Source organism: Myripristis murdjan, chromosome 10 (assembly GCF_902150065.1).
Source record: "Myripristis murdjan chromosome 10, fMyrMur1.1, whole genome shotgun sequence".
Lineage (NCBI taxonomy): Eukaryota > Metazoa > Chordata > Actinopteri > Holocentriformes > Holocentridae > Myripristis > Myripristis murdjan.
This window is the reverse complement of record NC_043989.1, coordinates 27870305-27942393: the sequence shown is the minus strand read 5'-3', so window position 1 is coordinate 27942393 and position 72089 is coordinate 27870305. Positions and strand designations below refer to the sequence as shown.

At 41.6% G+C, this 72089-nt stretch overlaps 3 non-coding genes across 3 annotated transcripts; all 3 read right to left on the bottom strand.

The window, feature by feature from the left end:
* Positions 1 to 33665: 33665 nt before the first annotated feature.
* trnar-ccu (transfer RNA arginine (anticodon CCU)) lies at positions 33666 to 33738 on the bottom strand. The gene has a single exon. It is a non-coding gene; the product is annotated as a tRNA-Arg (tRNA).
* Positions 33739 to 37253: 3515 nt separating this feature from the next.
* Positions 37254 to 37335, bottom strand: trnal-uag (transfer RNA leucine (anticodon UAG)). The gene has a single exon. It is a non-coding gene; the product is annotated as a tRNA-Leu (tRNA).
* A 241-nt stretch (positions 37336 to 37576) lies between these two features.
* On the bottom strand, positions 37577 to 37649 carry trnar-ccu (transfer RNA arginine (anticodon CCU)). The gene has a single exon. It is a non-coding gene; the product is annotated as a tRNA-Arg (tRNA).
* Positions 37650 to 72089: the final 34440 nt, after the last annotated feature.

The window sequence follows — 72089 nt, the reverse complement described above, 5'->3', positions numbered from 1 at the left end:
ATAAATAAATAAATAAATACAATAAAAAAGAAAAAAAGCATAAAATGATGATAATAGTGTGATTCAGTTCCTGTAATTGGTACTCTGGGCTATATATCTCTGGGCTGGGTAAAGATTTGTGAAGAAGGGAGTTTTGCTTGAGAATAAGTTTTAAGTCTCCAACGTGCAGCGGATACAAGTGGAATTGTTTTCTGTTTGGTATAATGACAGTAATTTGGTTACCAGTGAGCATATACGTAAAGTGTTTTGGTGTACCACAGAGATAAAAGAAAAAGAAAAAAAAAACTCCTGATTCACTATGAAGGAGACTATTCAGAGTGACTGAAACAGCAACCATTTTATTGTGATGTAACAACCACACGTCCTTTGATGCTACAGTCATGCCAGACTAAGTGTAAGCTAATTCTTTACCAAGACAGCTCTTGCGGCCAAATTTCTTTTTTACCAGGCATTATGTGACACCAGAGTTTGATTAGTACTGGTTGACGTCCATATGCAGCGGCAGATTTAGCTGAATGCTGCATGTGTTTGCCTCTGGGAACAGCCACTGATTTCCATTTACAGGCTCAAGCAAAAATTCAAGCGTTGCCTTTTCAGAAAAGCTATATGGTGGAGTGGTGGGTGCTGCAGAATCACACCCCAGCACAGCCTCTGTACTAAAGTGGAGCAGCGCCTCAACATCCTCTTCCTCAAGCACGGCATCTGCTACGTGCCACCTGCTAAAAGAAATATTTTACCAACAGATCTGGCATGGCAGACATTTGACACCCTGCCAAAAATTCGTCTTTTGAAAGTGACAAGTAAAACATCTTTATCTTTTAAGTCTGTTTATTTCTGAATTTTGCACAAATACCCCTCCATGTCATTTCACTCATCTCTCAGAATCTCTTGGTCTTACGAGTTGTATCAACAGTTGTGCTATCAGTAGCTAGGACTGTATAGTAGTACTGTACACTACACTACTTCACAACTAAGAAAATCTGGCATTAGGCAGAAAGTGGCACTGGTCTACAAATGGCCCTCACGTTTTAACAAAAATTGTTGCATCACCACTTCAGAGTCATGATCATTCATTTGTCCACACAGTATATTAAATTTCTTTGGCAATTTCAGCAAGTCTAAAGCCTGATTCATGCTCTCGTATACGGAGGGTTTGCGTAGCAAATGCATCCCTTGCAGGCCCTCTGCGACCGCTGCAGAGACGTGCCGCGCACCTCCCAAAAATTTTAACTACACAGACCCAACGCAGACCACAAAAGCTATGATTGGTCTGCCGAACTACATCATTTCTGGCATTTCGCTCCTCTGGCTTCACTTCCTGCTTTTTAAAAGAACCTTTGTTGTGATCGGATCTCAACTCGTCAATTTTAATTTTGGCTGTGACTACAACAGAGCCGGTGGGTAAACAAATAGAGCTGCGACCATAGATGTCACAGGGTCTACGTAGGTCTATAAAAAAAACGCTGTGCCCCCTGCCGTTTTAGCAAGGAATTGCATAGCATACTAGACCAAAAGGACGCAGAAACATGATAGGCACACACCATCTGAGGGGAAACTGCCTGTACGTTGTGTCTAGTGTCCGCAGAACCATAATTCAGCCAAATAATATATAATAATAAACTCAGCCAAAAAGCCAAATGGAAAAAGTCTTTGTTATACACTCTTTGGCCAGTAGAGGGCAAACTGAGTGACATGTAACTTGCTCATGAGAATTTCTGATGTCACAAACATAGAATAAATTGTTAAAATTACAGAATAATTAATTACAGGCCTACAACAACAACAAATTATACACAATAAAAAAATATTGGAGTACAACACAGGGTCTTAATCCCTTAAGATCACTTATGAGAGCATGTCACTGGTTAGTATCCTTTCAGCCAAATCCATGAAATGAGAATGGACACCGCAATGTCTGTGTACCAACCGCAAAACAAATTTTGGGCTTTTCATAATAGTCACCAATGAGTCCCTTTTCTAATTGCATCACTTCATTCCCTGCCCAGTACAAGTTCATCCCTCCCTCTAACCTCGTGGTGACCTTACAGAAAGTGATGTTGGTGGAGTGGTGAACTTCATGAAATCCCAATTCCACCTTTTAGACACACAGTTGAAAATCTCTGTCTGGGAGGTATTTTAAACAAGACCGTGGTATACATTATTACACTGCATTTAACGGGGAAAGAAAAAACATGCAGTTTATGAGCCGTGATCACACTGGTGCTTGCAGAGTGGGCATGCATTAAAAAATGGCAGACTCACTAAAATGACTCACACAGCATCTGAAGCCATGATCTCTTGCTTCATCAACCATGTAAACAAGTGTTATAACCATCAGGCCCATTGAGTCAACTGTGCACTGCTACTTACTTAAGTGGCTAAACCAAGAGGAAGAACAGTGGACACTGCCAAGATCTATGTTCTGTTTTCCAATATTGGGAGATACAATTTAATATAAGATTCAGTATTCCACATAGTTCAGTATGACCACTAACAGGAAGGAAAGAAACCTCATCAATCACATTTTAAACTTGAGCCCTAATAATAACTGTTGAATTACTGGTGAATTGGGCTAAAATAATCTTGATAGCATGCCCTTACTTGACTTTTGGATTTATCATGGAGCATTGTGCCCCTGGTTGGCTGGTTTTTGTAGTGGAAATAATGAAACTGATGGATATGGAGTCAGGTTTGGAGGACCTGGCAGACCTGGGGGTGCAGTTATGTCTGAGACTCTACTAGCTCTTATTTGCTTGTTAACTTTCTGAGGTGTATGGATGTTCTGAGGCATGGAGGCCAGAGTCGAAACTGTGGCCAAAGGCGATGGATGCATCAGGGCCGTAACCCCCTGCAGCAATATAGCTGCCTCAGTCAAGCAACTGAAATTGCTGTAAACAGGGAAATGATGAGAAACATAAGTTTACTTATAAAAACGATAATGTTCCTTCTGAAATGAACTAAAACAAAACAAAACAAAAAATGTCTTATCATTGCAATCAAAGTAATAGTAATTTAAAGCCTCTGGGCTAATCTACTAGTGCCATTTTTGAATTATTTCTATCACTACTGCTGCTGCTATTACTACTTGAATTACTACATTTACAACTGCCACTATAACTAATAATACTGCTACTACTGTCAGGCCTACTACTATTACTGTGACCTGTACTTCGGTTACTTGCACTACTGCTACTACTACTGTTAGTAGTCTAATAAGTTAGTCTAAAAACAAAACATTTATTAAACAACAAAACAGTTAAATGTAGAATACAGTAAGTGGGAGGTCTTGGATGCTGGTGAAATACCAGTAGTCTTATCGGTTTTTGTTTGTTTGTTTTTTTTTCACCTAAATTGGTGAGGCAGGGCAGTTATTACAATTTGAAAGTTAATATGAATGTCACGATGAAGGCCTGTCTCTGTAAATAGGACCAAGGACCCAGTGGGAGCATTTGCAAAAGAAGTTATGAACATAGATTAATGCCACTATTACTGGATTTGAAAAAAAAATGATAATGATGATTAACAGTAATTGAAGAAAAAATAGAAAAACTTTTTGTGCATTTAAAAATATTTAACTGTTACAACACATACACTAACTGATGATAATTCATTTAAAATAATTAAAATATATTCAAAAAACAACGTTTTTTTGTTTTGTTTTGTTTTGTTTTGTTTTGTTTTGTTTTGTTTTGTTTTGTTTTGTTTTGTTTTTTCTTTCAAACAATTTTTGAAAGGTAGCTCAGCAGAGTCTGAACTCACCCACTGGATGACAGCAATGAGTGAAAGGTGGCACTGCCTGATTGATTACATTCTGCAGGTCGAGCAGAGGTAATTTATCCCATCACACAGGACACGGCAAATAAAGCAGAGCGGCATCACCGAGCCATATGCAATTTTCATCCCTCTACTAAAAAGCCCTTTTGTGTGTTTTTCATTCTGATTGGCCTCACAAAAAAGAGAGAGAGAAACTGCAACGTGCTGATCTGATTCACAAGAGATACTGTGTAAAAGAAAAAAAAAATCATAACCACCTCTACACTTCAAGCCCAAGCATCATTTTAAAATGTGAGGTATTAAGCTCTAACTAAAACCACTGAATTTATTTGCTGAGAAATAAGGCAATGTACCTCTCCAAAACCTGATCTTACTACTTTCAGAACAGCATTGACATTAACTGGATATATTTTCTTTCTTATGCGGTTTGCTTTGTAAACCTAAAATTACATCTAAACCCAGTTGCAGCAAAGGCCTGATGACCTCTAGCTTTCAGCCTAAACCTCAAATTGGTGCTCTGGCTTTTGAGGAAGGTGATATAATGGAGAGAGAGATAAGAGGGGCAATAAAACTAATAGAGCAAGATAGGGATTACATGCACACACACACACACACACACACACACAAAATAATACTCTTACATGGACTTGGCTTGTATAGAGCTATGGTTCACACTGATACCAGGTCAACACAGGTCAGCCTATTGTATTACATCATAGGATATGAATGCAAACAGAAAGATATAAAGGACAGACAATAGCCTTTAAATAGACACTACATTAACAGAGCCATCCATGCTACCAGGCATTCAATCCAGAGAGCCCTAGGATATGAAATTAGGCTGTAATATGATTAGGATAGGATGTAATAGGATATGATTTAATTTGATGGACTGAGCTCATATGAGAGAGAAAGAGAGGAGACAGGCACAGGGAAGGGAGAGAGGTGTCTTTTGTGCTTCTCAATGGCATGATGTGATCAGGTTTTTCTATTACGGCTGCAGTGATGACAGCTCGACAATACCGCCTGTTGGCGCTCAAACTCAACTGTAGGCAGGAGATAAGAGCATAGGCCTGCTACCTACTGCTAGATCCCTGGGTGTCTCCCTGCCTGGATTTCTCTCTCACTCTCCTTCTCTCTCTCTCTCTCTCTCTCTCTCTCTCTGTATGATTTACACTGAACTGGAAGACATGAGATAAGAGGACAAACTTGATTCCTGCAAGAACATCCTGGCTCTCTCTCTTTAATTACATTTATCTTTATCTTTCTCCTCTTCTCCTTGGTTTAAAAAAAAATCCTCATGTAATTCAACATATGTTTTGGACGCTTTATAATTGATCTGGTTGCAATGCTATTCATAATTATGTTATTCCCTCTTTCATTGCTTATCTAGACAAGTTAAGAATAAATCACAGTCCACATTGACTCATAAAGGTATGCAAAATTTTGCTCCTCATAAAGTCCCAATGTGGTATAAGGTGACAGCCTCAGCACTGTCTATCAATTCAAACAGCGATGCTCTGTGTTGCAGGTAATAGGCTAACTGTGGGTGGAAGTTCTTATCTCTAACCACCTGCAGTGAACTCAATCTGTATGTTCAGAAAGTGCCACGCACACGGAAATCTACCGTCATTGTTGCCAGGTCTGTGTATTATATGCGCCTCTGGGCTCGTTTTTTCTGTAAAGCTGCTCACAAATATTGGGAGCTGCAGGTTGGGGTTTTTTGGGCTTATTTCTAAAGTGCAGTTGCTTATTTGGGCTTGCTCCCGATATGCCTACCGCTAAATAAAGTTTGATTGAGCTCCATCTAAGTTGTCAAATATCAGTCTATATATTGTAAATATTCCTATAATCAGGGGCGCCGTATATGGGGGAAAAGTTAGGATAACTCCAAGGGCCCTTGCCTGACAGGGGCCCCCCAAAAAAGGTAAAAACTAATATAAAATTATTAAACCATCATCGAGTAAATACATTTTTTTTTTCATGGGGCCCAAAATTCCTGGCAAAATTCCTGCCTATAATACTCCCTCCACCCCTTCTTAACTTTCATTTTCATTTATCCATTCTTCATTTTTGTTTGGCCAGTTGGTTTGGTTCAACTTCTTTAGACTTAAAAACAAAAACGCATAAATTGAGCAAGTGGCCTCTCTCTCTCACACATTGTGTGAGGTCACCTGGTTTTAATTTTTTTTTTTTTTTTACGCCAAGTCGCTTCTTTTGGGCTTGTTTCCATAGACCTGGTTGCTTGATCCACTCACAATTCTTGGCAACACTGTCCACCGTCTGTCCTTACTCTGTCTACAAGCCAATATGATCTCATCATGTAGCGAAGATATATTTTGAGGTAGCCAATGTCTTTAGGATAGTGTCTTGGCTCAGACACAAGTTATACATTTGACTAGGCCTTTTTCAAAGCATGTAGTCTAAGTGGCTAACATTAGGTATTAAGCAAAAGAGCTAAATGTTGCACATCTACTGTCAAGAAAAGTTAAACGTGTAGTGTAAAAGTTGTGCTATTTGTATACAGATTGATGAGAAAGTGTTGGCAAGTACATGCTGTCCATTCTTGCTGCCATCAACCCACCAAAGATATACATCTATATTGTATCCCTAGTGAGTGTGTGTGTGTGTGTGTTTGTCTGTGAATGTGTGTGTGTGTTCATCCAAGGCTAACCCACTGGACAATATGTTCTTTGTACCTGGATGACTCACCGGCCACTTGCACAGATCGATGTTGACAAGGTCAGAAAATACTCGTACAACATTTCAATGCTCCACATACACACTGTTTTGCTCCAAAGTCAGTATCAACTCTATAAAACAATCGTACCTTAATAATCCACAACAGATCGAAAGCGCCCTTGAATTGTAAACAACCATGAACAGAGACAGAGAGGCAGGCAGAGAGAGAGACAGAGAAAAAAGGAGAGATGTTCTTCCCAAGGCCAGTCTCTTGACAATTGGCTCTTTGTATCTGGCATCTTTTTTGTACACCTTGTTTACAGACACATGTTTTCAAGGATTCAGTCTTAACCTGTTTTGAGGCATTACTCCAAGAATTTTAATTATCACATAGATGCCTTCATCCAATCATCTTAATCAAGGTAAGGTCTTACACACATCTAAAAAAACACTGCTGTGAAGACTGATCAGCTTTCACATTATTTTTGGGGGGGCATGGTGGTCACTAGTAGGTTTAAGCCGGTTGTGTCACAACTGTAAACGAATTTGCATCCAAAAACCCAACCTCATTAAACATGTTTGCATGCAGAATTTTGAAATGGAGGGCTGTGGTTGTCCATGTTTACCATATCCCATTCTCTTAAGACAACACATCGCCATTTCCATTTCCAAACATTTACTTCTTTAAGAACAACTGGGCAATTTACATTTCAGATGCCCTACAAGGCATTTAAATGGTTGACCTTTGTCTCAGCATCAGGGCATGTCGCGTGTGGAACACGGAAGCTGGAGAAGGTTCTTTTAATCTGCTAGTAAACCCATAATAATCACATGACTTTGTTATTTTAGAACATATGACCAATGGACTCAATTCAAGCCAACAAATTGGGACCGTTCATGAGCCACATTCCCATGTCAAAACATAATGACAACCTGCAGGAAGCTGGTATATGAGTTTGTTTTTAGTTTAGTTTAGTTTAGTTTAGTTTAGTTTAGTTTAGTTTAGTTTTGTTTAGTTTTGTTTTGTTTTGTTTTGTTTTGTTTTGTTTTGTTTTTTTCCAAACCCCCAGTTGGAACCAGCCTTCAAGGCATCGTTTGTTGCCCTTTTGAAACACCAAATTCTTGGCAGTCCTTGAAAAACTGATGGACAAAACACATGGGTGCACTGCCAGTTAACACTGTCTCTGTTTCACGATGAGCCGTGAAGTGAGAGGTTGTACAAACTGACTTGTGGATGTGACAAATACTTGTGAGGGTTTATATTGTGTTTGAAACAATAGCCAGTCACCATATTCAAACTTCCAAGTACACCTGGCTAACCAGAGAGATCAACAAAGACACTGCTGATGTATTCACATAAACCAGAGTGGAAGATGCCAGTAAACCAGTGTTTTGCTTGCAGCAGACAGCAGCTTGTTGCTGCCAAAGTTATTCTACACAGAATGCAAAATGCATTGTGTCTTGATTCAGAGAGAGACCACTGGATTATCAGAAATGTGAGACAGGGCTTTTTGGCAGCGAGTGTTTTTCTTTTGCCCCTTTTCAAGGAAAGGTTCAATGTGTTGAATTTTGGAGGGAAATACTGTCTACAGGTATTTATATTTCAGTATTTCTGAAAAATAGACAGCCACTTACTAAGTTGTCCTTTTGTCAACCACTTGTATCACTTATTGAATTTTGCATCATTTTGAAAGAGTTGATGATGCTTCCTCAGAGAGCAGATATCTAATATTATCATAAAACTCTCACCTAATCTTTGATAATGGTCATTCATGATAATTATCACTCCATAAGCTGTACTAAATGGTTTGAACAGTTTTAAGGATTATGGTAGAGTGATACAAAAATAAATGAACATGATCAGAATCTCTGCAGTATATGCTACTGCTGAACATTTTGAAGCCGGTAGTCACTAATCTGTAATGGATTATATTTTGTGAGTAATTAACCCCTACTGGAGATGAGCAGTCAATATAATGCTGCTGAGCTGCTTTAGTTGTGTTCCAGTCATTAGTTTTTTCATTAATGCAGAAATGATTAATTGTGACACAGATAGATGACCGTTTCAAAAACAACCCAGCCATTAGCAGAAAAATGGAAAAATAGAGAAATTAAAAGAGAAATCATTTTGATGTATGATTACATGCAACAGCAACTATAAACAAAATGAATAAATCAGGAGCTGCAGACAGATGCTGTTCCATCTTCCAACTTTAAAGGCTGGCCCTGCACTGTCACCACTTCATGTTGTGTTATCCAGTAAAGTGAGACAGGAGAGATGGAACAAAGACAGAGACAGAGAGCAAAAGCACTTACTTTTTGAAAATGTACATTTTGTATCATGCTTTTGCAACAGTTTTTCCAATAAAGAGTCATTCCAGTGAAGTAACTGAATTCAGTGAGAGTCTTGGCTATAGATCAGTGTTTGTAGCTTCACTACACCTGTGCAAAAACACAGAAACTGATTTTGAAATACGATTATGCACAGCATCAACTTTAAATGCAAAATAATATAACTTCTGATGGAACTCACAAATCCTGGATAACAATAACATTTCACATTGTGACATTCTGACACGCTATGAACGAATTCATTCAGCAAAATATTATTTTTCCATTTTCAGAAACATTTTGCTATCTAAAAATTCATCCCATCAGTATTTCCCACAACAGAGGATTCTGTCCTCCAAAACAGATTTATTTTGTAAGCAAAGATCTCAAGATGACCGATTAGTTTCATTGAATCCTTCAGTATTCTTGACTTTCATGCCAGTAATGGTCTTGCCAGAGGAAGCCTCATCTGTTCAAATGGTGGATATCTCATCTTCCAATGAAGCACTTTATATTGTTTGCTGACAGAGACACAGACAGTGAAAGAAGGTCTTGATGGATGGATGGATAGTGGAACAGATGACTTTCACTTAACCATTTTTTCCCAAAAACTACAGATCGTCTTTGATATTTGTATGATGTTTCATTTATTTAGTGCTGCATATGCTTAATATTTTTGGTTTCTTCTTCATTTTGTAGAGTTTCACAAGGATTTTAGTTCATTTTTTCCATTCTTGTCATAATGATATCTCTCCTTAATGAGTTGTTCTAGTGGTGTAGCTGTCAGCTGAGCTGTTCTTAAATATTCTACTCTTTTTTTCTGTACTCTGTCGCTGATGCATCCAGTGAATACACACATATATTTACCCATGTAAATTATTAAAGCTTCATCTTATCTTACAGGGAAATGTCCAAGGAAATACCTCTGATATGCCATGTTGAGTGTGTGGGTGAGGGAGTAGAGAGAAAGAGAGACAGAGTTCACTAAGAGCGAAAGTGGGAAATATCCCACAGTTTGTGTGCGTCATCAGAGACGCTGTCACCAACTACCGTAACCTCTTAGACTTAAAGGGTCAGTGTGCCTTCTGTTAGTTTTGAGAACATTAGACCACCTACAGGAAAGGAGAGGAGAGGAAATGAGAGAAGAGAAGAGAAGAGAAGAGAAGAGAAGAGAAGAGAAGCTAGAACTGTACAAATTAGATATGTTAAAGAAACACCAATACTGCAGAGGCTTAGTCCATTATATGTTGGGTGATGAGAACACAAATGCCACCCAAGTGTCCCTGGTAGGGCTGCCCCTTGAAAGTCAACGATTTGACTCATCTATTGTTAACCCACTGCAGTCAGCAAAGAAGTGTGAGTCAAGTGTTTGTTTTTCTTTTTCTTTTTTCTATTTTCCTTTTTTGAAAGACACTGAGAGTCAATTGCAATGCCACAATATACAACAGATCAACTGCAGCCCAAATGTCGCCCATTTGTGCCAAAAACGAAGCTTTCCAATCACAGTGAATGAACAAGAAGTTGTAGTGGATAGAGTGACACACACACACACACACACACACACACAAACACACAAACATACACACACACACACTAACGCACGCATGCACACACACACATAAACAGACAGTGTCTACAGTATTTCTATTACTTTAGTAGCATGGCTCTTGCTGAAAATATGCATGGGAAACAATAATAAAGTGTAATGTAATTTACACTAACTTATGACTAACCTCCGAAATAGTATTTTGACTATCATAGAACACTAAACTATCCACTGAAACACAGGCCAATGACCAAAGTAATCATAAAACATAGTAATTTGTACTGATGTGGTTCTGTTCAGCATGTCACTACCAAAACAAAACCAAACAAACAACATCAAGGGGAAAAGGCCAATCTTGGTGCAGTATATGCCTTTAACTTTAGCACTTTTCCCATTTGTTGCCACAAAATTTGAACAATGACAGAACATTAATAAATGCTGAAAAGGGTGTTGTGTTGTGTTGTGTTGTGTTGTGGTCTGCTGTGGTTCTGCATATCATCCATTACAGCGAAAAGGTCACCTTGCTAGGGGCTTTTGCTGGGGATTTTCACAGTTCTCTCTTTTGACTCAGCTAGTTAGTAAATCAGTGAAAAACATCCCCTCAAGGGAGCGGAACATTTGAGGATTAAAAGCTGGTAAAACACCACCTAAAAGCCAGAGATGATGTTAACTAAACCTACAATAAAACACAGATATTTGAATGAAAGAGATCATTATTAGATAGAATGCACTACAGTGAGATAGGAATGAAAAGGGAGAGGAAGATATCACAGAGAAAGCAAGAGACTTTTGGCTTTTCACTGCTTGTCACTGAGATCTGTCATGGAGCATCTCACAAAAATAGAGAGGACAAAGGAGGCTCAGCCAGCAGGGGTATACATGGCAACTGTGTACCTCCATCATATTCCTATCCCCTGTCTTTGCAATCTCTTCCTCTTTGTCTACAATGTGTTATATGTCATACCTGATATCCCAAAGATAATCTTTTAAAAAAAAAAAAAAAGATTAAGGAAAACATAGACATAGACCATAGTGTTGGACTGGTTAATGAGCTGCTCATGTCAAAAGTTTTAAAACCGGTCTGCATATTAATCCAGTAGCACTACTTTATAGTATACACTCAAAACTAGTGGTTGCATCCTGTCTTACCTCACAAATCTGGATCAGTCAGTTTGCTCTCCTGTGAATGATCAGGAAAGCAAACAGTGCTGATGTCTGATGCTCTTGTCGTCCTTTAACTGGATAAAGGTCAAAGTAAAGGTCAAATTTATTTATCGAGTGATTTAACAGCAAACCAAGTTTGTGCCAAAGTGCTTCACAACAAACAGAATTGAGTGAAAGATTATGACAGCCTAAGTTCTTAAATATGTACATGCATTAATATATAGTGTACAGGACACCCTGGTAGCTCACCTGGTAGAGTGTATACCACGAATCAGGGATTAGCGCTTACCGCAACAGCTTTGGTTCAAATCTGGCCCAGACCCTTTGCCATATCTCATCTCCTCTCTATCTCCTCCCTTCCTGCCTCTAACCACTGTCACTATCAAATAAAGCAAATAAATAAATCAATTGTGGACACATACACACACATACACATATGCACAAGTACATACATCCATTCATATAAATGTCTAAAGCATATCATTTCATGAATCATTACAGGGCAAGGGAGTAAAAGTGGGAGTCAAGTGATTCTACTGTTCTTATATTTTTGGAGAGACTATTCCAGAGTCTTGTTTCAGCTACTGAGAGGGCTCTTTTTCCAAGAAGTTTTCAACAAGATCGTGGGATGGTTGGCACATCTTGATCTGTTGATCTAAGGGGATAGAAGTTAGTATAGCTCAGGCCATACAGGGCTTTAAATACAACCAGCGGAATCAATACCGAACTGGGAGCCAGTAAGGAGATTCTAGCACAGGAGTTAATGTGTTCCCTTTTTTAACATTTGAGAGTCTAGCCACAACATTCTGTACCGGTTGCAAGCAATAAATAGAGGCCTGGTTGACTTTTTCTAAATCTTTCAGTGGGGTCCTGATCTTGGATATAATTCTAAGATGGAAGAGACTAGATTTGGCAACTGTGTTTACCTGCCTATGACATTTCAGTGTTGTTGAATAATATTCCAAGGTTTTTTGGAGAGGGTCAAATATGATGAACTGGTTGAGGGACTGGGCACTGGTGCTGGAGGAGTTTGGGGGGGTTAAATAATATGATCTCTATTTTGTTATTATTTAATTGTAGAGTTATGAGGTTAGTTATGAACCACTGAATCATAGACATTTAGCAAGGGTAGCAGGTCCAGTCATTGGGTTAAATTGGTTTAAATGGGAAGGTATAGCTCTGTGTCATCTGCTTAGCAGTAAAATGAGATGAATAATGTTGCCTAGAGGAAGCACATAGATGAAGAAGAGGAGGGCACCAGGGACTGAGCCTTGTGGGACTCCACATGGGAGACACATGGGGGTAGAGGATGAATTGCTGAATGGTGACAGAGAAGATTCTATCTGTAATATAAGAGTGAAACCAGTCAAAAGCCATTCCAGAGATATATTTGTAATGTCCTCACAGCTTACTTGTTTGAGGTCCAGGCAAGGTCTAGGAGGGGGGTTTATCACAGAGTTAATGGCGCCCAATAAGATTATTGGGGTATTGCAGCTATTCAGTAATCCTTGAAAAAATATTTTGCTCTTGCATCCATAAAACACAGCTGGTATTTTGTCAAAAACATTTTTCTAAATATCCTAAGACATCTGAAGCCTCTGTTTCTGCCACTTGCATTCTGCTTTTCTGCAGTCTCTTCTAATAGATGTTGTCTGGTGATTGAGCCATGGGGAAGTTGGGAGAGCCATAGGAAAGGTTGGATAAAGTTTCAGTTCAGCCTATATGTAAACAGAATGGGTACAAAACTACAGTCAAGTAAAGTTAAAATAGTATGCTTTTGCAGCACTCCTTACTGGGAACATTGATATTAGTGTATAGCCTTGGCACCCAACAGTGAAAAAGATAGAGCCTAGCAGTCAGAGCCAGACTGAGCAAAGGAAGGGAATCAAGGAAACAGAGTAAAGACATTAAGAAACAGAAAATGACAAAAAGGATATAGACATCCTTCCCATGAAGCCCCTCTTCTTTTCTGTCTCTCTCCTTGCCTTCCTCTGGATGAGTCACTGTCAGGCTGCATCTCTGCCCACCACTGATGGAAAATCCTGTTTGATGAAGCGCCAATGCCACGCTAATCCAAGCCCTTTGGCAATGGAGGTCACTGGAATCAAACTGGTATAAAAAGAGAAACAAAGACAGGTTTTCCTCTGCATAGTCAATAACTTGAAACTCTGATTGACCTCATGCATTACTCACATTCTGGCAGGAGAAAAAAACATTGTTTTTTCACAGTATTACTAATTCTAAGCCGAGCATAAACTTTATTGTTCTGGCAAGAGGAGGGTGGGCATTGATTGAAGCAAGCCCTACAGCAGCAGGGAATAATGAACAAGCCCTCTTTCTGGATGCATTTCCCATTCCCATCATTAAAAGCCATCCAGATGCGTATTTAGTCTTAAACTCTTGTTTCCTCTGATAAAAGTGAACAATCCTGCAAACAGGGTGATAATTTGACTTGTTTCAAAGAGTCTTACCTATTTCAGGCAGTTATTTAGAGAGTCAATATCTTAAATCAAGCCTGAGTCAAGGAAATGTCTTGAAATTCACATCTTTTCTTATTTTGATTTTTATCAGTTGCATATACTGTATCTTGATACTTTAATTAAATGCTGTTCATGCACATGGACAGGAATGAAAACTTTATATCATTGCTCCTTACTTCAGTGTGGTTTAGTTCTACAACAGTGTCAAGAAAATGGCTGAGCGACACAAGTAGATTCTTATAACAAGCTGATTTGCACTGGAAATTTAAAGCGGGGTGTGCACTCCAGAGCAGATTACAAAAAAATATTCACAATCATCTTGTTGTGGTTTTCTGTGGGCAAAAAATGTTGGACCAATAAAATCCTCAACAAAATAAGCATAATTCATTACTATGGTGACATTCTACTTATACAGCATCTATTTCATCTTTTTTAGACACGTGTATGGTCCAGTGCACACCTAGTAAAATAGACAGGGCACCAATTACTTATATAAACACCTGAAAAAAGAATGCATGTAGCATTTTTATGAAAGGGCATTCAAAGGAAATAAAAGGTCTATGACACCCACTGATCAGTCACCATAAGTAGTTAAAAAAAAAAAAAAAAAAAAAAAACTAGTGCAAAGTCTATGCCGGTCCATTTCACTGAATATAGGCATGTACAAAATGAAAAATTATACCAAATAAAGTTATTGCTGAGGAAACAAGAGACTAACCAAAAAAACGAATCCCACTGGCCATCTAATGCAAACTACAAAATCCAATATGTTGCACCAAGAATCCATCCTGAAAACTACACAGCAGGAGAACGAGGTGCCCAGCTCTCTCTGACTGCAAGTTAATTTTGGTCAACAAATTAAGTCAAAAGTCTGAACTGCAAGAGGAGAGGAGATCTTACATGCAGGTCATCCTCTAGTGCATTCAGTCATAACCCTGCCATTATGCACTGGCACACTGAGTTGGCACACTGCATGGTGAGCAGTCTTACATCCACAACCATGACGCAAAGCATAGATCACGTTGAGCCTGCACACTGTAGGACAGCGAATGAAAATGAATGAAGGAACAAATAAAACAAAACAACCCAAAACTTAATAGGTTTACAAAGCACAGCAGCAGTACCTTCAGCAAACCAAACCATTACACACAATGCACACTGCTGCCTCAATAAATTATTTTTCTTACTTTATATTGCAGCTGAGTGGGGTCCATATTACATCCCACATTACCAAAATTATTTTGTCTACATGAATCGATTGTGAGCACTAAAATTTTCCTCATTAGGTGCCAGGCGGGGGCCAAGTGCTTGTGCGTTTTCTTTCCCTTCTCCTTGTCGTTCTCTCCTCCTCCCCTGTTTTCTCTGCAGGTGTCAGTGACAGGACTGGTTCCACCTGTGACGTCCTGTCATGCGGCTCATTGGCTCCCTTGACTTTGAACTGGCCAATCATCCTTCAGAGCCTTAAATAAAAGGATCACTTCAGTCAGGCCTAGTTTTTGCTGCTTTCATTTTGTTTGGCATAATCATTCAGTTCCATCCTCCCCCACTTTGAGAACCTTGTGTTTTGTTTGTAGACAGGTCTATGCACTATAAATAAATAATTTTCAGTTTCACTCCTACTCTGACTCCTAAAATTGTTGGTGGTAGTGGTGTCTCCTTTCTCTCGATTTCAAAATGGGACATAACGCCCCCAGATAAAATCTTAAGTCAATATGGGGTGCTCCAGCATCAGTGCCCCTACATCTCGTGGTTATGTGCTGTGTGTGTACTGACTGTTAGCCTATCAGCAAAACATTTATTTATTTACTGAATAAACGTGAATGCACTTGATCATCTTAATAATAAACTGGTTTGCCAACTATGCTCTCCAGGAGGCTATATGGGAAATGTTTTACAGGGTTTTGAGAAAGTGTCTCACTGTTCAGATCAATAACCATTTCTCTGTGAGCTAATGTCCCCAGAGATTGGTCATCATAATGTCCTGTTTGTCCCACGAACCACACACCACGGGACATATGAGCGTCTGATGGAGAACATTTCAGTTTTTTGTGTGTGTGTGTGTATGTGTGTGTGTGTGTTCGCATGTGTGCGTGTCCCAGTGAATGTGAGTGCTAAGATGGTATATTTGTCCTCTGTGGGGTTATAAAGTTAACAGGCGTAGCCAACATCATAAAGACTGATCACAGGAAGTCAAGCTTCCCTGAGGCTCTCGCTCTCTCCCTCTCTCTCTGTCTCTCTCTCACTCTCTCTCACACATAGACACACAGACACACACACACTAACATAACATAGAAATGCACATTTCTGCATCGCACACTGCAGATCAATCCATCATCTCAGTGTTGTACTTTACTCCATGGGCTGACTGTAGCTGGTAAGAGCTGCCACTGGATCACTTTATTCTTATGAAGAATTTCTTGGAAATTTGTAAATTGGCCATGGTGAGTGAGGAGTGAAAGACTGATTTTGCAAAAGGTGGAGAACTCGGCTAACCTCCTTGTCTGAGTAAAATTTGTAATCCTTGTCTAAATTAGCTTTTACCCTAAAACAAATATTTTTTTTATGTTTCTAAACATGCAGTGGATGCCCTAGTCAATGTAATTTATCCAAAATATACCCAGTAGTTTTTATTAAAGAATAAACAGAGGAACCACAATTCAAGCTTAAGATAACAATAAGGCTTTTTACTTGTTATTAAGTGCAAATACAGATAATGTTGACTGACTTTTGCATCAGTAATACTAAGACTCGTGGTAGTAGTAGTCATTTATTTTTCAAGTGTCATGCACCAAAAGATGCCCAACAGGTGCAAGAATAAAATGAGTGTGAAAGGAAACGTATAGTAGGCCCACTGCTTATATATATATATATATATATATACACTATATTGCCAAAAGTATTCGCTCGGCTGCCTTCACACACATATGAACATGAGTGACATCCCATTCTTAAACCACAGGATTTAATATGATGTGGGCCCATCCTTTGCAGCTATAACAGCTTCAACTCTTCTAGGAAGGCTTTCCACAAGGTTTAGGAGTGTGTTTATGGGAATTTTTGACCATTCTTCCAGAAGTGCATTGGTGAGGTCAAACACTGATGTTGGACAAGAAGGCCTGGCTCTCAGTCTCCGCTCTAATTCATCCCAAAGGTGTCCTCTCGGGTTCAGGTCAGGACTCTGTGCAGGCCAGTCAAGTTCATCCACACCAGACTCTGTCATCCATGTCTTTATGGACCTTGCTTTGTGCACTGGTGCACAGTCATGTTGGAAGAGGAAGGGGCCCGCTCCAAACTGTTCCCACAAGGTTGGGAGCATGGAATTGTCCAAAATGTTTTGGTATCCTGAAGCATTCAAAGTTCCTTTCACTGGAACTAAGGGGCCAAGCCCAGCTCCTGAAAAACAACCCCACACCATAATTCCTCCTCCACCAAATTTCACAGTCGGCACAATGCAGTCAGACAAGTACCGTTCTCCTGGCAACCACCAAACCCAGACTCGTCCATCAGATTGCCAGATGGAAAAGCGTGATTCATCACTCCAGAGAACACGTGTCCACTGCTCTAGAGTCCAGTGGCGGTGTGCTTTACACCGCTGCATCCGATGCTTTGCATTGCACTTGGTGATGTGTGGCTTGGCTGCAGCTGCTCGGCCATGGAAACCCATTCCATGAAGCTCTCTGCGTACTGTACTTGGGCTAATCTGAAGATCACATGAAGTTTAAAGGTCTCAAGCTATTGACTCTGCAGAAAGTTGGCGTCCTCTGCGCACTATGCGTCTCAGCATCCGCTGACCCCGCTCTGTGATTTTACGTGGCCTACCACTCCGTGGCTGAGTTGCTGTCGTTCCCAATCGCTTCTACTTTGTTATAGTACCACTAACAGTTGATTGTGGAATATTTAGTAGCGAGGAAGTTTCACAACTGGACTTACTGCACAGGTGGCATCCTATTACATTACTATTACAGCACCATGCTGGAATTCACTGAGCTCCTGAGAGCGACCCATTCTTTCACAAATGTTTGTAGAAGTAGTCTGCATGCCTAGGTGCTTGATTTTATACACCTGTGGTCATGGAAGTGATTGGAACACCTGAATTCAATGATTTGGATAGATGAGCGAATACTTTTGGCAATATAGTGTGTATATATATATATATATATATGTATATATACACTATATTACCAAAAGTATTCGCTCACCCATTCAAATGATCAGAATCAGGTGTCCTAATCACTTGGCCTGGCCACAGGTGTATAAAATCAAGCACTCAGGCATGCAGACTGTGAAACAAGACATTTGTGAAAGAATGAGCCGCTCTCAGGAGCTCAGTGAATTCCAGCGTGGAACTGTCATAGGATGCCACCTGTGCAACAAATCCAGTCGTGAAATTTCCTCGCTCCTAAATATTCCACAGTCAACTGTCAGCTCTATTATAACAAAATGGAAGCGTTTGGGAACAACAGCAACTCAGCCACGAAGTGGTAGGCCACGTAAAGTGACGGAGAGGGGTCAGCGGATGCTGAAGCGCATAGTGCAAAGAGGTCGCCGACTTTCTGCACAGTCAATTGCGACAGAGCTACAAACTTCATGTGACCTTCAGATTAGCCCAAGTACAGTACGCAGAGAGCTTCATGGAATGGGTTTCCATGGCCGAGCAGCTGCAGCCAAGCCACACATCACCAAGTGCAATGCAAAGCGTCGGATGCAATGGTGTAAAGCACGCCGCCACTGGCCTCTAGAGCAGTGGAGACGCGTTCTCTGGAGTGATGAATCACGCTTTTCCATCTGGCAATCTGATGGACGAGTCTGGGTTTGGAGGTTGCCAGGAGAACGGTACATTTCAGACTGCATTGTGCCGACTGTGAAATTTGGTGGAGGAGGAATTATGGTGTGGGGTTGTTTTTCAGGAGCTGGGCTTGGCCCCTTAGTTCCAGTGAAAGGAACTTTGAATGCTTCAGGATACCAAAACATTTTGGACAATTCCATGCTCCCAACCTTGTGGGAACAGTTTGGAGCGGGCCCCTTCCTCTTCCAACATGACTGTGCACCAGTGCACAAAGCAAGGTCCATAAAGACATGGATGACAGAGTCTGGTGTGGATGAACTTGACTGGCCTGCACAGAGTCCTGACCTGAACCCGATAGAACACCTTTGGGATGAATTAGAGCGGAGACTGAGAGCCAGGCCTTCTCGACCAACATCAGTGTGTGACCTCACCAATGCGCTTTTGGAAGAATGGTCAAAAATTCCTATAAACACTCTCCTCAACCTTGTGGACAGTCTTCCCAGAAGAGTTGAAGCTGTAATAGCTGCAAAAGGTGGACCGACATCATATTGAACTCTATGGGTTAGGAATGGGATGGCACTTCAGTTCATAGTATGAGTAAAGGCAGGTGAGCGAATACTTTTGGTAATATAGTGTATATATATATATATATTCTGAGTTCAGGTTCAGAGCTTTCTGTAGGCAGCCAATGTAGCACTGATCAATTCCACAATAAATGTGTAATCAATCAAACTGCATTGTATCCATCATATCAGAGAGTGGACAGCACTGCCTGGGCCATGCCCCATTTGTACAAAAACAAAAAAACAACAACAACAAAAAGGCCAATATCAGCCCCATGTCTTGCTCTAACCACAAATCCAATACATTCCAATTTGCATAAAAGTCCTTGGAATGAAACCCAGCAACTTTTTCTCTCCTTGCGACTTTGCCTTTCTGTCACATACAACCTCCTCTCCCAACTCCATCCTCCCTCTGTTTTCTCAGTTTTAATATGATTTTTTACAGTGCCATAATATCAGATTGAGGAAGTCTTGTGCAATAACTGGGCTACAGCTGCAGCTGAGTTGTAGAAATAATTCAGGATAGGTGCAGGATGGGGAACTTCTACTATGGCCACTGCTGTAGTTTCAATACAGAGCAGATGTATATGCAAGCTAATAAAGTGTCAAAAAAAATCTGGCAAAAGGTCTAAGTGATGTACCCATAATGTGCTGACTGTTCCAATTCTGCGAGCAGAGCAAGGCACTTCTGAAAGTTGGGCTTTGCTTCCCCACAGAGGATGGGATACAATAATAAAAATATATGCATTCATAATACTTAAAAAAAAAAAAAGTGATATTGCTGTGAAAACATCTTGATATGATGCAAGCAGGAGACAGTCAGCTTTCAGTGTGGCTGTTAACTTCACTTTTATTTGTTTTCTTTCCTTTAAATATTATTTTATGATTTTTTTTTTTTTAAATCAAAACCCACCACTCTGGATATCAGCGGATGTCACTGAAATGGAGACCATTTTCAAGCCCAGAATGACTCAGCTCTATGTTCAGTGTCAGTGGAAGCTGTATTGAAACAAGTGCGTGCTAGCTACTTTTTCATACCATCCTGCCATTTGGGATAAGGTGCTCTGGATTAAAAGCTTTCACCAAACAGCAATGTGTAGTCGGTGCCCTGCCTTTTATAATGTGGAGGCAGGCAGAGTGTGTGGGGCAGCGGGGTGTGTGTAGTGTTGCAGTAATAACCTGGTGTCAGCGTTTTAGACTGTGGATAGTTGATAGCAGGGTTTTTTTTGGAATTCCCACCAGTGATTTTGAGGGCTTGGCTTTGAATGTAGTCAAGGAATGTAGAGGGTTTGTAGAGGCACTCGTGCAAAGGAAGTGCAGATTTGGCACTGGCGCTGCAGATTTGTTTTTTCTAGAATTGGAGAGAACGGTAGAGGAAACTAGATAGAGAGAAGCACTGAGTGAGCGAGAGAGAGATTGGCATGAAAGTCTTTTAAGGATGTTGAAAGACTGAGATGCCGTTGACGTCTTGCTGTTATCAGCAGCGACCATACAAAGACACACATGCATATAGAGAAACACACACATTATAAACATAAAGGCAGAGCCACCACATCGCACTCACCTTCACACTGACGTAAACTTCAGCTGCAAACAGAGGCAGAAGCTGTTACTTCAGCAATGCTAATAATCAATAGGATGATTGCATACGTGTGTGTGTGTGTCTTTGCATTCCACAGTTGATTAGGTCTATAAGAAAATAGCTTTTTTCACCCTACTGACTTCGCTGCACGTCAAGGTCACACGTCGAGGTGTTTCATGAGACACGTGCACTCTCTATGTTATTTGTGTGTATGTGTGTGCATGCATGTGCGTGTGTGTGTGCATGTATAGGTAGAGCAGAGTAGGCTCAAGTAGAGCTGAAGTGGTTGGTAGTGGTTGCCAAGATCTATAGTAGTGTCATTGTTTGGCAATATGACAGACAAGGAACTCTGTGTGGAGGAAGGCCACATTTATTCTGCTCACTTTTCTTTTTTTATCCTCTGCTTCCTCTCTCCTAGCACTTATATTTCCCATACTATGTGCTTCATTTTCATCCCTGTCCTCTCCTTTTCTTGCTGTCTCTGACAAAATGGTCATCTGTCTCTTCAAAGCACTATTATCTACCCTTATAGTGTATATATTTCCCTAGGCCTCCTGGCACTGGGACCATCACTGAGGGAGAGAGTGTTGGGAGCGGTCGGTTAGCAGCGAGAAAGCAGACATGGTCTCACATTATGCTTCCCCTCCTGCTCCTGCACTGCTTTGTTCTCACAGAGGTGTACAGTAGATCAGAGCAATGCTAATATCCCTGCTCTCTCTGCAGCAGCAGCAGCAGACGTGGCAGCACTCGGCTCAAGATTTTTGTTCATTGCTTCTTCATTTGCGTCAGGGCTGCAGCTAATGAAGTTTTTGATTAGTCTGTTGATTATTTGATTAGTTTGTCGATTATTTCTACTGATCTTAAATGACTCATTTGCAATAAAGTTGAATTGTTTCAACATTTATCGACGTACCTTTTCATGTGAAAGTTCACGTATAGCCAATGTGGTGGAGCCTGTGTCAACGTCACGTGTCAGTGTTCACATGTGCATGAACGCTAGGTAACATAACTCATTAGCCAGTTTAACTACTTTCATTAACTTAGTTGGCCACCAAAAGTACTTGGTTAAGGTTAAGAAAAGATTTGTCATCTTGGTTAAGGTAAGAAAAGATCATGGTTTCAGTTAGGAAAATAGTAATAGCAATAGTAAGGATAATGTTTGTCGTCATGGTTAAGGTTAAGAAAAGGTCATGGTTAATGTTAAAAAACAATATCTAATGTTCATGAATTACAAAAAACAAAAACAAAAAAAAAAAAAAAACAGTTGTTGCTTGAGGTAGGATTCAAACTGAGGTCTATAGAAGCATAGTCCTGTTGATTTTGCCATTGGCCACCCCACCTATATCCTAATGTAGCATTTTTCATTCACTTCATACTACATCACAAAACTTTCAATGTATCCTTGGCTTGCAGAACTGTGAAATGCTAAGACTGTTTCCTAGTTACTGGGCTGGAAAGTCAGACCAAATAAAACCCTGCAATATGGCTGCACTGGCTGTACTTACACTGTATGTACAAAATATTACAGATATCTTCCTGATACTGAGGTTTTTTAAATCTCGCAAAAAACAGAACAGGTATTCAATTTAACACACGTGGATCATTTTTTTCTCATTCATTGAATTCCTTCCCTCTCCTTCCTCCTCCTTTCTGCAGGTAGTGTATTTCCCATCCAGTTGGCTGGCTTGGATATGTGTGTGATATATTGCTTCCACTAGACGTCTAGGTGTGCAAATGCAGAGCCTCTTTGGCAGCAGGGTTCTCTGGTTTCCTTTTGGGTTATTTCAGCCACTGGCTCCAGAAATGTACCAGCAGGTATGAAGAAAAGACAGCAAACCTTGAAGAGTTCATGGTTAAAAAAAAAAAAAAAAAAAACCCTGCCCACATCAACAACAGCATGCAACTTGTAAATGTGCCTCTGATTTGATTGTGTATCTAAGCCGTCTCAGTCTCAGTGCCTGGAGTTAATAAGGACACTCGGCTGACGCTGGCTTGTTAGTCCACCCGCAGCATACCTCGCTCACACAAGATGCTCGCCAGTTAACATGAAAGCTGTATCGCAGACCCAGTCTGATCTCTGTGTGGCTGTTTTGTTGTCCTGCTGCATTGTATGAGACAGAGTTCAGCTGACATTAATGCAGCAGTATTACCCGCCGATGTGTGCCAGAGGTTCAGGATTTACCCTCATCCCCGATGTTTTCTCCTCAGATGCAGGATGATGGCCAAGAGCAGAGGCACAGGGGAGGCCGAGCAGCACTGAGGCACCAGAGACACAGGTAGAATGAAAGAGATGAGGAATTGTACTCCAAACTGATTGGGTTTCTGTTTGTGCACTTTTTGTTTGGCGTTTGGCAGGTTTTTTTTTTTTTTGTCTCTATAGAGCATCTTTCACAGTGAGTAAATTTATTTTGCTCTCTGTTTGAATATTCCCTTTGCAATAAGTGTGCAGTTTTCCTTCAAGTTTTTTAATTCAGGTAAAAAATCACTCTCGAACACTGCAGAGTGATTTAGCACTGGGGCAGCACTGAGACACCCATGCTTTGTATTTCTATATTAAGGGGGTGTGACTCGAGTGCTGGGGGTACCGGCCCCAGCACTAATTCAAGCCCCTGGTTGCAGCCCCTTTCCATTTTCACCAAGATAAAAAAAAAATCCTTCTCTAATTAATCTGCTTCTCTCTATCTACATATCCTCTTTTGTTATTGGTAGACAAAAAATAAGAGAACTCAAGGGACAATGGCTTTTACCTGGATTACCTTATCACATGTCCTTAGTAAAAAAAAAAAGTGCCCTTTATATCAAAATCAATAGTTAGAGTATGTTACATTTTAGTATATAGACAGCTACAGTAACTCACTCTTGGCATCCAAAGAGTAGATTATTAAAGCTGACAACAAAGATCAAGGCATCTGTCTAACATATTTGCTCTGCAATGGAAACATAAACCATCATTTCATACAGGTTTCACAGTGAAGCATCCAATAACAGTAATTTTTACATTATTCAAAGCGATGGCTAATGTTACCTGGTTATATAATAACCGCACATTAGCGAGTTTACTCTGCATGAAAAACAGACCACAGTGAGCATGATTGGATGGTCATTATACTGTTTGTCGTGGTCATGGCTGGTGCAGAATAAATTGGTGATTGTATTTCTTGTCTGTGGTGACAAGTCAGGAGGACCGTTAGCCTGAGAATTGCACAGATATGTTGTGCCGTGTCTGCAGCCTGGAAACAGGAATTACTGAAAGAACTGTGAACAATTGAGTCTGTATGTCCAAGTGTGCCACATGAGCACTCAGCCCAGTGGTTTTCAAAGTGGGTTCTCTGTGGGGCCTCCAGGGGCCCTCAGCAAAATGACGAATAGTTGAAATGCTTTAAACACAACAAATATGATATTGATCCATCACTGATCTAACAATGCCCTGTTTTACGGCATGTGTATGTGTGGTACTAAGTAAATTAATTAATAAATATTTTTATTTATTCATTCATTCATTCATCCTATTTTTTAGTAATGTTCTGGTATTTTTTAGTTTTTGGGGTTTTTTTTTTTTGCTAATTTGCTAAAAACTTTTTCCCCCATGTTTTTGAAAGAAATCAAGTGAGTCTGCTCAGTTTAACTTTACTTTTAACTAAATCACTTGAAATCTTCACAGTAAGTATGAGTGATCATTTAAACATGATGCTGTAATCTCACCTCTGCGAATCTGGCATCTGAACAAAAATATCTTTTCTTATCAGGGCCAAATCATTTCAGATGGAGTTCCACGGTTCAATGAAAGTCGGTTTGAGAGTCCATAACATGAAAAAGAAAATCCCTGAAAATCCCTGGCTTAGACAACTTCAAAACTCACCTGAAACCTGATATTAGGGACAACGTTAGCATAACATTATCAAGGAGTGTGCTTCTCCTTAGCTCCTCCAGTCGATATCTATAGCAAACCTAGCTGGTCAGCATCAGCAGCCTGACCTTCTACTTAATATAACTTAATAATGCTAGGAACAGGACGTCTCCGACACTTTGTTTGCTGTGGGTCAGATTATGTGGCATTTCTCTTACATATATTCAGGGTTTGTCCTTGTGAAAGCCATGTAGAAAACAATGCACCCAGCATGAATAGCTAATGCAAAATCAGTGACTTTACACAGTCAACATTGTCAGTGACATCGACCAAACATTGCAGCTCTAATTGCAATTCCTGTCACTGTAACCCATTCTGCCCTCTTCACATTGTTGTCCTTTATTGCAGGTCCACTTGACAGTTTCCTAGAGCAGCTTGGCAGCCTTATCAGTACATATCCTGAGGACGTGACACCCCACTCGCTCTCTCTCCCAGGCAACTTCAGCTTTCCCACAAAGGACTTTAATTCTATTATCGCTTCCTATCGTTAGTGGATCTCTCTCTCTGTGTCTGCATGCCCACCTACTCATAAAGCTGGCAGCACAGTTCACTCGATCATGCAGAGCCAGTTCCACTTCCAGCTTAGTGAGTAGTGTGTTATAGACGTGCAGAGCCTTAGAAGGTAAAGGTTATAATGTTTAACATGGGATTTGAACTTTTAATAAAAGCAGCACTTTGCTTTGCACGGGGTTTCAACAGTCACACAGCACAAGCACTTCACACAAGGGTCTTTTTGGTTCTATAACAGAGATGGACGCTGGAATGCAGAACTTGAACTCATGCGATACTGTGGCAAGAAAATCGATCTAGCAAAGGATGAGTTTAGCAGTCGTCTAAAAATGTCAGGAATACAGTTTTTAAAGAATGGACTATTCTTCATGTTGCCATGAAACACTGAAATGAAAAGGAAGTCAATAAGGAACTCATGGGGTTTATAAAATGATACAGCACTATAATATTGACATTTACACACGTTGTTACTCTCAAAGATGTTTGTGATGCCTGATAGTCAGCTAATATGAAAATTACAGCTTCTTTAATAATAAATGTTGGATGTATGGAGGATAATCAGGATACAAGATAGAAGAGGGGAAAGAGGAGTAGTGTCACACTTTGACACCTGTACAAAACTTCATATTCTAGGCCTTCCATTGGCCAATGCAGCAACATAATAGGATTACATCGCTAAATTGACTGATGCAGTGGATTATATTGCTGATTACACATACAGTAATAAACCACAAATTGGACCTAGATGGTTTCTGCAACACAGCAACAAAATGCTCAAAGCTTAGGGAAAAAAACAGTGTAGGATGAAGGGAGGATAAAAGCAAGAGGAGAAGGAAAGGAGAGGAGAGGACCAGGGCCAGATTTTTGCTATCAGCCCACAGCTAGAAAGTCTTATCCGTCTCTCTTCATGTGGGCTATTTTTACCTTCCCCCTTAATCCCTTGCTCTTTGATGAGAGGAGGATGGATTTAAGATTTTTTTTTATCTTTATTTGGGGTGACAGAAAGAAGGAAAACCACTTGTTAGCAAAGTCCAACCTCATTACCACATACTTTACTCATATGCAAATTGCACTTGCACATAACCACACACACACACACACACAAGGGCAAAGAAAAACACAAGCACATACTGTATGCATGAACAAGCAAAAAAGCAGGCCATAAGCAGTAATGCAGACACAACCTGAGTATCCACATTAATGGTTTTATAGATAAGCTTGAAAGGAAAAGTGTTTGTGTGTTAACATGTTGGCAGCTGAGTGTCACAAATGTGTCTATACACACACACACCTTTGTGTGTCTGTGTGTGTGTCTTTGATGAAGCCGAGCAGAGTTAGCACTAAGCTTGGCCCTGTCTGTCATTGGGGCTAATCACAGGCTTAATAGAGCAAGGAGGGATGTGGGGCCTGATTTTATACATAGAGAGAGAGACACACACACACACTCTGCAGGCAGGCACACACACCACCACAGACACATAATACATTATGGATTATAACTTCACTTGCTCTAGACAGAGCAAAGCACCAGGAAGATAATAGACTCAGTAGTTCAAATCAGTAATCTGTAGTCCAATTCCTGAGAGCCGAGTGCTGTAATTGGCCAACAATGACAGCAGAGCACTTGTAGATTTACTTGAAGTGGAATAGACAAGATTTGCAGGATTTACATTTGTAGAGTCTGATGTTTTAGTTTGAGTTGGGGGTGGGGTGGAGGGTGGGGGGGTGTCTGAGGGCAGCTCAAGGATACGAGTCCAATCTAACAGACTTAAAGAACTGTAACAGCAGTAATACAAAGGGACTTGTGCATGCTTAGATCTATGCCAGTGGATCTGTGTGCTCTGATTAAAGTCAACTCGGTTGAGGAGATGAAATTTTGATGGACCTCTGCACACAGACTTCCCCTCATGTTATTTGAACCACTGTTAGTTGGCGTGCCTATGGTGGGATTTCTGATTGTAATCCTAAAATGAGCTGCAAGTTGAAGTGCCAGTCCCCGTGTTTCTCTGCTGTTACGCTGTTGTTGTTTTTTTGTCATTTTGTTTCCATCTTTGGCGCTAAGTGCTCATTGCTGTGGTGCTTCTGCATTGCACTATCCCAGAGACCACCTGTCAATCAAAAAATGTGGGAGGAACTGATGTTTTTCTCTTTCCTGTTAATGAGGTTTGAGTTTCTGTAGGTGGTACACTTAATTATAACAATTCGCTACTTACTGCAAACAAACCAGAAACGTTAAATGCACCACGTCCAGTGCATCAAGAAGGAGCTATCAGACACTGTGTATTTAGAAAAGCAAGTGTTAAAAAAAAAAAAACTGGATATGAACTGGATATGCAGATGTTTAAATCACTTTTGTATCATATCAGTCAGTGACAGACAATAGCAACAGATATTTATTTCTATAAAGATGATGCAGGTTGCTACTTTAGCAGTAACACATTTTAAACATTTAGAATTTTGTATAATGTGATTAGAATGAAATGGAGAGGGGGAAACAGAGATTTAGACAAGCTGAAAAAGATGATGCACAAAACACTGAGATTTGAAAATTTGAGTAAGAGAGATGGAGATGGGAAGAGAAAGACAAAAAACTACGAAGGAGGAGAGAAACAGCAAGAAAAACACATGAAAAGGGAGAAATAGTGCAGATGATTTTCAGGCATATAATAAGATGTGTGGGTTGAGGATTAGACTGTAATTTTAGGGACACTGTGTCCTCAGAGTAATGAGTTACCTTGGCCTAGTGTGTGTGTGTGTGTGTGTGCATTGGGAGGGTTATTACAATTCAAATGGGAAACAAAATAACTATCTCCCTCTTTCTCTGTGTGTCTCTACATCTTCCCCATTCTCTCTGTATCTCCCATTCTCTCCCTACAGTTCAGAGATAATGTAAAACCTTTCATGAGAAGTCTCAGTGCAACCTTGATTCTCATTTAAATTTTGATGAACAGCCCAAAAAAAGTTTGCTCTGACCTGCTTCCATCTGTTGATATTTCTGAAAAAAAAAAAAAAAAAAAAAAATCAGTTTTGATCAGTTTTTTCCGTTGGCATATTATTACACTTCACTGTTTTCTTGTGTCATTTCATAAACCTACAAATTAAATTATCAAATATTATTGATTACATTTACAGAAGACAAGCCCCAGTCTACACAGTGGACATTCTTATACCATCTGAGCAAAGTTCAGCCTTAGGTCTTCTTGTCAGACACTGCTGTCTAGTCGAGACCACAAACGAAAGGTCATTGTTCTCTTGCAGTTCAGGAGCCATCTGCTTTGAAATAAACTGCCCCAAGTCATCAGGAAGAGAGACACTGTCCACATGTTGGCTTTGGTTACACCTGTCTTTTCAGTGTGACTGGAAGCAGTTTGATACATCGGAGGTCATCAGCATCACCCAGGCTCTGCAAGGCTAAATTTGCTGTCCTGCTCACCTCTTAGCTAGTAAAGCAGGGCTCTGGTCAGGTTCAGGTCACATTAAGTTATCATTTAGAGTTGACTTTAGGTTCTCCTACTTGTATACAAAGCAATTCATGGGCTACGACCAAGCTACATTGCCAACTCCCGTATTGGCTATGCACCCCAAAGAACACTGCGATCATCAGCTGCTGGTTTATTGGTTTCCAACAACAGTTGAAAGAAAATTGGGGATGCCGCCTTTGTTACTCAAGCCCTCAAACTTTGGAACACATTACCTTTAGATATCAGGGAAGCCAGCTCACTAGAAATCTTTAAAAGAAGACTAAAAACCTACCGTTTCACTCTGGCCTTTAACTAGCTCCTATTTCATTCCACACTGTGTTGTGTTTTATTGTTTTATTTGCATCTTTTGTTTTATTTCAAAGTTCTCGTCTTTAGCCTTTTCCTTTTTTAATTCTTTTAAATCTTTTTTTTAATGTTGTTGTTTTTTTTTTATTTAGAAACACTTTGAGCTGCAATTCTTGTATGAAAGGTGCTATACAAATACATTATTATTATTATTATTATTATTATTGTTGTTGTAGCCTCCAACTGTAATGTTAACTCTCAGTCATTTTAGGAATCCAACACAATAACTTACTTTCAACCAAATACATGTGTACCTGTTAATCTGAATTAATATTCATGTGTGTGGTGAGACACACAGGTGTATCCAGAGGAGGTGTGTGGCACAGTCCTTCTGAACACGCCTCAACATCCAGAGAAACTTAAGTCACGTCTATAGAGAAAGACATATTGTATGGGCAGGGGGCAACATTTACTAAGCTACGAATGGCTGGTTTGCATTTGGGGAGGCAGGACTGAGGATTGGTCACTTGGTCATCATTATGCACTCCCATGAACCGTGTGCAGAAGGAGACATACTCTTGAGAATGCAGCAAACACAGGAGGGAACTCATCACCTCGAAGGTCTAATCAGACATTGAGCAGCTGAATCAAGTTGTATGTACTTTCAGCTGTAATTTGTTTTTATTTTTCCACTGCCACACAGCTAGCCATGATTTCTTCCACGGAGCCTTGATTCTAGCACACACATAATGCAGCAGCTATTGGGAGGCAATGCCAATTTGGGTGTGGTAGATAATGATTGTCATATTCAGCTTGTATCTGGGCCTATGTCCAGACTCAACCACAGTGTAAACTTGATTTTGAAGTCTCTTTTGATAACAATTCCAGAAAATATTTTGACATCAGTGCATCTTTAACATTTTGATACCATTTAAGTCCATGCTTGCATCCATAATTTCTCCCTGCAGCTGCAGACGTCTGTGATCCATCCATAGCAGCTACCTGCAGTTATGGATGTGAGACACAGGGAAGCATGAGAAACAGGTACCAGACATTTCATATAAACACTACCCTTGACCAGTATTAGGGGGATACATAGTTTGTTGTATCAGTGTTTGTGAGTCCAACATTCAATTAAGTTTAACTTAGTTAACATGTCAGACAACACATACATGAAAAGGAAGAATTAGTTGCACTGTACTTTTCTAAATGATAAGTGCAAGGCCAGCTACAAGGAACAGCAGTATTTCTTCCTTGCTTATGCTTCCTCTCGTTCTCTTTCTGCAGCTAAGATAAAATGACAGCAAGAGGGGTGCGTGACACAGAAAGAGGGCGTCATTGAGAGTGCCCTGACGGGGAGCATCACTGCCTGGTGTGGGAGCTGCTCTGCCCAGGACTGCAAATCCCAGAAGCGAGTGGTATGTCTAGAGAGCAAACAGCTCTTTAGCCTCAAAACCCTCACAGAGTGGCTATGTATGTGACAAAACTCTTGAATCTTGAAATGACAGTCAGAGGCAATTATGATATATTCATTCAGGTGTGTGTGTCTGTGTGTGTTCTCTCTCTGTGTGTGTATGGGTTTTCGATGAGAGATATGTGAAGAAAGTGTTCACACTTAATGTGTTTAGTTTCGCCTAACAACTAATTCCATAAAGAGTGTTTCGCTTGCTTCCAAAAGGAAGTTTACTGGTTTCAGTTAGTCCTTTATTGCACACATCTCCATCTATGACATATAAAGGATTTAAAATGCTGACAAAAAAAACTGAAACAGTTCAGTCAAGACCATTTTAGTCAAGGAAAACTTTATTGCCATTTGCAGTAAAATATATTTGGTGGTATAATTCTGTCCTGTGACTGCCACGCCCGCCCATGAGCATACATGGGAAGCCATTAGACAGGATGAGCACACCTCCCCACTCTTCCATGTACCCACATGGAAGGCTTAAAGCAGGGAGAGCAGCAGGTGCAAAGACCCTCAGCTTGGGTGCAGAACAGAGTCAGCATCAATGACAGCAGCAATGACATTGATTAAGTCAGATACAGCGTGTAAAGGAGGAGCTGGGGTGGAGGAGGGTTGCAAAGGGCTTGCAAAGAAAGCAGCAGAGGTAGGCAGCCGGAAGCAACTTAAATAAGGCTCCCCATGAGATTTGCCCATTGAATTCATAGAAGGAATCAGCTGAGCTTTGAACTAACGCTATACTCAATGTTGTGTTACAGTCACAAATTATGTGAATATGAGACTCCTCCACTGCAGATTGGATTATGTGACAGTAGCATGCACTAGACAGATTTTCACCAGTTTGTCACATGACAAGGTTAGACGAGGTCTAACTAAAAAAATTTGGTTAAAGTTAAGGTTCGGTTTATGTTTTTGGCCATGGTCAAGTAGGAAGAACTACACTATTTTTATGTCAGATCAATGCCAGTTTCTAATTGTGTCTGCCTCATGTAATGCAGCAGAGGAGCTTATCAGAAGCGCGGTCCAAATAAACGTTTGGTGTTTATAACAGAGGATATCTGGAGCAGAATGCCAGTATCTTACAACTCTGAAAATGTATAAAGGGAAAGTAGATTTAAAAGCAGGCACTCATCTTCAGTTTTTTTTTCCTTCATTTGGACACTTTAAAACCAGGAACAGGAGACAGAAGCAAGCAAGTTGTGGTGGGATTTAATCATGGGACAGCTGGGATATAAACACCTCGAGGATGAGGGAACTTAACTACTTCTCTGGGCACTTGAGCATGCAACTTTTGATCTTGTTCGCCTACCAGTAAAAAGTGATGGAGATGGATGAAGTAATATATCACTTTTAGTTAAACATCATTATGGCACTGCAGAGGCAACTCAAAATTCAAAAGCTCTACAAGAAATAACGGTCAGCTGTCACTGTCTGTTGTCACAGTAAATGTACAACAACAGAGATAGCATGATGTTGTGGATGATTCATGTGAATATTGTTGTGGGCATTCATTGTGGCTCCAAATTGGTGTTATTGCAATGACTTTTTCATTGACTATGGTGACTGTCTGCCGCTGACTGTGACTGGTGGATGTCATTCCTTTGATGACTTGTGCCATATCGATACTTAGCAGCTTTACATGTTGCACTCGATCTAGACATCTGATGATAAGAAATAACTGTTCAGGATTTGTCCCTGAAGACGTCAACTCCTCCCCAGTGGAGATTATTCATCCACGGAAGCAGCTGGAGCTAAATTGAGCTTCAGGGAGGAGGCACAGACAGCGTAGCAGACACAGAAGCAGAAGCGGGCTGGGAGCCAGGCCCGGCTACACTTAGCTGCGCATAAACCTGTTCTGCCCAGCATCTTTCTCACCAGCGCAGTCTTTCTCGTCAACAAGATGGACGAGTTGTGTGAAGCCCTGGTGTAATAGTAGTATGCAGATACTGCTTAATGCCCAAGATGCTGTATTGCGATCAGGTGACTCAGAGGCCTTCAGGAAATCCAGGGCAGACCAGAGGAGAGGGATTATTGCTGCCAGACAAAATTACAAACAGCACACTGAACAACACTTCAAAGAAAACAACTGCATGTGGCAGGGCATTAAGACAATAACACACTACAAACCAAACCACGGCCCCACCCTCCTCAGTAGACCCCTCTCTCCCTGATATGCTGAACTCCTTCTTTGCCTGCTTTGAGGACAACTCTAATGCAGGACAGACCACCGCCCTCTACTCCTCAAAGCAATGGGCAGCCAATCACACTCCACCAGTTCCAAGTTGGGCAGGCTCTGCAGATCAAGTAAAAAGAGTGAGATATATATATGAAAAAGATAAGAAAGAAAAAAAAAGAGGAAACAAAAATGCAGCAGATTATTGTTGGAGTGTGAGATTGAAGACTCCACTCTGCTGGTCACCCCAACTGGACAGGAACTCCCTGGGAGCCAATGCCTTATCTATTAGGCCATCACCACATGTGTAACAAGGGAGCCGGACTTTCAAGTTGCAACTATTGAATATACATGAGAAAGACTATAGCAAAGCAGATGATGATGGGAAATAATGTATTTCCTCCTATCACTCACTAAAAACTCATGCAATGTTTGTTCCGTGCAGACACATTGGTCATGTGTCTCTTGTTCTCATTACACTGCACAAAGGCTGTATGGATGTATGGAGCCACCCGTACAGATAAGTTGGTGATGTCTGAAAACACAAATCTGACCAGATCAATTGTAGGGTGAACATTCTATCATAAACATCTGATTTTAAAAACAAATCAAAGTTGCCTGCAGTCTGCAACTACAGATTCCTAAAGTTCATGAGAGACTCTTGGAGTATGTAGCCAACCACCAGTCCTCAATGGAAATTTCGAGATTTCGCCATTTCACTGGTGCCAGCATGGGTGCGAGCACCGTTATATCCAATCACAATGACTCAAACATGTAATTTGACATTTTCAAGGGGAAGAGCGATGAGAGATAAATGAAGGACTGATTGTGGAACCTTGTGTTTGGAAAAGCTTACACCTAGCAGAGGATGGTTTCGATCCATCGACCTCTGGGTTATGGGCCCAGCACGCTTCCGCTGCGCCACTCTGCTGTCGGTCGGTCACCCCAGATGGGACTTGAACCCACAATCCCTGGCTTAGGAGGCCAGTGCCTTATCCATTAGGCCACTGGGGCATGACCAGCAACTGCAGCATGTGTCACGAGGTTGAGAAAGCAGGACAAGTGCTGTTTCATGGTCAAACTTTTGGAGGTACAAGCGCAACATTATAGGATGACAACTGTAGCATCACCACTGGCATGAGATCATTGGTTTAATGGACTGATCTAAATGTTAAAGCCTTGGGTTAGATCTACCTGGTATGACTCTAATGTGTAATGCTGGGCCACAGAGAAGCTAGTGTTCATATACGGTCATACAAGTGCTTATTGGTGGTTTCCTATGTGGGTGGGGCTGGATGAACAAAGAGAGGGAGGTATGAAACTGAAGGAAGGTTTTGGGCGTGAGGGAAGAAAAAGCGGGAGCAGAGAGAAAACCAGGGGGCAGTGAGAGCAGATCTGATTTAAAATGTGTTAAATTAATAGAATGACTCTTAGTTCAAGAAGATCAGCCATGCCCAAGGGAAAGGTTCCCCTGAGCTGAATACCTCAAAGCAAGAGCAAAAGCTGCATTCTACTGCATCTGTATGGACTTTCATCCACTCCTCCATTTCCTGGATATCTGTTGGTGAGATCGAGACATTTTTGTTTGCTTTCCTTTTTTGCAATGCACTGCTGTTTTTGAGTTATAGTTTTGCATTTTGAAAGGGATTTTTGCCTGGGGACTGATATGAAGGATTTTTGAGTTGGACGTGAATATGAATTCAGTTTTTTTAAGAACATTATGGACATTCTGAGAGACACTAAAAATTTAATTAAATGCAAACTGTTCCCATAGATTTAATAAACCTGTTTATTGAAAGCACATCTTCTGGTCCATTAAGTTTTGAGAGTGAACATACAATTTAGTCTTTTAACCTAACACTGACAGTCAAGAACTTTTGTGGAACTAGGCTTTGAATATAAGGCTGATTGTAATACAATGTATTTGCTACTTTTCATCACTCATGCAGTGCTTCTTGCAGTCAGTGTCATGCTTAATGTGTCTTGTAGTCTCCATGAAACTTGGATTGTCCTGCAGGTCATGAGGAAGTCATCAACACTACACGACGACTCTTCATTTCACATCTCTCCTGAACATTCAACAGCAGAAGCAGATGACAGTGTATTTCCTACTTTCAATCACGACACCCATGCTGTGCTTTTTTCCAATTCGTGTCATGGGGAACGTGCCTTTTATTATCCATGAAACTTTAACTTTGCCACAGTTAATGAGGAAATCATGGGGAACGTACCAGCAATCCTCACTGGACTTCTCCAGATATCACCTCTGTCCTACCATGTTCCTGAAAGCTCTTTCAGGAGCAATGAGAACGCAAGATCAAAGGCAATATCAGTTGTATGGCAGTGATGGGATTTGAACCCATGCCTCCTGAAAGACTGAAGCCTTGAATTCCAGCTGCTGAAGAATGGGCTGTCCGATTTAAATTCTTCCTGGTTTTCTAACATTTTCCTAATCATGGAGGAGAAATGTTAGTGTTCAACACAGAGTGCAGTAAACTGTGTGCCATTTAATCTAGCAGCAAGTTATTTAAATTTACTGGAGCGACATGGTGTGTATTTCCACATCTTTTAGTATTGTATGACATAACTTTAAGTATAGAAAAAATTTAACCTGTTGTGTCATGTTGCTGTTGTGATTAGCATTCTAGATTACAAACACCTTGTTGTCTGACCAGAATTACACTCATTCTTGTCAGCCTGTGTTTGCTAATGTATGTTATAATGGTGGCAAGCTATAACTATCTCATGCATTATGTTTTCCACCAGACCCCTTTCACTTTAGTGTTTATAAATGTACGTATATATATTTTGTAGTCATGGTGTGATGTTTATTGCATTTATGGACCTGTGTGTTTATGAGAACCCATGTGCAGACTGTGAAATAAACAGCTTGCACACACTTTGGGGCTTCAACTTATTTAGCAACTAACTTATTAATTTAATAAGTAATTCATTTATTGGACAATAAGCAACGTGACATTTCATCAGACTGATGACGAGAAGTGGTGCTCCAACATTTTTTTGCTGTTGGTACAATAAAGTTTACGCAGGAGCCCCACTTTGTGTGAGCTGTTGATTTGTTTGTTTCTCTGTTTGCTTTCTTTCAGCTCAGCACCTGCCCTTTCTTTGGATAGGATGTGCGTTTATACCCCTACTTTGTCTGTACAGGCTGTAGCAACAAATTTCCTTGAAAACGGACAATAAAAGATTTATCTGTCTGTCTGTCTCTTTCTTTCCTAGGTTCCTATGAGTTAATAAACACATAATGAGCAAATAATTTACATCTGCTCTCTGCAGCTACACAAATGAAAATCAGTGAATTCATCTGTGTTCTACTCAATTAAATATACAACTATTATTTTAGATTTAGAAATGTCTAATACACTCATAGACAGATGTCCTTGTTTGGTCCAGTGAGGAAGTATATGCGTGGATTCGCGTGTGTGTGTGTGTGTGTGTGTGTGTGTGTGTGTACACACATGTAAAATACCTATAATTATGTCTCTACTTTGCCATGGAGCAGCAGCCAAATGGATCAAATATTGCCCAGGTACCCACTGTGGGGGCATCAAAGTGCAGCAGCAGCGGATCCTGTACAAAGGACTGTAGGAGAGCAGAATGCGGCACTGGGACAAGTGCTGGGAGAGGGAGGCCATAAGCAGCAACCACCACTGAATTTGTCACTAGTATTCTGAACAGTAATTGACACTCATAACTTGACACTGATAGTTTGACAAAACAGTCCTCTCATGACCCAGCTGTTTCTTCCTTGCTCTCTTTCTTATTTCTTCTTTCTTCCCTTCTTTCTTATTGTTATTTTTGTTAATCTTTTAATTTGGAAAGCACTGTTTTTATAATTGAAAAGTGCTCTATATATAAAAATTATTGCCAATATTATTATTATTTGCTTTATTGCCTTTCACTTTACCAAGCAAAGATTTAGTGGTACTCAAATTGCTACTGCAAATATATAAATCTTAGTACAACCAGAAGAGGAACCCAGTTAAACAGAGATCCAGTATTAACCGCTTAAATTGGAATATTAGTAAAAGTTACTTTGACTGACTGCTTTGAAGACGAGTCAGTGCTCACACTGAAAGAAGTACCACTTCTCATATGGTATTGGTGGGATGTGAACCCACACCATATCCATTAGGGCAGTGGGGCATGACCTGCAACCACATCATGTTTCACGAAGTTGCAAAAGCAAGACATGGTGAAACTTTTGGAGGTACAAGCAGAGCATTAAAGGATGAAGCTCAAAGGCGAGCGCCACTGGCATGCTGAATGTGTCTTCTACTCTGTTTGAAACGTGGACTGTCCCGCAGGTCATGAGGAAGTTGTCCACACCATTCCTCAACGCAGTGCTTTTTCCAGTTTGTGTGATGGCAAAGGTGTCTTTTGTTCTGCTTGAGACTTTGACTTTGCAACAGTTAATGAGGAAATCATGGAGGACCAACAACTTACCTCTGTCCTGCCATGTTCTTCACAATGAGAGAATGCAAGATCAAAGACAACGATGAGGCATATGGCAGTGGTGGGATTTGAACCCACACCTCCTTAGAGACTGGAGCCTAAATCCAGCGCCTTAGACCACTCGGCCACACTACCACGTTTGCTGACACCAGCACCGGTGTGAGCTCCAGTACGTCCAATCACAATGACTCAAATCAAAAATTTGACATTTTCAAGGAGAACAGCACAGGTGAGGGTGATGAGACAAGAATGACGGACTGATTGTGGAACCTTGTGTTTGGAAAAGTTTACACCTAGCAGAGGATGGTTTCGATCCATCGACCTCTGGGTTATGGGCCCAGCACGCTTCCACTGCGCCACTCTGCTGTCAGTCAGTCACCCCAGATGGGACTTGAACCCACAATCCCTGGCTTAGGAGGCCAGTGCCTTATCCATTAGGCCACTAGGGCATGACCAGCCCCGGCAGCATGTGTCACGAGGTTGAAAAAGCAGGACAAGTGCTGTTTCGCAGTGGTGGGATCTGAACACACACCTCCTGAGAGACTGGAGCCTTAATCCAGCGCCTTAGACCACTCGGCCACACTAACATGTTCGCTAGCGCCACCACGTGTACGAGCACCGGTACATCCAGTCACAATGACTCAAGTAAGTAATTTGACAATTTCAAGGATTACAGCGCAGGTGAAGGTGATGAGAAAAAACGTGGACTGTCCCGCAGGTCACGTGTAAGTTGTCCACACCATTCCTCAACGCAGTGCTTTTTCCAGTTTGTGTGATGGCAAAGGTGTCTTTTGTTCTGCTTTAGACTTTGACTTTGCCACAGTTAATGAGGAAATCATGGAGAACTAGCAACCCTCACTGGACTTATCCAGATCTTACCTCTGTCTTGCCATGTTCTTCAGAGCTCTTTCATAGACAATGAGAGAATGCAACATCAAAGTCAACGATGAGTCATATGGCAGTGGCGGCATTTGAACCCATACCTCCTTAGAGAGTGTCTTCTACTCTGAAACTTCTACTCTGAAACTTGCACTGTCCCACAGATCTGTAAATGTTTTTTCATGGTGAAACTTTTGACAGAGTGTTTTATATTTTATTTTGACCTGATACTCTGTATCATTCCTGTGTCTGACTTCCTGCCTGGCTCAATCTTCTTTGTGCAGCTTTATGCAGCTTTACAAACATTGTCTGTAGTTCAGAATATGATTCGGTGACCGCACTGCAGCTGTAACTTGACGCTGCCAGGCCTGGTAGCATCAAGGACTTAGGAGACCAATACCTTATCCATTATCCTATTTGGACATTCCCCACAGCCAACTGACGTGTAAAAAAGTAGAAATATCATGATAAATGGTGTTTCTTCTTACAGGTTTTGGAGATACAAACTCATCATTAAAGAACAGTAGATGATGACCATGTACTTTGCATTATCAATCACAAGACACTCAAGCAGTGCTTGTTCCAATTAGCGTCATGGTTCATGTGTTTTCATGTGGACCTACCACCAGTCCATATTGGAATTTTCCAGCTGTCACATCTCTCCTCGTCAAAGCACTGTCAGGGGCATTGACAATGTATGATCAAAGGTAATGATGAGTCAAATCACATCCTTTTGTGCATCTGTGCATTTAGCTGAGTGCCTGTGTTTGTGCATGTGCTTAAAGAGGCTAGTTGTTTATGTGTTGTATGTTTGTGAATGTTCAATGATGAAATCCACCTTGATCCTTTTGAAATAGCCAGATGTTGAGGTAGACTGACTCCTCCTATATCTTCTGTTGCCAGTCAGCCATTTGCCCCAGCTCCATTGTGCACCATGTGCATGTGTGTGTGTGTATGTGTGTGTGTGTGTGCGTGTTTGTGCGTGTGTGTCTAATCCTGATACACTGGACCCACCAGATATCCTCCTTGAAACTCAAGCTCTGACAATAATTGGCAGGTTTGACAGTGGATGGAACAGCAGGAGCTAAGCCTCCCCTCTCTGCCTCCCTACACAGAGGAATGTCTCCCACGCAAAATGAAAAGGAACTTTAAAATAAAAATATTATACTGTCTGACTGCAGGTCTTTAGAGACCTGTAAGAATGTCCCTCACACAGTAAGAAAATGGAAAAAGATGATACAAAGAATGATAGGAGGAGGTAATGAAACAACACCTACACATTTCTTCTCTTTGTGTAACACAGGAGACTGATTTTAGACATGTCCAAAAAAAAGTTTATAGTTCTTCCTTTTTCTAACCCTCTTCCCTTTTCATCCCTCCCTCTATCATTTCCTTTGGTCCCTGAAAACACAAGTTATTAATTCACTGTGTCTCTCTCTCCCTCTCATCATTCCCTGAATATACAGATTATCAATTAGACAGAGACCCAGGTGGTGACAGTGGAGGCAGTGCATTGCCCTGGTATGCAGCTCACTCCCAGGGCCGAGTCCTCACTGTGGACCTCGCTCCCGGGGCCCACCCAAATCTCATCTCCTCTGACAATTTTATTTTAATTTGCTTGTAATTGAATTTAACCGTTTGTCTTAGAGCCCCAGTAGCTTCCATACTGTCATATGTTGGCACCAGGTTTTTTTTGTTTTTTTTTTTTTACAGACGCAGAGAGAACCACATCAAATCAGAATGTACCCTCGATTGCAGCACGTTCTTTTTTCATACTGAAAGAGATTCATTTTGATTCTCTGTGAGTGAAGTTCTAGAAATGAGATTTAAGCTCACACTGTGCCATCAAACATCATGTCAATTATTCTCCCGATCAGGGGCTTCTTAATGATACAGCCCAGGATGTATTTCACCACCTACATCTCAGATGAAGTTAGAAAATAAGCTTTCTTACAGTTTCCATCATAACTCAAAATACAGATTGAGCTTCAGTACTTACCAAGATTACAGATGTAAACAAACTTTCCATGGCCACAAAATACATGTAAATTCATAGTTAACTGTCGCATTACTGTCAGTCATTAAATCCAAATTTCTGTGTGTGTGTGTGTGTGTGTGTGTGTGTGTGTGCGTGCGTGCGTGCGTGCGTGCGTGCGTGTGTGAAGCCCTAGTTTCCAGGCAGAGTTCTCTTTGATTCTCACAAAAGGGTTAGGGTTAGAAAAATCAAGGACACACATTGTTATGAATTGTTTTGTTAAGATACTGCAGGTTTGTTTTCCCCCACAAGATTCACCCTGCTCGTTTGGAGAAAGTTGGTGCACCTGAGGTGTCCGCTCCCAGCTGAAGGTCTTTGGTAATCAGCAGGGCTGGGAGGCTATATAAGGAGCAGTTGCTGTTCAGTTCAGTTTTGGTTGTGAGGGTGGGAGGGTCAACACCATCAGTTGGCTCTCTTTGCCTTTAAAAAGGGAAAACCAGAGTTTTGTGGGGGGTTTTGTTGTTTTGCCTTCTCCGGGTTCAAAGACTTCGGTTACTGGGTCGTATTTTCAGTTCTATCATTTTGATAGACTTAGTGGGTGGCAGGAAGGAGAAATATTCCCCTGCCACCTTTTTGAACCCAAGACCCAGTTTGTTTGTTTTTTTGTGTTACATGCAGTTTGTGTTAGTTTCCCCATTAGCAACCTTATTTCTCAAATTTGTTTTCTACTTGGGGGGACGTAACATTTGGGGGCTCGTCTGGGATCTTTGTAATAAACCTGTTGATAGGAGTTTGTGTTGGTTGCTCCAAAATTTTGAAAACTGTTCACTGCGTGTACAATGGAGTTCAGTCTGGAGTTTTTTGACACCCCCACTTGGGAGGTACTCAACCTTTGTAAGAAGGCAGATCTGTTGCAAATTGCTGTTCAGTATGGCATCACAGTCAAGGCAGGCAGCAGAAAGGATGACATTAAACAGGCTGTGCTTATTTGTTGGAGACGCAGATTCTCCCTGATGACATTGAGGCAAAATCAGAGGCTAGTGATGAAGAGGGTGAAACTGACCCTGTTGAGGAGGAGGTTCCATTAAAACAATTAGAAATTAAGCTCAAGTTAGAACAGCTGAAATTGGAACATAAAAATAAAAGAATGGAATATCAAGAGAGCGAAAGGCAGAAAAGACATATCATCCGTTTAAAGGAATTGGAACTTGAAGAAATCAGAATAAAATCAACACAACAGCCCATGACTAAGGAGTTCGATCTTGCTCATAACGGCAGACTGGTGCCACCATTCAATGAAAAAAGCTGATGAATATTTCATACTGTTTGAGTAGCCAGCACTTTGAAATGGCCCGATGAGTTCAGACCATTGCTATTCCAAAGTGTGTTGGTAGGCAAAGCTCAAAGTGTTTATGCCTCTTTGTCTGTTGCTCAGATTATAAGACTGTGAAGGAGGCCATTCTTTGGGCATATGAGTTGGTGCCAGAGGCATACAGGCGGCAATTTAGAAAATCACGAAAAGGTGACACAAACTCATGTCGACTTTGATCAAGAGCAACAGAGTGAGTTTGAACGTCGGTGTAAATCGCAAGATGTGAAGGCTCTGGGTGATTTAACAAATCTCATTCTGCTAGAGCAGTTTAAGTGTTGTGTGCATGAGAGAATTGCTACATATCTCAATGAACATAAAGATTTAACTCTTGAAAAAGCAGCTGTCCTGACTGACGAGTATATACTCACGCATTAAACAATATTTCCTACATTTCCTCAAGTCACCAAACACCAACCCGAAGCACACAATCTCCAATCACCCCCAAACAAGGATCTATCCCCACTTCAAGGTCGATCACTTCAGGTCAGATTTGAATGTCATTACTACCATACAAAAGGTCACATGATCTGTGATTGTCTGTTCTGCAAAAGGAAAAATGAGAAACCCAAAACAGCTGCCTTGCTGGGAGGACCCATAATCAGTGGGCCTTTTTTTTTTTTTTTTTTTAATTTGAGGAATTTGAACCTGTCAAAAGATGTACCAGATGAGTTTAAGCCCTTTACCTCAGAGGGATTCATGTCTCTGCCCAGGGATGATGCTAAAAAGCAATCTGTGACAATACTACGTGACACGGCAGTGTTTAGAGAACCACTGTTTAAAGTTTGTTTGGACTCTGGTATTGTCAATGGTCCTGTTGAAGTGGTGAGAGATGGTTTGCCTGTGGAGGGAATCTTTTTCTCCAAGGAAATGATTTGGCAGGTGACAAAGTAACAGGTGACTGACTGACTGAAGTTCCCATTATTGAGGGGCATGAGGAGTTGGTAAAGGTGCACCCAAGTGTGTTCATCTTATGTTGTCACTCATGCTATGGCCAAGAGGGAGGCTGGTAGCACTTGTTCTGAAAATGTCAAAGACCACACTTTGGGGTTTTTTTTGTTTTTTTTTTTTGTTTGTTTTTTGTCTGAGACATTTTTGTGTGGTTCTGATTCTGACAGGTATCCTGACGATTCGTCTGGGGGCTTGCAGGTTGATGTTGACCACCACATTCCAGTTGGTCTCATGCCCCTTTTCCACCAGAAAGAACCTGGTGCTAGTTCGGAGCCTGTGCTAGAACCGGTGCTAAACTGGTGCCAACAAAGAACCGGTTTGCTTTTCCACCGGCCAGCAGCCAGCCGGAGCTAAGTCAGAGCCACGTCATTATGTCAGCGGAAAACGTGATGATGCGCGGTGTGGGTGTAGGTCTGCGAGACGCGCGCTCAGAATCACAACAACCAACATGGAGGACATGATCGTTGCTATGCAGGTGCTGCTCGTTACTTTGCAAGCTTACATCGTGAACCAGAGGCGGAAAACGCAGTTACTGCTGGCAAACCGCCGTATTTGTGGTCGGAACGAGCGACGGCTACGTCTGAGGAGAGAGGTAATTATCAAAAACACTTTTATGAGATGAACGTGTTGTTGTTAGCTATTGTTAGCAGCCGGTTGTAGCTCGGCTACTTACATCTATTAGCTTGTTATGTTAGCTTAAAAGATACGCGCAACATGAGAGTCATGTGTTTTCTTTGTCTTTTTAGACTGTCCTCCGGCACATTACGGGGCGGAGGTCGCATGTTGTCTGGGCTCAGCCACGTTAACGGTACTGGTGGGACTCCATTGTTCCAGATTTCACGGCGCAGCAGTTCATAAACAACTTCCGTGTGTCCTGAGAGTCTTTCCAGTACATCTGCGATAACATCAAGGATATTCTGGCAAAACAAGACACCAACTACCGCCTGTGTGTCCCTGTGCAGAAGAGGATTGCCATCGCCATTTGGAAGCTCGCCACCGGCAGTGAATACCAGACCATCAGCCATCTTTTCGGTGTGGGCCTGAGCACAGTGTTTAACTGCGTCCAAGAGTTTTGCAACTCTGTTATCCGAGTGCTTCTTCCTGTGCACATTGCGCAACCAGATGCCACAAAGCTGATACAGATGGCCAGGTTCTTCAGCAGCCATTGGAGGGTCCCACAGTGTGTGGGTGCAATAGATGGCAGCCATATCCCCATAATTGTACCACAACAGTACCCCAAGGACTACTACAACAGAAAAGGATGGCATTCCATTGTCCTGCAAGCTGTTGTGGATGGGAGAGGACAATTCTGGGATGTGTGTGTTGGCTTCCCCGGTAGTGTCCATGATGCCAGAGTCCTACGCCAGTCAAAGCTGTGGGAGATGCTGAGTGATGGACAGCTGATGGGGCAAAGCAAGGTGGCAATCTCTGTAATGTTGGGCATTACCTCATCGGTGATCCAGCATATCCCCTGCAGCAGTAGCGCATGAAACCCTTTGCTGACACTGGCAGACTGACACCTGAACAGCGCACTTTCAACTACAGGATGAGTAGTGCTCGGTCTGTGGTTGAGATGGCTTTTGGGAGACTGAAAGGGCGATGGAGATGCCTTCTAAAGAGGAACGACTGCAAGCTGGAGCTCAGCAAGAAGATGTCGCTGACCTGCTGCATACTACACAACATCTGCGAGGAGCATGGCGATAACTTCATGGCCGATCTCCCACCTGAAAGACATGCTCACAATCAGCCCCCCGAACAGGCACTGGAAGACACCGCTGCAGTAGAGGGGGCAGACGTCAGCAGCTTTACAGACTTATTTTAACCATGCCCTTTGACTGCTTTTTGACTGCTTTCTGCATTGCTCATGGTTATTATTCTGTTTTTAATAGTGCAATAAACACCTCTGCCTTGACACCAACAGTCTTTTCTCATTTATTCAAGTGTGTTAAATATAAAAATGTGATTCATTATATGTAGACAAATCATGCCAGGTCAGCAGTCTTGAATAAGAAAGGAGGGGCAACGAGGTTTTTATATGAAACGTGTTTATTCACGCAGAAGTACAAAAAACATAATAAATAGGTTGAAATATAATATGTACGTACATATGCTTAAAAGGCCACAAAAATTGGGGAGTGCAGTCTTCACTTCTGCAGCCGGTCCTCCCATGATGGAAACCATGCGTCCCATGAGACCAACAAGTGCACTTGCTGTCTCATCCATCCGTTGCATGTTCTGTAGCAATGCTGCTGTGAGGTCCTGGTCCCTCCTGCTCTGCTCCAGGAACCTCTCCTCTGACCTCTCCAGGTACTCAGCATGTCTGTCTGTGCGCTTTCTTTTTCCTGTGTAACAACAAAACAATGAAACAGTTACTACATACAGCAATGCTGTGCTATGCTTGGTTAGTATGGCTGGTGTGAGTAGTTCATGAAAAGGTTCTGCTTGGTGCACAAGTCTTACTTGATGTGGTCAGGTGAGAAGAGCCAGAGGAGGATGCACTGCTGCTTGGTGCTGGGGAGCTGCAGACGAGCGGTTGAGGCAATTCCAAATCTACGTCCTCGTCCGTGGGCAACAACCCTGTAAAGAACAAAATAACGTGAATTAACGTTACCTGCACGCCCCAATGTAGACAACATGTTCACTTTACAATTTAATGTGGTGCTGCTTTTTATAAGTCCACAGCGGAGACATTGTTTTGGATACCCTAACGATACCCTCTCCACAAACAAGCTATTGTTTGCTAGTGGTTAGCATACCACTTGGTTGGTTCGCCGGCCTGTCCCCCTAAACCAAGTCCAGCAGGTCGAAATGAGGAATTTTTTTAGGTCGGCCGCTGCCACTGCGTCCTAGCTCCTTTTTCTGGTCCCTGTAGTCCTTAAGCTTAAGCTTGTTCAGGAGCTGGTCCAGGGTCCGGTCGTATCCGGCAGCAGCCATCTGCCGTTGGATCTTTTCGAACACCGGCTTTGTTCTAACGGCCCCCTCCAACTTGTTTTGGACTTCGCTTGAAGCCCATATCGCCAGAAAACACTGGATCTCCTCCTCGCTCCACTGCTGCTTGTTCTTTCCATAGTACCAGTTACTGCTTGGAAAACGAACAGCTGTTTTTGTTTTTTTAAAAATGGCGCTTCAGTGCGTTCGCAGTTCCTGTTTTGTTTTGTAACCCCGCCCACCAATGACGTGGTGGGTCGCGTCATCGGTTCTTTCTCTGGCTCCTGTTTAGCCCCTGCTCGAAGTCAGTGCTTACCTGGCACCAGTTTGGCACCAGTTTGGCCCCTGCTTGGGCGGTGGAAAACCAAAGAACTGGTGCTAAGTCAGGCACCGGCTCCGAACCAGCCCCGGAACCGCTTTGGTGGAAAAGGGGTATTATATATCCAACTCACTTGGAAACTAGGGGAGGGGTTGAAGGCGATGCTGATGCCGTCACATCCTGAAGGTGACATGAAGAAAACAATTGCCGTGTTGGTGTTGCCCATGGGGGGAGGGGAGCACAGGAGGGGATCGATGTTGCCCATGGAGGGGTTGGCACAGGTGGCACGCACATGCACATTTTCACATGCATGTGCAAAGGTGCATATATATTACTACTTATGTCTTTGTACTTGGATTTTTTGTTTGAATTTGTGCAGATTGAGATGACTGCCCATGCTACCCATCCAGCGCTTTCTCTTGTTCTGGCAGCTAGAAATATGCATCACAACTTCCATGCACTAGAGGGTTTTTCACAGGAAAGATTAACCAGACTAGTGATTTACAACAGCTAATTGTAAAAGCTTTCATGAAGTGGTTGAATCATTAGCATGTTATTTTAGCATGTTATTAAAGGAAAATGCTGAGTTGAATTCTTCACAATATCACTAATTTACTTCACCTATGGGTTGTTTCCCACTGTGATGTCATGAAGAAGGGTCCCCTCAGAATCAGTATCTTGCTGGTTTTGTGTAAATACATTAAAAATGAGTTGCTGTTGCCAAGGCATAAACAGTTTAATGGCTATATGGCTTATTAGAGAAATTACAAAGTGTTTCACAAATGCCTCACTAAAATCTTTCTAAAAGTAAAATGCCCTTGCAAAGATGGGAAAATGAATTCTTTCCAAGCTGACATTTCAGCTGGTGTGAATTAGGATTTAAAGACAAGGTTAGAATTTTTAGATTTGGTTTTCATTAAGGTAAATGTTAAAGTTAGGTATGTAAAGATTATGTTGGAGTTGGAATAAATGCAGTGAAGTGAAGATCCTCTGAACTGTAGGACTCCATGTGAGTATGCACCATGCACCACAGACTCCTTGTCATTAAGGCTGAAGCAAAGGTCTAGACATTTACGACTCATGGGAAAATGGCACTAGCACAGACCTTAGTAAGCCTGCAGCAGCATTTAGAGAGTGTGTATTGGTTGTGGGTCCCCATGGTAACCATGTGGAAGAATGCTAGGGTTTACCACCTGATTTTGCTGAGGCATGCCATCTGGCAAAAAACAGGAGAGAGTGATGTTTTTGCCATTATATCATAGATGTGTGTGAGACAATGAGATGTCATATTATGGGTAGCAACTGTGTATCACATATGGCTCTTGAGATATTACAGGGTAGAGAGAATCTGTAATAAGGTGGCATTGTATGCTAACCAATTTGGAGACTCACACATGTGCATACACTATTATTTATTATTATTTATTATTATTTATTATTATTATTATTATTATTATTATTATTATTATTATTATTATTATTATTATTATTATTTATTCACTCAGCACTAACATTATAATTCATGATCATGAAGTCAACTGTTAGTGCAGCTCAGTCAAATGTATTGAGATTGCCCACTCAAAGATTTTGACCATATTTGTTTTACAAAAAATGAACATAATGGATTTTATAGAAAGAACTGTATTATTAATGTTAACAGGCAACATCCTCATCTGTCTTGCTCAGCACTTAATGCTGAAAAGTCAAAATGGCCTCAACCACCCAAAACACTGAGTCCTCTGGTATTTGTAACACTCACACACTCACACACTCACACACACACACTCACACACACACTGAGTATATTCAATCACACACAGGCCCTGCTATTAAAGCCATGGGAATGCACATGTCAGCTTTGATAAAGACAAAACACTGCAGGTTAACCACTATGGATTTACTTATCACCTTAACATGTAAAGGATGCACACATGCACATATCTGCGCACACACATGAACACAGAGATAACACACACACACGCATCTGCACACACCAAACACACAGAGATAAACAAGAGAACACACATGTTTAATTCACTGCCTTAACTGAGTGGGACTTATCTTGTCTGGTCTGTGGGGGCAGCAGATATCACACGCACACACACACGCACGCACAAATGCAGTCACCATACACCCAAAAACACAAACACACAGAGATTCAAATGCAACCGAACACACATCGAGCACAGAGGCAAGGTCTTTGAATCTTTAGAGCGCTGTGATAAGGTAGTTTAAAGACAAAGGGAAAATGTCAGATAATTTACCTAGAGTTCACTAGAGGGGCGGTAGATCTGATTTGCACAGTCACAGACAAAGCAGCCAGGATCTGCTACAGGGGCCATGTTGTCGCTGCTCTACATCTACCAGTATTTGCCATCTGTTTAGTTCACCTAAAGAGCTTACATACCATTTATTTCTTAAAACACGTTAGAGATAGATAGATAAATAAAATGTTGAGGACCACTACTGATAAAGAGGTAATTGAGAAATGTTCATACAGGGATTAAATGGAGGGATAATAAATGTGGATGGCATTCAGCTCACTGGCTAACAAGCCTCTGTTATCTTTGTTGAGGGAGCAGTAACCTAAATGGTAGCAGGTTTGTCAGGTATGAGGTTTGAGTCCTTGCTGTGGCTGAGAGACAGCAAATATTAGAATCCTGAGATAAAGTTATAATAATCAGAGGTTGTATGGCACGCTAAAAAAACTATTAAAATCCATATAGCATTTTTAAAAATCACAAGGTAGAACATAAAGAAGCAATACAATAGTTACAGTTTCAGTTACAGTTTTTCTCTATTGCTTGAACACATTTGTCCATTCAGAAGTTACAATTTCAAAACAGTTCAAACACCGAAAGCCTTAGTGGAAATGGCTGGCTTCTCAGTGGTGGCGGGTGGCTCCGCAACTGCTCCTATTCCTATACAGGCTGGCAGAGTGTTGTGCAGACACATGCAGGTGTGTCCACATGTTCAGGCTGCAGGTTGGTTCTTCTGCGGAAGTTTCCAAATCGTTTTCCACAATGCTCTTGAAAGTCAGTAACTGAGGAAGGCTTAGTTTCAAGGGTGGCTTCAAATATGGCTCAAGTAGGAATGCATCACCCACCATGATGCCTCCTCCAGATTCTGCATATGATACAATCGCTGGTTCTTCTGATGTAGAATCAGGGTAGTCAGGATCTACATGCCCCAAAAGCTCAGTGGAGAGTCTTGCTATAACTGAAATACTTCTTGCTGGTGGGGCTTGTATGACTACATGTTTACCAACTATTCCTCCCAGGCAATTTGGGAAACTGCATTTTCCCCATGGGCCATGTGCCACCTCTTTCCAAGTGTCTTGTATTGGCCTGGGATGGAACCTCTGCGTCATCACTTTCAGCAGCTGCACACACCACAGACAGAGTCTGTGCCCTAGGCGAAAGCTGGATGCGAGAGTTAGTAGTGAGTCGGCAGAAGCCAAGTACCTGTGGGGGGGGGGAAGACACTATTAGGATACATGGGACAATTGATGACTTATCTATCTTTTTTCCTGTAGATGTTTAAGGTAAGGTGCACAAGGCTAAGAGAGAAATCCTGCCCAGTGGATCAGCAGGCGGCAGTTAAAAGGTTAGAAAATACAGTGAAATAATCCTACATGGAACCAAGAAGGTCAGTATAAAATCAGCAATAAAAAATGCTGGCAAATGTTAGACTGAAATAAATATATAACAATTCTGGACTGTAACAAAGTTTTAATTTGCTATACATCATCAGAAATTGTGATGTTACTATATAGTCACCAGTAAAGTAATCACACTGGTGACAATGAAATGTATGACTTTGCATAAAGCCTTGTGCCCATGTTGAACAGACTGGACAATGACCAGAAACAGCAAGCCAAAGCCAAAACCGATTCCCCTGTGTAATACCGAAAAAAGAGCCCACACACACACACACGAAATCAGAGCTCCAGTCACACCTCCAAGTCAAGAGGCTTTCAGCCAATTCCTCTTCCCCTGTGAAACACTGAAAGACCAGCAGGGCATTAGACACAAATGGTGTCTTCCAGCAGTGACCCACAGTGGTGAGAAATCAGTACAAGAGAGGAAACTTACCATGAACAGCTGCAGTGTAGACCCAACCTTTATGATTATGATTTCATGTAGCCTATATGTCCCATATGTTAGCCTTGCTTTAAAATGCTGCGGCTTGATCTGATACTACCTGTAGGTTCATTAAACACTTGTATTTTTAAGCAAAAGTAACCCCTCCACACCATCTTGATTAACCTCAGCTACCCCAATGGAGCACCCAGGTGTGAAAATGAATGTGAAGCCAGTTGTTTATGGAAAAATTATTTTAAGCACATACAGTATGTTAAATAGTGAATCTATATGTAAGTCTATGTAAATGCCTATGTAAATAGCAGAGAGCTTCTATAGATGCCAGCATGTCCATCACATCCATGTGTCCTGCCAAAGTGTCCTTTAGCATGACACTGAACTCCTGTTGTTCATTCACAGAAAGACAGACTAAATGCCACAAAAAGCAGAGAAACCTGGAGAGAAAACAATACATTTACCCTGAAAATTTCAATCATCTAAAAAATATCCTGCAGCCCTTGCAAGGAGATCATGGCCTTAGCAGGCAAATTGGAGTGCCAGCTAATGCTACACAGGTGAATATCACTCTGATTGGAAGTAATCAGAAATCCCTTTTGAGATGATGCCTTTTTGAGAAGCTTTGAGATTTTAATGGGGCACCAAGGTCACTGGAGATGAGCTTTTTAATATAAAAAATCTGCCAGTGAATGCAACATATAAATGCATCTGATTGGCTGTCAAAGTGTCACCGATGCTCATTAAAGATTTTATTTGTCAACCTGAATTCCAGTCAGAGCCAAGTTCTTGCAGAATGTGTTGATGAAAGCTGAGTTTGAGGTGTGTGTGTGTGTGTGTGTGTGTGTGTGTGTGTGTGTGTGTGTGTGTGTTTGCGTGTGCGTGCCTAAGCCCATGTGTGCACGTATAGACATCATTTCCATCATCTCTCCACAATGCACACATCTGACAGTATTCCCTTACCTTGAGCACCCCTGCATAGAGCGGAAATGGAACCTGCTGCTTGGATTTCCCCATTGATTTTCAATTTGGACAAAGTGCCAAAGATACAGACTGTAGGGCAGACACAGGAAAAAACAGGCTAATCTGCAATTCCACTGCCAGGAGAAAGAAACAGGAATCAGCCATCGACCTCAGTTGGCACCACACTGGCACTGTTTGCAAGCAAACAGCTCTCCTATAGAAAATGATGAAGTAATTATAGTGTAATACATACAGTGGAGTTGGCCAAAACAGGCTTGATCGACTCAGTGAATAGCCTCTTTATTAGAAATCTGCAAACTTGCTTCTTCCATATTGTCCTGTTGCCAACACATGCATGCAGTTGATGATTATGATATTTTGCTGTGCATTTCTACTGAAACTAAATGAGAAATAGTTGCCATTCAGAGAAATTAAGTTTGTAACCTAGAAAATTTGTTCAAACGACATTGTAACAACATGATGGACTTTATGGATGCTTTCTGCTCATTTTCTTTCACATGTAATGTCCAAGTATGTAATAAATAAAAAGCAAATGAATAAATAAATGAACAAATAAAGAAATTTAGTCAACCAAGATTGTGCAAAATAGTGTAACTGTCAGTTTAAATGACACTACTTCCTAACAAGCTGACTACTGCAAGCTGCTAGCTGACCTCTGCAGCAGTTTGAGGTGAACCTTGCTTCAGGGCACTTCAACAGTAGTTGAGGGAACGCGGAGCATTTCCTCACCAAGGGATTTTAGCCAGCAACCTTTCAACCCACATATTCCAATTAGCTTGTTATAATAACTAATTAGTACAGATCCCAAGAAAGTCAACACTTGATCAACATTTAGACCTAGTTTGTCTCATTTACACCTTTTATACCTTATATCACTTGTGACTGACACATACTGTGGGCTTGCTGCAGTTCTCCCATCGGGTGCTGATGTTTTTACATTTGACGCTATTGCTCTCTTGTGGTTGCCTCATGCAGCTGCGGCGGCAAAGCGACAGGTATTTGAACTCGGAGGGAAGGAGAGAAAGGCTTGCGTCCCTCTGAGCTTGTATACAGCAGCACAGAACAAAGCCTATGGATCATCCCCATTTCAATGGGCTCAGGCAAGCGAGCTGAACCGACAACGCGACAGCCAATCTCACACTGCTTTCTCTGTTAATTCAAATGGAAGATTTGACACTCCCCCCCACACCCCCATCAATGTTGTTCACTCTGTCTTTTCTCTCTTATTCAATTCTTTTCCCTCCCCTCCCTCCGTCCCCCAATCTCTTCCCTGCTCCGTTTTCTCCCTCGCTCTTAGTGTGTCTGCACTCACACCAAGAAAGCCCTTGTGGATGCCAATACTGCTCAGCAGAATGCTGGCTTTACACACACACACCGCTGGCTCAGGATGCCATCTTATTGGATTTGACTGGTATTGTTTGATCAAATGCCTCTGTGAGGGGCGGTGGCGTTGTGAGAGCAGTAGAAAGAAGGCCGCAACAAATCTGGGAAATTTTCAGAAGCCTCAGTGCAATCATAAAATCAGCTTTTCTTACCAAATGCGACAAGATAGAGTTCACAAAAGAGAGGGAGAGGGAACAAGGCCCCTTTCCTCTCTACCTTTGAGACACAAACGAGACAGATGGGAGATAAAGAGGGCAGAACAAGAGCAGTAGAGAGATAGACGGAGGGACAGTGAGAGATTAAGACAGAGGGTGAAAAAGGAGGGAGAGAGTCAGTGTAGCAGGTAAGAGGGTAGAAAGTTTAGGGCGGGTGAACAGACATAAAGAAAGAGATGGAATGAGAAAAGAATGCAAAGTGGAGGAGAGAGATGGAAGAGTGCATGTTGTATTGATAGTTTATTGTGTTCTCATTCTCTCTGCTGCGATCACTAAAACCTGGTCTCTCTAAAAAAAAAAAAAAAAAAAAAAAATGGATGGATGGAACTCATTGAGTCCATTGGCTCCCCATGTATTTTGGTAATGTCATGCCATGGTTTGACATGGACCTAGGGTCATTAAACATTTTCTGCATGAAGAGTGGATTGTGCCAGCTGTCAGTCACAGCCACAATATGTCAGACCTGGAGATCCCTCCACCCCTCTCTCCCCCCTCATTTCCTCACTTGAACTGAGCATTTACAGTCCAGTGGCCACTGTTTGCTGAATGGGGTTCCAAGACCCTGAACCTTGATCTACATGTACATTTCCTATCAATTTGAAACATGCATGACAGATTAGAACCCTGGCTTTTGTCTTGAATATATATGTAAATCATGTTTATCAGCTCCCACCCAAGGTCCTTTCTGTGTGGAGTTTGCATGTTCTCCCCGTGTCTGCGTGGGTTTCCTCCAGGCACTCAGGTTTCCTCCCACCGTCCAAAGACATGCAGGTTAGGTGGACTGGAGAAGCTAAATTGCCCCTAGGTGTGATTGTGTGTGTGAATGTCAGTGTTTGCCTGTCTGCCCTGCGATGGACTGGCGACCTGTCCAGGGTGTTTCACTGCCTTCGCCCTATGAGTGCTACGATTGGCTCCAGCACCCCCCGCGACCCTAGTGAGGATAAGCGGTTTAGAAGATGGATGGATGAATGAATGAATGAATGTTTATCAGCTACACACAAATGCCAGTTGATCAGTCTCAGGTCACTGGGATAACATGCTGGGGGATTTCTACTTTAAGGTGGTTTGGGGTGTCTTTCTTTTACCTCAACTCCCCAGACTCTTTCCCTGCTATTTCCCAGGCAAGATTCAGTGGAAGGCCAAAGGCAATTTCCCTGCTCCTCTTCACCTTAAAAATCTCTTTATTTGCACCTCTATCCTCCCTCACCAAAATCACTCCTTTGATTGCTTTCTCTCTTTTCAGATCTGTCTTCATTGCCAAGTAACAGCGCATCAAGTAGGCAGCCCTGTCAAAAATACCCCAGTCTCTCTCTCTCTGTAGATTGGTTTCCTCTGTGAGTTATGATATTTCAAATTAGAATAGCTGGATGGAAACACTCAGTGTACACAATGTACCTTTTTTAATGCATCAAAAGCATGTTTCATGTGTTTGTGATGCATTAAAGAAACATTAAGCAATATCACATTTTGTTGCTCATAAAATGAACCCTTGAAGTGTGAGAATCATCGCTGTGGGTCTTTTCACCATACAATTTAGAGCCAGCCTGTTGTTTCCTGGTGTTGTTGTTATTGCCTGTTTGAGCTTTCGAAATTTCTGTATTGGCCCGACAATTGGCTCCTCTTCTCCCCTCCACTCCACCCACTCGCCACTTCAACTTCATTCAAAGCATCTCTGAAACCTGTGAAACTCCAAACCCAGGAGCCAGCTGAAGATGGAACAGCATCATTTCATGGAGACATATGGGGAAGTCCTCCCCTGTCAAGATTGGACCGCATCAGTGATTGCAGCTGGGCTCTACTTTCCTGCAGGATGGTGATCAAACTGCAGCAAGGCTGTTTGATTAGTGGGATAAAGTGATCAGACTGATAGATGCTCGATTTCATGGAATTTCACACTGGTACTTGTACACACAAACATGCACGATTTGAAATAGCTGGAATTGTTCAGTTTCAGGGATTCAAGTGGCTGTCAGCTAGGCTTGCCTCATCGTGATCCAATCGAGTTTTGTTTTTTGGTGACTGAGCCATGATGTCGGCTACCAGAAGCAAAACCGGTTGTAGCCTCCAAAACTGCAGAATGCTCCACAGAAACGTTTTTTTCTGTCCTTGAATTTTAACAGGTCTGTCAAGTGAGACTACTTCAAACCCAACTGACAGAAAATCAACAAATTCACATTTTTTAATTTTGCATCATTTCAGAATTTTGCTTTCAGTTTGTATTACTGTGGGATGGAAACACTTTATACCTTTATTAGCATCATCTTTCTTTCACTCCTTTTTGTTTTTTCTGTATTTCTGTCTCTGTTGCACCTCTGTCTATATCTTTCTCTCAGTCATCTTGCAGTGTGTACACACACACACACACACACACACACACACACACACACACACACACACACACACACACACACACACACACACACACACACACACACACACACACACACACACAGTACAGCCATAGCTCTACACAGTGGGAATTCAGACAGAGTCCCCCATGTATTTATCTCTATAATTACCACTCTTTCTTTCTCTCTGCCTGTCTCCGTCTCTCTTTTCATCAACGTCTCTCAAAAATCGCTTTCTCCTCTTCTCTCCTCCTGTCTACAATCTGGTCTTATCTTTTTTGTCCCTTCTACTCTGTACCCTCTCCCATTTTTATCCCTCCCATCACTCCCTCGCCTTTTTCTCTCAGCCATTTATTCTTTCACTCTCTCTCGCTCTCTCTCTCTCCCTCATTGCTATCAGTGACTAGTCAGATGCCACAATCAGACAGCAGAATCTGCCCTTTGTGACTCTGTCTGTCTGGTTGGCTAACTGTCTGTCTTTCTGTGTCTATCTGTCTGTCTTTTAAAAAGCCCATCATCCACAGTTCAAAGTCTCTCAGTGTCTACCGTTTTCTCTTTCCACTCCCTCTGCCAGCTAGATCTCTCTAAAATGAAACGGGGGTTCTAATTCACTCTGGTGAAATAAGTTTTAAATAGTTCCCTGTAGAAGGGTTTGACTCTAATCCACAAGCTGTTAAGGGGGGTGGTGGGCTAGGCAATGTTTTGGGGGGCAACACACTCTGCTGGAAGCAACAAAGTGACTCACAGTTGCCAAGAAAGTTGTCCTGTTAATCACTGCTTTCAAGTGCCTCATGCCAGGATCTAATGTAATGTGTTCCTCTCTGAGGGAAGTTCATTGTGACAAATGAGTCATTTGTCACCGCTGCATCACGTCCACTGCAGATGCACTGCGTCACAAGAAATGTGTTGCATGTATAGATGTATTCTGCTTATGAATTCATAATGCGTCTGTAAACCAAACTAGTGTCATGTTTGCTCTGTTTATCAGTTCTTGGTGAAAAGCTGAGATATTAGTTTTGTCAGTGAATCCTGGTTGCAGTAAAAATTATGTAATATTACAAATACTAATATTACAAATAGCACTGATCAGTTTCAGCTCAGTGTGCAGCAGCAAAGAGATCCTTGCTTGGCACTCTTCACACCACTTGCAGCTACAGGAATGTAATAGAGATAATGTGTGAACCCTGCATTAGTTTGAGGCAGGCTGACACACACACAAAGTCAGTGCAATACTAAATAGCTCCACTGACAACTATGCCAGATTTTCCCAATATTTTACAAATATCAATTCAGGAGAGGGTCCAAAACTCTAGAAAGAGGTTAAGAGCATGCCATGGTCATGGAACATGAAGGAGTATTTAATAAAGGACCAGTGATTTTATGTTTAGCATCAAAATGTACAGTATAGTCAGTACTCGAGTTGAGGGGGGATGAGGGTGGATGGCATCCCCCCCTGAAATAAATGGTCAAAATCATCCCACCTGTAAAACTGCCATCCTCACTTTTCATCAAGTGAAAAAAATTGACCACCCCCCCTGAATTTCTTTTACAACTCAACTACTGAGTATAGTATACACAAAATGTGCATACTTCATGTTTCTGTGAATCTTTTCCCAAAGAGAGCAGGGAATTTTAGAACTATCATTTTTACCTCCCTTTTTATCTAGCCGCTGGTTTCCATTCATTCCACTCTGATATGAAAATGAACTTTCAGAGACTTCAAACTTTCTTCACAGAAGTATTCCATCACCATAATAAAGTCAATGTTGGTAGTCATATTAAAAATCAGTTATCTATAATTAGTTCAATAAAAATGTAAATGTAAGTTCAACTACATTTTATATTCAGTTTTCCCTGGAAAAACAAGCAAAAACAGAGCCAACAAAATGTCCTCAGTTTGTTTCAGACACTATCAGAGCTGGATTGTACCTCTGTGTGTATATAGGCTTTTTTCTACTAAAATGTTTGTTTTTTGGCACTGGTCACGGGCTACTGGGTGAAAAAAATATTTCAAAGGGGGTACATTACTGAAAAAGCACCACTGCTTTAAGGAGAACAGGGCACTACAATAAGCCTAACCAAAGTCACCACTTGTGCAAAAACAGTGGACGTCTGACACCAGAGCACAGTGCCCAGGCAAGCGGTGGCTTTACGCAGCAAATGACTTGAGCCACAGGAGCAGAACACTAAGGTGTGTGTCAACCAAAAATTCAAACTTGAAAATTGAGGGATTTTGATATGCTGTGAAATTTTTAGTAACCCTGCAAGATTTACATTCAGAATCAGTGGTTTGGGGGTGCCCTGGTGGCTCACCGGTAAAGCGCACGCACCTTGTACCAGAGCTTAGTCCTGATCGCAGCGACCAGGGTTCGAATCCAACCTCAGGTCCTTTGCTGCACGTCATTCCCTCTCTCTCCCTTGTCTATCTCTACTGTGACTGTCAAAAGAGAAATGCAAAAAAAATCACTGGTTTGGTCTTAAGAACCAAAAGGAGTAATAAAAAATTCACAGTAAAGCGGCCACCGGCATTGTGTCCATTCAAATAGTGTGTCTGTCCTTATCATGATGATCCCACAAATATTGTTCAGTGACATCAATCATACCCTTCAGTGAACCACCAGCAATCCCTTCTCTAGTAGGTGGGTACCACAAGAGACAAACATTAACTTGTAAACAAAAGCTTTGTACACTGACCCCATAATGCATTTTGAGACCAATGAGCAACTGAAGGATTTACAGTCACATCTTAGAAAAGCATCTTTGCTGCTTCTCTGGAGTTTCCCAACAATGTGCATTCAAAGCCAAGGGTTCTCCAGCTGGTAGGCACCACGCCAGAGTGCTCTGTACCCATTGCTTCACCTAAACCTGTGAAAATAAGTCTGCAATTAACTCATCATCACCTTTGGGAAATATAGAGTTTTACAGATAGCTGGTTATCAGCTACTTAGCAAATTAGCTGGCTGGCTGTCATCCTATGATCAGGTTGTTAGGAGCCTGTTTGTTGCTGATTAAGGATAATGGTGTTAATCATTCCTAGCTGTGTGGCTGATAGTTTGCCCCCAATATGACAGGTTAGAATTAACATGGAATCCCATTTGATGTGTCGAAGTCATGATGCAGGCAAAGAAACCCCAAAGTCTACAGTTGGGAGGTTGTCAGTGCAAGAGGTAGGCTGTAGCTTAAGTAAGATTGATAGTGATATTTTTTAAATCCATGTATCTCAGATTAGATTAGATGAAACTTTAATGATCCCCATGGAGAAACTGGGTCATTGCAGCAGCAAAAAAAGAAGGGAAAAAAAGAGAAATGAAGAAATAGCAATATCTGTATGTGAATAAGCAAAATTATGGATATAAAAATACAGCAGGGTGAGCAGAATAACATAACATACTGAGACAAAATTGATAATGTACATAATTTGAAAATAGGAGGGAATAATGAAGATATGCAACTATAAAAATATATTTGCAAAATACACTACAACGAATGAGTGAGTATGAAATCGATTTTTAGTATTTGCAAAGTGTGTTTCTAACATTTATTTGCTCCTACACATGACCTTTTCAGGTGTAGTAGTGGATCAAGAAGATGTCTATTTTTCCTACTCTCTACCTCAATGACTTAACATTCCCAGGCTGTCCCAGATGCAAGAGTAGATGTGCATTTGAGAAAGGAGTGTTCCTTAATCGAGTTTCACTGTTTGGCATGTCAGAGAAAGTGAGAGCATTATACAGGCGACCAAGTCATGCCATACTGCAGTTAGGTCACTGGATGAGCTTGGAGGTGATCTGATCTGACTCAGCACCACAGCAAAACCACACCATCCCTGCAGAAACAAAGCTCCTCTCCACTCTGCTGTACACCTCTTGGCTTCAGGTTCCCAAAGTCGTGCCATTAGCTTCACATGGCATAGGCAGTGTTGTCAGAGGTGCTGTCCATGGTGCTGAAAGTCATGCTGTCATGTATGTCCTCATCTTTCAGTTCACTGCAATAGACAGGCCCCTCTGGAAAACAAACAGGGATTTTAAACAGTACGTAGCCAATTGCCATGATGGGCTAGGTGACCAAACACACTGGTACCCCATCAACCCACAGCAATGTACAGAATCAGAAAAAACGCATTTCAGTGTTCAGGTTGTGTGTGACTGCTGAGGCGTCATCACAGGTGTGGCTGCAAAAGACCCAGGCAGCATACAATTCTGGGGTGGCAGACAGAGGTGAGCAGAGGTCATTTGCATTTTTTTTTTTCATGAACATTATGTGTTTCACCTAAACCTAACTGTACCCCGTCACCTATTATCTCTCTGCTGGATTCATTAATGATAGATTTCTGCAGTAAACTTGACTTTGTTTCATTTACTACCTGATGCATATATGAACAAAGGTCTGGAGCAAAACAGATACATTTAGGGAATGTAAACCAAACTGTTGTATTCACACAAACAAAAATTATAAACTTTTTCACCACCATCTTAGTCTTTCTCTGGGTGCTTCAGTCACAGGTCTCTGTAATCGACCTTTCAAGAAAACTGAGGCGATCCAGGAAGCCACCTGCCTCATTAAGGCCTGCAGTGATCAAGCCAGAGAGGGAGTAGACGTTGCCGGCCCAGAGATCACACAAGCTTGTTGGTACATGAGCCACCCAGAGGTGACAAGTGAGCTGACCTTCATTCCGAGTGCTGGCAGCCACTCGTTTAATTTTTTACTCTGCCTTCACTGCTCATCCAGGAGATGATGCTTGATCTCATCCAAGCTGCAGCTGTTCTCGGAGGGTGGCAGTGGTGGGTCAGGATGACTGCTCCTTTCCAGTCCAGTGTTTGTTTGCGAGGCATCCACTCTGACAGATCTAGCAGCATTGGCAATAGGGTAACTATTTCTCCCTAAGGTGCAGGGATCTGGTTTTTCATCATTAGCAACAAGTAAGTACTTAGTAAGACCAATCAGACATATACAGTATATAGACAATATTAATCAATATACATAAGCAGAATTAAAGGAGATCATTAGAACATCACAAATTAGTTTGAGGGGAGTGTTATGGCTGCCAGACTGCTCCTCAAGGGAATCAACCCCTCCACACGCTGCCACCTGCTCATCACTGAGAGAAAGTTGGACTCTGTTCTCAGTTTGGGTGATGGGTCATAATTCACCCACAGCACCTTCACCTGTTTGTATGACATTGTACCCAAGCTTTTATGTATTGTCTCAGATCCCGCCAGTCTTTTTTTTTTTTTTTTTTTTTTTAAATCTGCCACTGATCTTTTAACTGGGTGACAGCCCTGACCTTCACTGATTTCTTCCTATCTGGTATTTTTTTTGTTCTGAATGGATCTGGGTTGCAGTTCTGCATTTACTTATGTCAGCAACCAGTTATAGCTGCATATCACTGACATTGATTTCCTAGTGAATTCCATTATGGTTGCATCACCATGCACAAGATACATGTCCTCAATAGCTCTATTTAATTCAAAATGTCTTGGTGCACCTGTGTTGATTTACTTAATTGATTGTAAATAAAGCACTAAATTGGGAAATTGTACTGCTGAAAAAGTTTGCATTTCTGTTGCTGATAATTCTTTGTGGCAATCCTAAATAAATAAAGTCGTGTAGGTCTTTTCATGGGGGAAATACTCCGGACAGAAACAGAAAGAGATGCATAATTTGCCTGCAGTTTGTTTAGGATAAAAAGAACTGGGGGAACTGGGAAGAGCTACGTTAGCCTCATGGCTGAATACAAAGAGAAAAGAGTACCACCTACAAAAAAAAAAACAGTCCTAGTCCTCAGAAAATCCAAAGAACAAAAACTTTGCAGCATTGGAGACACACAAGTGATGTTTGAAAATTCAGTGCAAAAACACCACAGCAGTGATTGCTTATCAAATGGAGACAAATTTTACAGAACAAGTTTTACTACAATTTGCGGATACTTTACATAACTACTAACCATTTTCCAAAGCATGCAACCCTTTTTTAGATGTTTGAGTGTGTTTTTCTTACCTGCAAGCAGCCATTTGTTTCCATTCACTTCAATATGGTACAAAATGAACTTGCAGAGACTTGAAACTACTTATTTCATCGCAGTGAATATCCTGTCTGGACGTTTTTTTTTTTTTTTTTTTAAAGTGACATTATCAATGCTTGATAATTTAGTTACATGCCCACACTTCCTTTAAAAGTGTATACATCTTCCAGTCCATTCACAGCTGCCAACACTGGCTGCCAAACAGCATTGCATTCATATCCCATTTGATTACAAAATCAAACCCAGAAGCCAAACAATGAGCAAACATGGACATCATGGAAAGGATGATGTTTGGCTTTTTACTGCTTTTAAAATGAAAATTAAAAAAAAAAAAAGCCTGATCACAATCTGGCTAAATGCAACAGGGTATGAAAGCCTTGTTCCTCTATGTACTTTTTTGTTCATACTTATATTTACTGTCTTATTTCAAACTGTACATTCTGCATAATTGTATTGTAAGTGAGAATGATTAACTCAAATTCAAACAAACTCAAAACTGTCAACTTCAGAGATGCTTTCATAGTGGAGACACCCACTCAACAGAATGTACATTTCTTGCAGAAAATAGTCCCTGAAGAGAGGATTGTTTTTCAAACTAAATCCAAACATTCATGACTTTGAAACCTGGGTATGAATGTTTGCAGAAGCAGAGAATTTTAATGTAGGTTTATAACTTCAGTCTTTGAATTTGAATATCAGATTAACTATATAAATACTCAAAGGTATAAAAGTGTGGTATGCTGTGGAAAATAATTGGCAGCAGGGGTTAAACTGGGCTGGGGCTGTCCCGGCCATAGGCCTACACTCATCATGAGGGGACACTCGATGAGAGCCTCACATAAATGAGCCTTTTCACACACACTCACACCACACATCCCATTCCTCATGCTGTGAACCCCTAAGTCCTGTTTCCTCTGAAATTTGTAACAATCAGATGTGATATATGGCCCTCACACACTGCTTGATTTGAAGCAGTAAGCCTGCTACTGGCTGAGCTGGAAGTGCCACTCTGGCAAGCCTCAGGTTGCCATGGTGAACAACTGAGTGCACTGGCAGGAGTAGCAGAAAAGTTTACAGCATAGAGGATATTAGCAGGGCAATTCTGGCTCCTGGTCAGTGATCACTTGGACTTTACTTTAAGGAATACTCAAAATTTGGGGCAAAATACCGATACCCAGCCAGACACAAGTTTGATACCATTTTCACCTCTGTGCGTCCAGTGGTTCAATTCCTATGGGTAGCTTTTCATGTTACCTTAGCATAAAGACTTGAAGTCTATGGGAGTCATTAGCCTAGCTCTGTCAAAGTTAACAAATAAACCTAACAGCAACAGCAGCTGTCTTATTTACACAATGTATCATGTGTTTGAATAGAGTTGTTCAGCATTTACAGTTCTACCATCTAACTCCTTTAGTTTAGTTTTTTGTTGTTTGTTTTTGACAAAAATTGAGGTCAAATTACCAGGAATAATGCTGACTTTATTAACAAAAAAAAACCCAAAACCCTAATACTGCTGCCAGTTTGTTTGTGCTCTTTCAGTTTCTGTCTCTGTTTCCCAGTGTATGGGCCCAGCAGTATGTCCATAGATTTGTGCACAGGAATCTAAACATGATTGATCTTTAAAGCAAGGCTGGACAATGTGGAAAAGCTCCTGATGCCCAGTAGCAGCTATTACTAGTAAAGGAAGGAGGCGTTGCACCATCTGTACCTAATGTCGACACTCTTCCAGTATTTTGGGTAGTGTCGTTTTTGAAATTGCAGCTATTACAAAGCTGTCAGGTTCCTTTCATCTCAGGCTTTATCATCTCTGAACTCTCCATTAGCTCACAGTTTTCTATTGATTTGTTTTGAAGACATATTTGTTTGCATGTGGGTCCCCTCAATAATTTGTGTGCACAATGACTCAGACAGAGGCAATATATTCTGCCTTTGTGGTTTTAATCTGAGCTGATTGAACAAATTACACAAAATACAGGGGGTTGACAAAATAAAGGAATCACCATGTGAAAATGGACTTGAAAATGGCTTTGAAGTAACTAAATCAAAGCTGCAGAGGTGAGTCACAATAGATTAAATGCCAGTTAGCGGTACGTATCAGCTTAAAAAAGACCATCACCACTTTGAGTTTTCAAAGCAGCATGAGGGAATTTACATACTTAAAGGCTCCTGAATTGCAGAACCATTAGTCACAAATAATTTAAAATTATGTAGCAATGGGAGCAGCCCTGAAAATGATGACTGCATATGCCAAATATGGACAAACATCAAAAAAGAGTAATACTGCAAACTGGTGCTCACTGATGAGGATAGACAAACACTTACATGACCAAACCAGTGATTTTGAATGTCTGGCCCATTTACTATATTTTACTCACATTTAACATTGCATCAAATCATATGGGGGTGCTAAAGATTTCACAACATATAACCCTTTGATTTTTAAAGCTGATTTTTTTGTATTTGAAATGCCCACCTTACATTGTTAATAATAGTCATTGCCATTCATAAACTGCAGAACTGATAATTGGTTTACTTGCAAGGCCCAAACAACAACAAAACATTATTTCAGGGTTTATTGAGGACAGATAAGAGGACATAAAGGGGACGGGGGAGGATGTACTGAAGACTGGGCAGATGGACAGTCAGTGCGGGGACTCTGACTCAGGCGTGGTTCCACCTGAACTGATAAGGGCCTGCCAGAAATTACCTAGAATGAGACATGGGAGAGGGTGGGGGTGGGGTGGTGGGGTGTCAAGGGTTGTGGGTAGGGATGAGCAGAGGTAGGAAGGTGGATGAATGAAGGGAAGGGAGGATGGGGGAAATCTGGGACAAACAGGGCTGTAAGGGTCAACAAGGTATATAAGTAGGATTGGCAGGTGATTAGAGATGTGGCTTATGAGCAGCCCTGCACCTGAAACTAAGTTAACAATTCAATGTCATCTGTGTAAAGCAAACGGGACTATTCTGCAGCAGAGAGGCTGCTTCACTCTGCACAGTTTCATTAAAACACAATAGTGCTGCTGCTTTTAGGAAAACTAATATGGGCATCTTTGTTACAGTGATGGAATACTGGTGTGAAGAAAGTTCAAAGTCTCTGAAGGTTCATTTTCATATGAAAGTGGAACGAATGGAAACCAATGACTAGATAAAAGGCAGGAAAAATTAGAGTTCTAAAATATGGCCACTTGTTTCAGAAAAGTTTAGCAGAAATGTGAAGTATACACAATTTAGATTCATCAAACTTTGTGTTTACTCCACTTTTCATAGTGCGCCTTTAGCACTGTAGATGCTAAATAAGTATTACCACAACTCTACACATTGATCTGGACTGAGAGGAGGGCAGAATTTAAAGGAGGACTGAAGTTATTCCTGTAGTGATAGGTCCCAGTACGCCTCATTGAATCTTTCATATGTTTTGTTACAGGTTGGATTCAGTACCCTGACACCTGGTGGTCGTCCGTCCTCCACATGATGTTTCATCGTGCCTATAAACAACAGAAAAATTCTGTTCAAAGCATGGCCATAGTCTATTAGATACAAACTATTAGATACTTAATTTATTGTTTGGCACTTTCCTCAATTTATTCCCTCCCTGTGTGTCTGCATGCAAACAAGTGTTGATTGTTGAATTTTGAACTCTGTTGTGGTCAGATTTATTTACTACTGATGAGCACAAGTTCAATCTCTCAGGATGGTTTCCTACTCAGTATTCCTTGCATGCAAAGGCTAAAGCAGATTTTAGAGAAAAGGCATCACTTAAATCACTCAGGGTGCTGATCCATGGCATATCTAGCAATCATCTTGACAACAGCAGATAATCTCACCACTGAGGAGTCTGCACAAATTTTGTCATGCTAGGTCCATTTTCCTCACTTATAGTAACAGTTGGATGCTTTCTGATTTGACCTAGCATTGCTGTTGCTGAAGTTATTCACGCTGGGCTTTTGTGCAACTTTGATAATGACATAATTGTAACCAAAGCAGCTAATGAAGGATGAATACAAAAGCAATGTCCCAAACAGAAGAAGAGGGTGTTTTTTAATAACACAATAAGCTCTCTAGCAGCTAGTTGATGCTATAGCACTTATGAGCCTTACAGTATTCCACTCTTACTGCTATGTTTAAGTAGAAATAGTAAGTAAATGAGTAAATGTTTTTACAGCCTTATAACATAAAATAACACGTTTCTCTGTGGGGTGTGAAAGCTCATCGATGCCAGCAGCTTTACTGATGTTCAATGCGGTTCCTACCAGCTCAAGAGAGGCCACATACTGCTTAAATTTGCAATGACATATGCCAGTATTTTTTTTTTTTTTTTAAAGGGTGTTACTTGCCAAATCTAAAAAGTCAGTGCTGATTTAAACTACCAATTTTTCACTACCCATTCCAACTACTGTGCAGTGTGCATGAGAAACAATACAGCAGAAAATTTGTAGTCCAGGGAGTTCTGCCAAGGGATTCAGCTGGTAACCCTTCCTCCTTTTTTTTTTTTTTTTTCTTTCGCCTCGTCATTTCCCATCCTGTGTTTTCGCGGGTCAAACCACAAGAGACAATGGGTTGAGAGAATTCTGGTTAGGGGTGTCTGCCAGCTATGTTCCCCACCTCCCCCTGTCTTTCTCTATCCCTCTTTCTTGCTCTGAAATCTCTGTTGCTCTTTGGAGGGCTCCCGCTCCGAGGGTTCCTGCTCCTCCATCCTATCACTTTGCTCTCTCACACTCTCACACGTCCTGCAGAGTAAGGAGTCAGCTCTGACTAATTGGATTTTGGGAGAAAGCAGGGAGAGGCTTACAGAGGGGTAGAGGGAGAGACAAGGAGAAAAAGTATAAAGCAGGAGGGAGGAAAAGGGAGGTGGAGGGGGGTAGATGGATGGATGAGGGAGGGAGGAATGACTCATGATTCCTTGCTTTTCCTGTCGAAGCTAAGCGGAGGAGAAAAAGAAGGCACAAGAGAGGCAAAGATAAAACACCTCAGGAGGAAACAACAGGGAAAATATCTCTCTCTATGAGCCTCATTTGCTAATATGCGCATAAAAATGTTCTTACTGCTTTTGCATGCAGAGAATACATGCGCATGCAGAAGTAATGATGCATACCTGTGTACCAGACAATTTTGTTTTTACCCCTGTGCTTTTTTAATGAGTCATAATCACTCTAAATTAACAAGTGTGTGTGCCCTTTCAGCAGTTAACATAGTACCCTGCCCCATTTCTCTAGATGAATGAAAATAGCAAGTGAGTTTGGCAATGCCCTCATTGACTGTGTTTTAGAAAGCAGCGCTGATCATTGCAAATGTGGAGTCAAATAGAGCCCTTCAGCTTCCTGGAGACATTTAAAACTACCCAACATTCAGACAGTGTCCAGAAACTGTCTAAACTAAACTGAGTCCAAAAACTGTCATATTTCCCTGGTAACAAGTAGGCACTTCGTTTGTGTGGGTACTACTGGGGACGGGGAAACCATGAGCGGATGTCTTACGGTGAAAGACTGGAAGCTCTTTCGCTCTGTGGTTTGCCAAGACCTCGCTTCCTGAGGTGATGTACGGGTCCAGTGCATCGGGCTCGGAGCTGTACCGTGTTGATGCGGACCGGTTCACCGAGCCTCGGGAGGACTTTATCTTTCTCAGTATCTGTGAAGACAGAGGGAGGGTGATTGATGCCAGAGGCCGTGAAAAATGGGGCCTGTACCCGTACCCTCTCACCCTTCACGAGTATGACTCCTGGTTTGAACCTGTTTTCTTTATCCAGTGGTGCAACTGGAGGTCTCTGCAAAAAGTGTTTAGCGAAGTTGATGTCGCCATCAAACGAGACAGAATCACCGCTGCTTTTGACAGTGTTAGAAAACGCCTTCTTTTTGATGACACGCCGTCTGATGCGCAGGCTGGGGTCCGCCCTTCCTTGTGTAGACCCAAAATCATCAGGCACACCGACTGCTGATGACCAATGGTAGATAATTATTGTGTTATCCTATATGCTTTATGGTATGACCTCGTGCATTGCAATGTGTGTGCTAAACATAATTTCGACTGTGATGTATCACTTTAGACCGCAAATGCCCCCGCAGAGACAACGTTGATGAAGAAACGCAAGATGGATTTTCTGATGTTCGTGAAGCATTCACAGCCCCAAAACCACCACCAGCACCCCTTACAGATGTGACAGCCACCGATGCGGAGCCCACCTGCGAGAATAAAAAGGAGCAGGTCGTAAGACATATCCTACGAGTTGAAGATGTGGAAGTGATGAAGCTCTTCCTGCGCCCCTGCATGAGAGAGGCGTCATGGCAAGTGGGTAGATCTCTCTGCTACAGCTGTAAAATCGACCACCCGTCGCAGCGTAACCATACCTGCTTAACACGGCCTGTTATCATCAAGGAGCAATCTTATTTAGTACATAGGATGGTGTTGAGGTCTAATCTGGAAAGTGCTCTACAACGCCTGTTTGGACAGACATCTGAATTCTTTTCAGGGGACAGACTTATGGGAGCTGCTGAAGTTGTATTGTTTGACATAATCAAGGAGGTTCGAACATGTGGATGGTGATGATGATTCGAACCCTCTGCATCCATATGACAACAAGTGACTATATTTTGCGTAAAACGTATGGTATGTGGATCGATGAACTTCACAAGAGTCTGAATGTTGATGCTGAATCGATGCAATGTCAATGATTTCTGATTTTACAAAAAAAAAAATGTTGTGCATAATTGTTGTGGTGGCTCACCGTTTGCTTTTCTCGGAGTAAGCGCTATGTGAAAAATAGATTGAAGTCTCTTTTGTGCGCACTGATCAACGGTGACGGTGCTCCACAGGGATATGCAACATTTAGTAATCATGTACAGAGTGTAAAGACCGGTGTTAAGGGATGGTGTGATGCTGTGGCTTTATGCACAAAAAGTGATAGTTCCTCCATTGTTAACGGCGTATTAGCTGAGTTTTTTTTTCGTGTAATGATGATTTTAAAGTAGGTCACATAGCTTTATCCGCTTTTCTTAGCGATGTCTGTGTTAAAAATTAAAAACAACATGCTCGTTTACGGATCAGTAGAGAATCTAACAGTGCATGGTGGAATGTGATTCGACAGTGTGTTTAAAATACCTCACCCTATTAGATGCTGTTTGATGAGTGCAACTGCGGATTAAATAAAATGGTTTGTAACAAACTCGGGATGATCATTTCTCGTTTCTTTGCGAGCATGGAAAGTACACTGCAAAAGATATATTATGACCCCTCTCACCCAGGAGGGCTCGGTAGTGTGAATAAGCTTCGCAGGGCGGCCGGGGAATGCACAGGCACAACCCCCCCGCTGCGCGTGGTTAAACGCTTTTTAATGGGGCAAGATGCTTATACTCTCCACGCAGAAGCTGCCAAACATTTGCCGAGAAACAGGGTGTTTGTTAACGGCATAGACAAGCAGTTTCAGGCCGATCTAGTCGACATGTGTGAATATTCTGAGGCAGTGGCGGTTCTGCCCATGTTGCCGCCCTGGGCGAAATTACTGCCTTGCGCCCTTTCGTGTTAAAATAAAAAATAAAATCAATTCCCTACCTATTCATGCCCCTAAATGCCGACCGGTGCCGCGCCCACCCTGTCAGGTCTGCCTGATCTGACAGGTGAGCGGCGCATCAGGCGAGCCTACCTACTGGTTTACATTTGCAACAATACATGTGTATTTGCTTAGACCCCAATATTAGAGGAGGGTGTTTTTTCAGGGCATTTTCAATGGAAAAAATATAGTCTTATACAGAGACGGTTTTTGCTATAGGCAGTGTGGGCAACCGCCCAGGGCGCAGGCACAGAGTTTTATAATAAAAATGTTCAGCGACTGATGGATCAATATAACATTAAGCATTTTTCAACATCCAATGAGACAAAAGCCAGTGTGGTGGAGCGTTTCAACAGGACCTTCAAGACCCGCATGTGGAGATATTTAACATCAGTCAATTCGCGTAGATATGTCGACGTGATTCAGGACATTGTCGACTCACAACAAGTCTCATCACAGATCCGTAAAGATGCCCCCCGCATCAGTAAATAAAGACAATGAAAATTGTCTTTAACAACCTGTACAAGACGAAGCCGCAGAGACCTACCACATTTAAATACAACGTGGGGGATAACGTGAGAATATCAAAACTCAAAGGCGTGTTCAGAAAAGGTTATGAACAATCGTTCAGACGAGTATTTTACAGTAATGGATCGAATAGCCAGAGACCCTCCGGTGTATAGATTAGCCGATTTGGCCGGAGAAAAAGTGAAAGGCACGTTTTATGAGAAGGAGTTACAAGAAGTGCTGATGGATAAAAACAAGAGGTTTAAAATAGAAAAAATACTGGACAGAAAAAAATCAGGGTGTAAAAATCTAGCTCTGGTGAAATGGTTGGGATGGCCCAAGAAATTTAACTCGTGGATTTCTGAAAAAGACATTGTTGATGTGCAATAAATGTGCGCGTTACACGTCTCAGAACTCACTTCCAACCCGATGCCTATCCGTGACGGTGCAATGGAGAGGAACGGATTTTATGTGACACTGCCCAGCAATGCCTCTATGAAGATATATCCAAATAACAAGATATGGCACTACAGGACAAAACTAGCGAAGCCGATCGTTCTGAACGAACCTTACAAGGTTGGAGTTATAGAGTTACAATATCCTAGGGTATGGGCCAGTTTCCCCCAGTCTGACGCAGAGGTGTCAGTCTATGATAGTAAAATGCAGCAGAAACATACTTTAACGCTATCCGTGGATTTATGACTCTATACCTAGAATAATAAAAGAATTGAACACAAAATGCATCCTTAACCAGGCAACATCGCGCATAAGTATACAGTATAACATTACAAACCTTGTATATTTTTCAGGTGCAGAAGGAACGTCTTTCACATTTAAAGGAAAATTGGCAGAAATACTGGGTTTTAAACCGGGTGAACCGTTTGAGATACCGCTAGCCTTTAATCATAAGAAACACTATGCTGCGCCTTACCCCGCGGACATCCATGGGGGGAGCTATAACATATTCGTGTACAGCTACATTGTTAAATCACAAGTCTGTACCACCAGCCTGTCAATCACTGGTAGTCACCGCCCATAAAAGTCCTCCCCTCAGGTCACCAACCCCTTTTTCCCTCCACACCAGTGAGACAAAGGAGAACCCATGTGAGTTGTCTATGGACTTTTCCCCTTTTCTGTTTATCTATTTGATTTATCATTGATTGAAGAGTAACACTGTTTTCTTATTTAGTATGAAGTACCAACCTGAGTTAGCTTTATTGGAAGAATAATATTCCAGTTGTGGATGCATTAATGAAGTAAGTTAAATACTAATTTTATTTTTTCTTTATTATCTGTTTGATACTCAGAATTGTAAGATTTGTTTTTCTTTCTTTTGAATTCCTGTATAGCAAAAATCATCCACTATTTGAGTGAAATAAACCACTGAAACAGCATCAAGGATCCAGTGTTTAAATGCGCATACCATATATGATGTTCAGTGAACCACCACCAGCAATTGTATAGCTTTTTCATGGTCCTTCGAGCCGGATGAACATCTATGTTGGGGAATGGATCCAAATGCTGTTCAACCAGAGGAGGAGAGACTACAGAGAGGAAGGCCACAACGGGAAAGAATGCCTCCGAAATATCTACAGGATTACCAAACTGAACTTCATGGCAGGTCATCCACACAATCGAGAGAGTGTACAGAGCCTGTTTCAGAGACTGACCTATTAAAGCAGGAAGTAGCACAATTAAAGGGTATGGTTAAAGAATTGTTTGGAAGAGTCGAACAGTATGAACAGAGCTACTCAGAAGGAGATTCAGAGGGAGAGTGTGATATACAGTCCCAAGAGGCCCAGCCAGTCCATTATGAATGTAACCAACCTCTGCAGACTAACATAGAGTCTCAGTGTGAGAAAGCCCAGTCTGAACCTAACTTGTCTGCATCAGCATTAGCCTTAAATCCTGGCAAAATTTCCCAGTCAGCCCAAACACTTTTCCCTTATGTTCATAAGCCTTCTGCTCACACAGAATCTGAGTTTAAGAGACCTGCTTCAGTTTCTTACATAAGGCATGGTCCACATTGTCAACTCCACGAGCCTCCTAGTTCACCACCTTCAGTCTCATTAGCTCATGCTACACCAAACCTAGTGCCTGCTTCAAATAAACCGCAAAGTTCAGACTTGCCACCCCATGGATACAGCTCCCATATACCATCAAGCTCGATTCTGACTTCTACTATCTCTTCCCCCCATAATCCTACAATAAGGCCCCCCTCTCTACCAATACCCCAAGTTCCTATTCAAGTGCCTACAACCTACTTACCACCTGAGCAGATACCACCGGCCTCTTCTTCCCATGTGTCCTATCAAATATACCCCCCAGTATCATCTCATGGAATTAGTGGGGCTCAAACAGTCTATGGCCCTCTCAGTCAGTTACCACCAGCTCAGGGGACTCTACCATCATTTGTGACGCATCCGCCCCCTGTCCCTACAGCTCAGGCTGTATCAACCAGTTCACAGCCATTTTCCCACTATTCAAGTGATATAGCTTCACACCAGTTCCAATATGCATCTCAGCAATCTGTGCAGCAGCATCAGCCTCAATATGTTGTGTCCCAGTCAGCTCCAGTTTCATATGCCCCACAGTTTACTGGAGTTCCTCTTAACCCAACTTTCTCCATACCAGTGGCTCCTGTACAGCAGACTATAAGTACAAGGTACCCATCGCGGGTTGAAGGACCTTCCTTTCCTTATTTCATCCATAACGACCCCCATGAATTTGTAATGTTGAAGATGGCTTTTACCAACCTTCTACCTGCAGAGGAACCTGAACTGTACAAATTTCATATCCTACTGGATCATCTACGTCTCCCCTCTGCTCGCCATATTGCACTTTCATATGCTCATGACCCACAACCTTTCACTAAGGCCCTGGCAGCTTTAGAGCGACAGTATGGTCAACCACACCAATTGGCCTTGAAGGAGATACAGACCATACTAAATCTCCCTAAATTGGCTCGCGGAGATGCTGAAGGGTTTCAAAACTTTGCTGTTAGAGTGAGGTCAATGGTGGGGATGTTACAGTCACTTAAATCAGCAGAGGGTGCTGCCGAACTAGCCTGTGCATCACATGTTCAGCGACTGTTGAGTAAACTGCCTGTAGAATTGGTTTCTAACTTTGCCAGACATTCTCGCACAGCCTCTCCTAATGCTCACTATAACCTAGTGGATTTGTCGGCATGGCTAGAAGGAGAGGCCGAATGTCAAGCGGTTGTAGCACAAGCCAGTAATCTTCAAATCAGTGCACCTTCAGTTCAAAGAAAGGATACAGGTCAGAGACTGAAGTTTCCTACAGCAACCATTCTCCACGGGGCTGACCGTAAGTCCTCATTTGGAAACACTGCATCAGGAAGTTTCTCACAAC